Source organism: Patella vulgata, chromosome 3 (genome assembly GCF_932274485.2).
Source record: "Patella vulgata chromosome 3, xgPatVulg1.2, whole genome shotgun sequence".
NCBI classification, from domain to species: domain Eukaryota; kingdom Metazoa; phylum Mollusca; class Gastropoda; family Patellidae; genus Patella; species Patella vulgata.
In genome coordinates this window covers 16,064,216-16,134,109 of record NC_065881.2, presented here as the reverse complement: position 1 = coordinate 16,134,109, position 69,894 = coordinate 16,064,216, and the positions used below count along the sequence as shown (strand labels likewise).

General features: G+C 38.5%; 2 protein-coding genes across 3 annotated transcripts; one reads left to right on the top strand and one right to left on the bottom strand.

Moving 5' to 3' along the window:
• Positions 1-12,014: 12,014 nt before the first annotated feature.
• LOC126815856 (carboxypeptidase B) lies at positions 12,015-55,467 on the top strand. Of its 2 annotated transcripts, XM_050541851.2 has the most exons (13): positions 12,015-12,166; positions 15,657-17,013; positions 38,567-38,678; positions 44,809-44,884; positions 47,080-47,216; positions 48,918-49,008; positions 49,868-49,966; positions 50,959-51,063; positions 51,858-51,968; positions 52,722-52,821; positions 53,089-53,294; positions 54,514-54,586; positions 55,129-55,467. In XM_050541851.2, the coding sequence occupies exons 3-13, from the start codon at positions 38,593-38,595 to the stop codon at positions 55,407-55,409; spliced, it is 1,365 nt and encodes a 454-aa protein (XP_050397808.1). In that variant the 5' UTR covers positions 12,015-12,166; positions 15,657-17,013; positions 38,567-38,592; the 3' UTR covers positions 55,410-55,467. The 2 variants fall into 2 exon arrangements, with proteins under 2 accessions (XP_050397808.1, XP_050397809.1); XM_050541852.2 differs by lacking the exons at positions 12,015-12,166; positions 15,657-17,013 and adding an exon at positions 31,339-31,373.
• A 2,395-nt stretch (positions 55,468-57,862) lies between these two features.
• Positions 57,863-59,101, bottom strand: LOC126815303 (uncharacterized). Its single transcript, XM_056100005.1, has 3 exons — positions 59,082-59,101; positions 58,508-58,598; positions 57,863-58,048 (listed from the first exon to the last, which is right to left on the bottom strand). The coding sequence occupies exons 1-3, from the start codon at positions 59,099-59,101 to the stop codon at positions 57,863-57,865; spliced, it is 297 nt and encodes a 98-aa protein (XP_055955980.1).
• Positions 59,102-69,894: the final 10,793 nt, after the last annotated feature.

Here is a 69,894-nt window from a genome sequence, read left to right as displayed (position 1 = left end):
ATCTTTAGGCATGTTTCTCACAGAACTGTGGGTAATCCACTAGTAACATCAATGATGATTGGTTAATCAAATATCTGACGTCATTGGGTCAAAGCCGCTCGTATGACCTCTGACGTGACCTATCGCAATAACTTGTCAGATCTTCATGTAGTGTAGGCCATCGAAAGTATAAAGAAACGAAATGAAATATAGATCAGTATTTTAATCAGATTGTTCCCCGGCTAGAAAATCTTAATAATATGTTAATAAGGTAACGACACAATATGTTAGTCCCGAAAACCTCTGTTTTATCTTTAGTGGGTGATTTTTTTTTATAAACAATATTTTTATTCAGGTTGTCTGAATGGGATTGGGGAAGTGGATTAGCCTATGTAAAATCGCTCACTTATCTAAAAATTTTAGTACAATTTTAGCAGGAGGAAATAATTTAATAACATAACGTGCTAGGATAACTTGCAACTCACAGTTCTTTAAATAGTTCAGATTGTAATTAACATACCTGAAAAACCAGACTATATCTATCGCTTTGCTTATACTTAAAGTACTCTGGGTTTAATTCATCTGATGGGAAATTTGACTTTAATGTCGGAACCCTACCTGGTGTTCATTATATCTGTTACAAGAACCCGCTGAGCAGGTAGCGCGCATGTGCCAAAATCCTTGCCTATGAGATGTTTCTGTTAATTATAATAAATTAAAACATAAAAAGAAAAAGTGGTAGAATTTTTAAATTGTTTAAAAGTATTTAGCCTCGAACGAAACATCTACAAAGCTAGATGGGAGTGAAACATTGCCGACGTGTTCGTGCGTTCTTAAGGCTTAACGGTCGATTCTACCTTGGGTGATATCGCAGATAAGTTTTTCACGAGAAACTTTCCAGGGGAGACAAATAATAGGCTTAGTCTAGCATAGGTAGGAGAGGCGAGATCGATTAGGAGGCCTATTTGATTCTGTTTTCTTTTGGTAAAGATATAATTCGGGGGCCACGGTAGCTAAGTGGGTAAGACGCTGGCTTGCTAGCTTGGAGGTCGGGTGTTCGATCCCTGCATTGGCCGAGAAAGTACATCCATATTTTCCGGCGTGGTTTCCCCTTGTCAGTGATGCAGGGCGGAGGGCCTGACAAGAACAGCTGTCTAGTCGTTCGGATGGGACAAAAAACCGAGGTCCCATGTACACATTGGCGTGCACGTAAAAGATCCCTTGGCAGTTGGAATTCGATATAAGAGTAGGCCGTACCGCCGCCGCCCGGGCAAAATTCCCCCCACAGCACACTGTATGGCGTATGCCCACTTCATTAGCCCAGTTCGGAACAGAACAGTAGGACGTTAAACCCCATTTCATTTCATTTGCTAGTAATGCATAGGAGATCATAGGAATGATGGCGAGCGTAAGCAGTTTGTCCCGCGTTACCATCAAGGATATGATCTCGCCAAGACTGAATTAGTATGGAGTGTAGATCTAGCTGGTCATTGCCAACTGTCTTGGGTTCTTTAAATACACGGGGCCTCGGATTTTCGCTAAACCCTGTTCATGCATCGCTGACAAGGGGAAACCACTCTGGCAAATCCCGGGGGAACTTTCTCGGTCAACACAGTGATCAATCCACTCAATCAATTAATTACGGATATATAATTCGATCTAAATTCAAAACCACAACTCAATTCAAATAAATGGATTGCTGGTGACTAGTATTCAGATTTTAAGCCATAAACCAAGCGACTTGTCTGGAATTGTCTCCATACTGTTACAGATAATAGGAACAAAGGTAATAGTATGTATGTGAGAGAAACACAATCAAACAATCAAACTGGAGGCGTGTTTAAGCATTCATTCCACGACTAAAGCTATAACTGTGCTCTTATAAGTGAAATGAAACAGCATTCGGTGATCTACATAGATCTGAATTTTCTCCGAGCCCCCCCCCCCCCACCCACGCCCAATTGCTAAATATCTCTAACCATATGTTAGTCCCATTCGTCTTTCGCTTAAATCTGGCATGGCGCCAAATCCTTGAAGACTATGCACCATTAACGTTCGAACATTAATAGTATCTGCACATAATATGGTATTGACCTATTGTATATTCATTGGGAGAGAGACAGTCAGACAGAGGGAGAGAGAGAGAGGGCGAGAGGATGAGAGAGAGAGAGAGACGACAGTCAGACAGACAGACATATTGGATGGCTGCGATATAAGTAGATTTAAATACGTTTTGTGGTCGATGCGGTTACCGTAAAAATGGGTAATCGAGACTTTGATTTTTTTTTATCGTAACAACGGTAGTAATGACAATCGAGGCTAAAGTTATTTGACTGATATTTTCATCATATTCTCTTTTCATTATCTACTTTTTAACTATTTTAGCGAGAACTGTCAGCTATTTATCTAATCTTACCTAATACCCACTGAGGCAGAGATTAAATCCCGGTGGCCTAGTTTATTTTGATTGAGTTGTAGTAAAGACCCGAGGCTAAACGTGACACGTCGTTTTTATATATTGATGTTAAGTTTCTTGGTGTTATCAAAATTGTCAAGGTTGATACTGTATTGTTGTGATTTTCAGTCTATTATTGGGTCAATGTGTGAGACATATTGTCTAAAGATGTTTTATTTATAAGAGATGAACAAATGACTATTAATTTTGTTTTTAAAAAAAGCATTAACCATTGTGGTATAATCAAAACCTTTACAGATTCTAATTCATTGTTGTGATATAGTATCTTTTGTTGGGTGCAAAGTTTTGTCTAAAGTAATAGAATTTATATAAAAGATCTAGGTGCGGATATGAGATTGAAGAACAAAGTCAATATTATGTCAATTCGCGACCACTAAGTTTTTTGGATAACTCAAAGTTTCACAGTTTACCATTTCAATGTTTCCAGTAACTCGTGTTTACCAATATTGAATTGAAGAGGTGGCGTATATTCTCAATTTCTATAAGCAACCACGTCTTCTTCATGCCAAATCCCATGTTTTTGCGGTTTTTGGGTTGTAAGTTTATTATTCATTTCGAGTTTTTAAGTAGGCCGTTAGATGTGAATAACTATTTAATGTGAATGAAATTTGGATCAACAATGACTTGGAGATAGTCAAGTTGTATTGTACTATTGGAATGTGCGATCATCGGTGTACTAGGGACGGAAATGAGAAATTTCCGGGTTTAATAATGTAACATGCTGCGGTCTAAACTAATCGACTTTTGTGGTGTAGAATCTCACTACTTGTTGTAACCACTTCGATACTTCATACAATAAAATGTGGAACGGGGTGTTCCAAAAGTGGATTGTTACTATTTCGAATAATTGACGATATGGGTATATAAGACACATAATTGGATGGATTTATGTCTAAAAAACAACTTTATATGTATTTATGAAGAATAATCTTTGGTCGTTTTCGCGAGTGGGAAATACAATGAAATTAACTGGACTGGCTTCACACGTCGTAATTCGTAATGGAACAAGGACTATAGGAGGAACAAATTTGTTCTTTTAAAATATGGTCGTTTTCGCGAGTTGGTAGTTCAAGATACATTATGGGAGATTATATAAAGAGCTGACAGTTCTCACTATAATAGTTAAAAACTAGATAATATAAAGGGAATTTGCTAATAATGTCTGTCAAATTGATCCACTCTGAACCGAGATTTTAGCGATTGAATTTTCGGCCTAGCCTCGATCAGCATTACTAAAGGCGGTACGATAAAAAAAAAAACATAGTCTCGATTATCCATTTCATGATTAAATCATGAATGGAAGTCGAACAGCAAATCGGAACCCAACCCAATAAACATCGCAGGCTAGTAATGACATCGAAAGTTGATTATGGTCTGGATAAGTTAATTAATGTTTAATTAATAATTTAGATAACATTTGAGACCTAAAGAAAGAACTGCAATAAGCAGGTTTAGCTCTTGCATAATGTATGTTTAAGCCGAACTTCATTGTATTCATATTTTAAAGGGACTATCCCGATTTGAACTGAGCCTCAACAATAAAAATCCGAGTACGTATGAAATTAAAGCGCCAAAATATGGAGGAATTGTGTATGTACCTTGTTTCAAAATTTCAGCTCAAAATGTTGAGTAGTTTTGGACGTGAATGTCAAAAAATGCTTATCCGGACACGTAACTTATTTAAGATTTCGGGTCAATTCTTTCGTTGGGTGATCTGATAATCTATTTAGAGGTCCATACAGTGCATGACTCACGTGCTATCCTCGATAACGAAAGGTTAATTTCGCCTACACATTATTTTTTATAAAATAAAAGTCTGGTTTTATCCAGACACCATATAATACAACTTGGGACACCGGTCTCCATTTCCAGATGAAGACTGACGGATGTAAGTTGTTTGAAAACTTATCACAAATAATGGGTTAGTGGCTCGGCCCTTAGGTAGAGGATTTTAAGGGATTTTACCACAAAATTAAGCAGTTTTATTCTCCAGCATATTATCGGGATTTGCCTTATAAATTTAGTGTAGCACCAGTTTGGCTAATCTGGAACAACTTTGACTAATCTTGAACAACTTTGGCTAATCCGAAACAACTTTGGAGATTTACAGACAGCTAAGGTAAATGCTTTACCCCATTGTTATTCCTATTACTCAACATAATTCCTGATTTATTTGACACCGAAATATGATAATAACGAAACACATACTTATGGAAAACAACTAATAGAGGATACTGGCACATCTCCGATATCTGCTAGCAGCTGAGGAGCCACGGTGGCTAAGTGGGTAAGATGCTGGCTCGCTAGCCTGGAGGTCGCGTGTTCGATCCCTAAATTGACCAAGAAAGGTCATTGATGCAGGACGGAGGGCCTGACGGGGACAGCTGTTTAGTCGTTTGGATGGGACTAAAAATCGGGGTCCTTTGTATACATTGGCGCGCACGTAAAAGATACCTTGACAGTTGGACTTGGATATAATAGTAGGCCATAGTGCCACTGCCTGGGCAAACTTTCTCTCGCTGATTTCCATAAGTATATGTTTTGTTGTTACACTATCTCATTGTTACGTGTGCAGTGTGGGGAGAAAACGGTACTAAAGTCTCCAACGACACCTCTTTTCTAATTTTGATCTATGCTAAATTAAAATTGTGCCATTGTGTGGGAAGAAGCCACAAAACGGTGTGACGTGGGAGCGAGTAGGTTAGAACAATCCAGAGCCCTATCTTTGGTTTTGGAGCATTCTATAAAAGAGCCGGAACCACGCCGTGACGTACGGGCTAGCAGGATCATAGAAACATTTCTATGAACAGGATGTCCTTTAGAGTGGGTTATAAAGTCTCTATGGAAATCACGAATTTAGTTGAACATCAGTGACAGCAGAAACACCCGTTTGATCGAGAGTCTAGAATTAACATCTTCACCGCCATGTAAGAATTGTGACGGCAAAACAAAATCTGCCAGTCGATGCGCAATTGACCAAGGAACAAGCATGTCAAGTTTCATGTCGATCGTACATATATTGGCAGAGGACCAGGAGAAAACCCACGAGGTTGGACAGGCGACCCTACTCCTTGTCACGTACAACTGGGGAATCGAAACCACGGCATTTGACTCAATGACAGACCTTATGGTACAACGCGCACGCGCTAACCATTCGGTCATCCAACCCCCGGATGGACTAATGAAAATGAGCATCTTATCAATGATCTTTTTACGTGCACGGTAATGCAAACACGGGACCTCAGTTTTTCTTCCCATCCAAACGACTATCCCTTTCCAGACCCTTCATCCTGCACCACTGACAAGGAGGAAAAACGCCCGGATCATTTGCGGGACTTCTATGTTATCGATCCATCGTCTTTCTCAATCAGCAGGCTAACTATATTATCTTTAAAGATCATATTATTCAAAGTCTTGAATTTTTTTTTATGTAATTTTATCACGAACATTATTTAATTTTAAAGCTTCAAGTTACAAGATTAAATTCTATTTTCATATAGAAATGACCAAACTTGTGTTATTCCTGTCATTAATCAGAATTTTATTGGTTTTGTTCCGTTGACATGTCGCCACTATTCTCAAGGATTCAGGAGTTAATTTATTAAAGATACATTACCACGAAAGTATTTTTATCGCAGTTAATTCCAATAACAGTATGGCATATTTGGTATGGAAAGTAGCCCACGGAACAAAAATGTGAATGAAATGGGGTTTAACGTCCTACAGTTTTGCTCCGAACTGGGCTAATGAAGGAAATTTTACCGGACAGCGGCACTACGGCCTACTTTTATATCGAATTCCAACTGTCAAAAGATCTTTTACGTGCATGCCAATGTGTACACGGGACCCCGGTTTTTCTCCCATCCGAATGACTAGACAGCTGTCCTTGTCAGGGCCCCCGTCCTGCATCACTGACAAGGGGGAACCACGCCGGAAATTTTGGATGAACTTTCTTGGCCAATGCAGGGATCGAACACCCGACCTCCAGACATTTGGAATATGAAGAAGAGAGAGAGAAATAGGGTTTAAGGTCCACTCGACACAAACCAGGTCATTCTGGTACTAACATATGGTTCAATTTTATTTCAATAATTCGCTTGCGCTAAAGGGCCTGTAGCAGTGGGATAAAAATGGAGGACACAGAGAAAACCTACGAGGTTGGACACGCGACCTACTCATTGTCACGTACAAGCAGGATATCGAAACCACGCCACGAATACAGACCAACGAAATATGAAGAAGAATAGGCGGAAACATTCATGTATACACATTGATTCACTCAAGAGAGCGGGTGACGTGATATAACGCCTGTTCACCAACCCCTTTCTTTACAGAACCAATTAATTGTTTAAATCAACGAATCATCTATTTATAAATACACGTCTGGATCGTTATATAAAAGTTAAAATTAGAATAAAATACTCGCCACAGTTAATCTCCTAGCTTTTCCCATATTATGGCCAAGAATTGCTCTAAAAATGCAGACCTAAACGCGATTATCATGGCTTCAGAAATCCTTGTAAAGATAATCGAGTCTATTGTTTCGATTATCCTGTCCTAACGGTATGATTTATTGCTGTTGTCTTTGACTTGAGGCTCAGATTATATAGATTAAACGCTGACGTATTTTTTCTATACCTAAATTGTCGTGTTAATTTCTAATATATCAACGACGAATCTGTAAAAACCAGTATTTTCTAATCGTGTTTCTGGTGTCAGATTCGACCCAGTCGACTCGATATAAATAAAAAGGCGTTTTGGCAAAGCCTGGGGGCCGTAAGGGGGTGGGGTTGTCGAATGGTCTAAAGCTTGCGCTTTAGATCATAAGACCTGTCACCTTTTCCTCAAGCGTCTAAAGAGCAAGCGAATTATTGAAATGAAATTGCACTATATTATGTTGGTCAGTGTTGATAGACGGAAGGCCGGGCAGAATCAGCATATAGTTGTTCGGATAGTACGAAACATTGCCGTCCCGTGTACCCTTGGCGCGCTCTCAAAAGATTCATGTTTTGGGTAGACAAAAAAAGGCCTTTTCATTCTCCGGTTGTGAAGACAAACATTGACAAAATACAAACATACATGATTTTCTTTAGGACCACTCTCAATATACAGATTATCCGGCGTGGTTTCCCCTTGTCAGTGATGCAGGATGGAGGGCCTGACAAGAACACCTGTCTAGTCGTTCGGATGGGACGAAAAACCGAGGTCCCGTGTACACATTGGCGTGCACGTTAAAGATACCTTGGCAGTTGGAATTCGATATAAGAGTAAGCCGTAGCGCCGCTGCCCGGGCAAAATTTCCCTTATAGCACACTGTATGGCGTATGCCCGTCTTCATTAGCCCAGGTTAGGAGCCCAGGTTATATTTCTCAATATAGAGGGAGCTACGGAGACTCAGTAAGACGCTAGACTGGTAACCAGGCATACTAAACTTATACTGTCTATCTACAATTATCTCCTCTTGAGAACAGACACTAAACTAGTTGACCGACATTTTAATTCCTAAATCGACGATTTTAGTCGAAACCTCTAAGTATATTTCGATAATATTGAGAAATATTTATTTCGCTTAAATTTAATAACATTGAAAAGGTTTATTTAGTCTTGTGTGTATGGCAGATATGAAATGGAGTAGAACCACCAAACAAAATAGTATACTAAGTTTTGGATATTGCCGCCATTTAGGGCAGAGAACTATTCTCGAAGTAGGTAGTTCTCTATGTGCAGAATGGTAACCAGGAAGTCTCGGGTTCGCTCTCCATCTTGGTAGAGAAAGTTCCTCGAGATTGTCCAGTGTAGTTCCTGCCTGGCGGAGGGGGTGGGGGCTGACAAGGAACATTGTCTAGTCCTTCGGGTGGGGCAAAAACACGAGGTCGCGTGTAAACATTGGCTTGAACGTAAAAGAACTCTTTGACAGTTGGACTTCGAAATAAGAGTAGGCCACAGCGCCGCTGTCCGGGCACAATTCCCCCTATAGTACACTGTATAGCGTATGTCTTCATTAGCCCAGTCTGTATAGAATGTTAAACTACTCTCAATTTCAAGTCTGAGTGATGTCAGTGGGATTTAGTATTGGAGATCTTAAAGACCTACAAGACTTATTCTGTTGTTTTTATTGTACGTAGTTTAATGTGGCTGATTACAATCAGATTTTTATATAATGTCGGTTAAATTTATTTACCAAAGCGGAGTGGATATATAGTTGGTATATTAAAGGAGCTAAATCCCTACTACACGTATTTGGAATCTAGAAATTGACACAAATGGGCTGCAACGCATATATTAATGTAATCTGAATGTATAGACTAATTTACATTCAATCTTTTCTGTTTTTACTCTAATTTCAAATCCGTTATGTTCGGCGAAATACCCGTTATTCTAGTCTATTGCGCATGCTCTTCAGATAAAATATGGCGTCCCCATTTGACATGACTTGTGGAATATGTTTAGCCTCGTTCTTTCTTGTCAATTGTTACAAATGGCGCTGAAACGGATTATGGTACACGATTCGTGTACCAATGGTAAAATGTTTATTTTGTCTTAAATATTGAATATCAGAAGCCAATCTTTCCCGGTAAGATCACAACATCAATGTTGATTTAAATTGACAAATAATTCGTGTTTTGAATGTGGAAGACTTTGGATGATATTGAGTTAGAGATTTAGCTACTTTAACATGCGATAGTTCAAATGGATTGGGATTACACGAGGCCATCACAGTTAGAGATTAGTGGGTGCGAAATGGGAACCATCTTTAAATGCCCCGGATTTAAACATTCAATTTAAACAGCCGAAGTTAGAATATAACAATATTCGTTGGCGTACGTATGTCCATGGGCGCACGGGTGGGGAATTCCTCGTAATTATATACAGAATCGACGATACGCATATTCCTGAAGCAATGGTCCGAAAGATTCGACAATATAGGTCATTTCGAGATTAAAACATGGTTCAAGTTCATTTCAAGCTTACTCCTTGTCACGCACAAACTGGGAATCAAACTGGGAATGGAAACCATGTCGACTGACTCAATGACAGACCTTGTGATCTAAAGCGCACACATTAAAACATTCGGCCACCCAACCTCCCAAAATTTAATAAGGTCGTTTATCTGGAATATTCGCTGACCATTAACCCTTCATTAATTTACTATCATTAATAAATTGTTAATCTGTTTGCCTTCACCGTCCGTGTAATGTTAATCAACTGATTTGTCCAAACTAAGAAGCACAGTTGTCCGCCCTGCCCCACCCCCTCAGGTGGTACGCCCATGTATATGTCAACCCGTGATATTTTATTTTTCTACGTAAATTTAAAGTAGGTTTAAGAAATTTTATGGCCATTTTACCGTGTTCTAGGCCGTCTACATTAGTGTGGCTTTTGCCGTTAAATGTCATTTCATTTCATCCCTGTTCGCTCTCGGGGTTGACCGAGAAAGGTATCGGCATTTTCCGGCGTGGTTTCTCCTTGTCAGTGGTGCAGGACGGAGGGCCTGACAAGGACGGAAGACACATTGGAGTACACGTAAAAGATCCCTCGGCAGTATGAATTCGATATAATTCTAGGCCATAGCGTCGCTGTCCGAGCACAATTTCCCTCATAGCACACTGTATGGCGAATGCCCGTTTTCATTAGTCCATAACAGAAAGGGTGTTAAACTCCATTTTATTCCTGTGTTTCAATGGATCCTATATCGATAGAGTATCATGTAATAACACTGTTTTCAGCTATTCTTGTCAGGTTGGAGAGGGGAGGGGGGCGCCTCCTTGATTATAACTTGTACGTGACAATGACTAGGAATGCCTGTTTAACCTCACGGGTTTTCTAAGGGTCACATATTTCTACGCATGTATTAAAATACCCCCCACCCCTCTCTCTCTCTCTTCAAAATCTAAACTAATGACATATACAGGTAAGGTCTGAAATCTCTTTAGTTAATTATACATGAGATAAGCAGAAATTCATTAAAATAAGTGGGGCGTGAATATTGAGCAAATTAACCAAATTAACCATTTGTCTTCTGGGCATCAGATGAACTCAACGATAATGACATTAACAATATTAAAACAAGGAAGTATGGACGTATATGAGGACAGGGCACCATTAATTCTTATGGTGGTTATGAAGCTAGCGCAAAAGTTATTTATACCCTTTCACTCACCCTTCCGTTCCCACTTTTGCTTGGCGATTTTTGTTGCAGAATCGAAGGGGTTTGGTCAGGTTTTTGAAGAATATTCGTGAAAGGGAGGATAACAGTGTTATGAGGGTGGTTCGCTTGAAATGAAACATGGGCCAGATACCAATCTGATTATAAAACACAGATCCTATATATTTCGTTTCGTTTTTTATTGTTCAAAATTTCGCATTACTTGTCTTCTGGAAGAGTTGTTATATAACAGGCGTTCTAGTTGAGGAATTAGCCATCGAAACGGTCTATTACGGTGAGATCTTGATTTTGGCGTTTCATGCACCGGGGGGGGGGGGGTGCGAATGGTTAGCGCGTGTGCGTTCTATTATAAGGTCTGTTATTGACATTAAGTCAACTGGCGTGGTTTCGATTCCCCCGGTTGCACGTGACATGGAGTAGGGTCGCCTGTCCAACCTCGCCTGTCCGGTTTCCTTCCACTGCTAAAGAACCTAGTCACGTGCAATTGAAATACAAATGAACCATATCTTAGTCCCGAAATGACCTAGTTTGTGTCGAGTGGACGTTAATCCCCTCTCGCGCACGTAAAATAACAAAATAAAGAATAAATATAGTTATTTTATTCATCCGAATATTGTCTGGAGTCTTATTTTAGTTTTCATTTTACTTTTATAAATTTTGTAATCGAAAGTGCCGGCAAAAAGAACACAGAGTAATAAATCAAGTATTCTAGACCGCCATGTTTGTACATGTGTACAAGATATTGGTAATGAGTAAAACACATGTTAATATCAAGTTGAAATAACTTAACTAACTTATACTCAGACTCTGTCATTAGTTTTACATAGAAAACATACATACATCTAGGTCGTGTTTAATATAGAAACAGACTTAATGGTATTAATCCTTTAGAGGCATGTAGTAACTGGATAAAGCAATAAACTAGAACACTTACTTATGGAAATGAAATGAAATGGGGTTTAACGTCCTAATGTTTTGCTCCGACTGGGCTAATGAAGACGAGCATACGCCATACAGTGTGCTATGAGGGAAATTTTGCCCGAACAGCGGCGCTATGGCCTAATCTAATATCAAATTCCAACTACACCGAGGGATCTTTTACGTACACGACAATGTGTTTTTCGTCCCATCCGAACGACTAGACAGCTGCCCTTGTCAGTCCCTCCGTCCCCGCACCACTGACAAGTGCAAACTGCGTCGTAAATCCCAATGAACTTTCGTTGCCAACACCGGGAGCGAACCCCCGACCTTCAGACTAGGAACACTGCTGGGCAACAGTTTATTAGCTTCTACCGAACACTGCCTGGTAAACCGATTTCCGTCGCACCACGTGTAAAATCTGACATGTAAAATATCTGAACCATTTTTAACCAGCCGTAAAATAGGCGAAGTTGTGACAGTTTTATTTCCAACTTCAATAGCGTCAGGGTTAACAACTCTACATCTTCAATTCTAAATTACTAATTGTTTCCTGCTTTAAACGGCTGGGGCCTGCCTCGTTTTTGAATGTGTTTAAACAGAAGAAGAATTTTCGAGGTGGCCAGGTTTGTTTTTTTACAGTTTGTATATGTTTCTCATGTTGAACTCTTTATTGATTCTCATGAAAACGGATGGTGTTGTGTCTTCGGGATTACAGATAGTTTATTGGACGGGTTAATGGTCTTGTATTATAAAAGTTCTTATTGTCTCTTGGCCAAAACAACTGCTACCAGCTTATAAAATGAAATGGGGTTTAAAGTCCTTTTGGGCACATGTAAACGGACATACGCCATACAGTGTGCTATGGGGGAAATTTCCCGGACGACCGCACTATGACCTACTCCGTTTTTTGAATTGTGTACATGGAAACTCGATTTGCTTGGTTAATCAGAAGGATGAGACATTGCTCTTTGTCAGGCCCTCCATCCTACACAAGGGAAAACGACGCAGAAAAGTCCCGCGACACGTTCTCGACCGCCACTGGAAGCGAACCTGAGACGCGGTCTACCAGCTTATATCTTGAATTTTTATTATTAAAATACGTTATGCAAGAGCTAAATCTGCCTATTGCAGGTCTTTCTTATCTCCTGAACAATCAAAATTATATTCAGACATTTATTCACACAAAGGGTCAATAATCCACTCTCTAGCCCATCGATACATAGGATCAAAGATCTATTGATAACGATGACTGTTGATTTGACTTCTTTATTTTAACAGTACAGGAACAAAACACAGATCCAATTTCGTTTCGTTTTTTATAGTTCAAAATTTCGTTTTTACTTGTCTTTACTACATGTAGTGTAGGCCATCGAAAGTATAAAAAACGAAACGAAATATATATCTATATTTTAATTAGATTGAGGAACAAACATTAATAATTAGTGCATCTAAACTTCTAACACCCACTAAAGGACACGGGAACATAACACTGTAGTCATGTCGACCATCGTCCTGGTTCACGCCTGCCTCCATTAATCCTCGTTCTGTGTTGAGCCTCCCAGCTCCCCTAGTGAGCAACCCAAGCTCGTCTCCTTTATGTCATATACCCAAGCCATTTTATACTAATTCAGTTCATTGAAGTTATCTAAAATGAAATTAGATTATCCGTGATAAGCATATGACAGACTACATAACAATGGATGTGTGATAACTTACTTGACCACTCACTATACATGATTATCTAACTCGACCATTTACATACATTAGCTAGACTAATTGTATCTTCAACTCACAGTTATATACCACAGCTGCTTAATATTATATAACAATTTTCATTCCTTAATTCGAAGTCTCGGTAAATGGTGTCCATTTTATCTTGAATCCACCTAATATCTAAACCATCCTATGGTCTAGAGAGTTGATTATGTAATGTTTAAATAATAATTTATAAAACATTTTAAGCCAGAAAAGGGACTTACAATAGATAGGTTTAGCTCCTACATAATGTCACTTTAATTAAATATATTTGATAAGAAGATAAAACAATCGGTTAAAAGTACCATTAGCTGCTCGAGAGAACAGGTTGAGCTCTTACATAATGACACTTAAATATATTTTATAAAAAGATAAGACAATCGGTTAACAGTACCATTAGCTGCTCGAGAGAACGATTGTATAACAGATATGGAATTTATCCAGCTATCTATATATATATATCAGTATATTATCTTTTAGCATCGAATCGATTATCGAAATACCCGTAGGAAGTATCGAAGCAAAGACATATGGGCGCTTTTAGAAATGAAATGGGGGTTTAACGTCCTATTTGTATGCACCATCCCGGATAATGAAAACGGGCAATGTCTATAAGATAATTGTTTTGCTATGAAAAAAATCTTGCTTTGACAGACATTTTGCCCACTTACTCTTTTGTCTCTTTCGATGGACAAGACAGGCCCTCCGCCAAGGAAAGATTGACAAGGGGAACAAACTGAAATATCCCAAGTAACTTTCTTTGTTGACACCGGGTTGGAAACAGGGCGCTTTATGATATGATCATATGTTCAGATGTCGGGTGTTCAGATGATCCCACGCTTGTTCTTGATGAGAAGAGAGAGAGAGAAATGGATCACTCGACACTAACTAGGCCATTTTGGGAATAACTTGATAAGGACTATCATCGCTTGATTAATCCTCGTTGAAGGTTCATCGATTTACTTGAATCCTCTAGACCTTTATACGCAAGAGAATGCTTATGTTAGTCCTAAAATGACCTATTTTGTGCTCTAACCAGGACTTCGGTGGGACAAAAATTCTAGGGCGACCCGTGTAAACATTGGCGTGCACGCTAAAGAACCCTAGGTAGTTGGAATTTGTCGCTATCTGGGCAAAATTCACCCCCTCCGAGTTGCACATTAAAATGAAAATGACCGTAATTATGTTAGTCTCCCTCTCTCTCTCTCTGAACGATTCCCCGGTAACGCGTGACAAGGAGTAAGGTCGCCTGTCCAACCTCGTGGGTTTTCTCCTAAGAAATCCACTTCTTAGGTTACATGTCTAAAAAAGGTTCCTACATAAAAAGTAATAAAAGAAAATGTTTAATGCCTTCTTATTTTTCTTATATTTTTTTAAAACTGATTTAAATCTTTTTTTTAGAATTATAATGAATTGGATTTGTGTCAGATACACTTCATTACTTCTTTGGTGCTATAAAATTTGGGGCTTGTCATATTGGAAATATTTATATATGCCATAAAATGTAATTGAAAAGTAATTGAAATGTAATTGACCATTACATGATTTTTGGAATGTAATTAATTACATTTCCATTACTCATTACTTTTGAAATCTTCCATTACTCATTACATGACCATTACTTAAAAAATGTAATGATTACATTCCATTACCATTACCCATTACGATTACCCCAGCCCTGTCGTATATACGAGTTTGATATAATTGCTGCGGTATTTTGTTATAGGAATGGCAAGATGTAAGACACTCATAAACACAGCTAGTGTGCGGAATTTCTTTTCATTTTCATACCTTTATTACCGAGTCCCGTGTTTCAAGTGGAACCGAGTTAATTATTAGTATATTAGCATTATTAGTATTATTAGCAAATTTCAAACTCATAATTCTCAATACTTAAATATATATCAGATTCGTCGGTTCTCCAGAAACACGACGATATGTCTATAGATATTTTTTCGATCCCTGCATTGGTCGAGAAAGTTCATTCAGATTTTCCGGCGTGGTTTCCCCTTGTCAGTGATGCAGGATGGAGGGCCTGACAAGGACAGTTGTCTAGTCGTTCGGGTGGTACGAAAAACCGAGGTCCCATGTACACATTGGCGAGCACGTAAAAGATCTCTTGGCAGTAGGACGTTAAACTCCATTTCATTTCATTTCTATAGATATTTTAATATCTATAGACATATTAAAATACAGCAAAAGTGTGTATTTGTTTTAAACTGCGATCCGTGTTTGAAATGGAACCGAGTTTTTGCAGAATTCTGTGTTTATCTTAGTTCCGTGTTTCAATTTTAACCGAATTATTATTGCAGAATTCTGTTTATGTTTTTTTTAAACAGAATTCTATGTTTGTTGTAGAAGAGAGTTGATGATGTATATGTATATAAGTCGTGTTAGCAGTAATAATGAGACACTGGCTGACTGAGTGGAAGAATCAAGTCAACAACACAGAAGGGGATAAGTAAAAGATATTGATGTGAATAGTTCTGGCCTGTATACAACCACGTCGTTTATCAAACTTTTACACAGCAGAATGTATAGACGATATTGATAAACTATTTGTTACAGCCACTAACAGTGTTACAAAAAAACTAACAACAGATCGCTTAAATCATCAGAAAATAACAGAACTTAGCGAACTCTAGTTGATATTGGTTTACAGGAATCGTGGAATACTGATATATTTAAAAGCACCAGACAGTGTGCTGCCGGATAGTTCAAACAAATTACAGTTGTTTCTTAAATTGATCTGTTTAAATACGCACCTTACAGAAACTGGAGATAACGTGGTGGAATTGGAGATAACGGAGGAGATACCTGGGGAGAACAGGAGATAATATCCTGGGCTATTTGTGAACAACAAACTGTATTTTTTTGTATTTAAAGGAACTCTGTTTCCCTATTGCTGCCCTTTTAAAAGTCGTATAAAGTTTAAAAGTGAAGACTTGGTGACATCAGATCGTCAACTGAAACCATATATTTTTTGCAGATATTTTAACCTGTAATGGGTTTATCATAGACTGAAATTGGAGCCATTCTGAACTGTGAATTATATTCGTAATCTGTTGATTATCTCTCATTCACACTGCGTACTATCTCCACGGGAATCGAAGAAGGCGGGTAACATATTTCTTAGTGGTTAAAATAATAACACTACATAAATTACGAAAATTTCAGATTATCCACGCTATTGATAGAAGATCGTGTGAACGCGGAAGCTTGACGCGATTCTTAACTTTCTCGCATAAATTAAGGACTGAAAGATATTCCACGTGTTGGTGTTGTCGGACCTCACAATTCCATCTTTCATTCTCAGATAAAGACAAAATAACAACATCGTCTAATCCTCGAAGTTTGTCTACATTTCGTTGGGTGTTATTTCAACGGGAAAGTATTTCGTAATACATAACTTTTATAAACATCAATTATATGTGAAGACCGTGTGTTGGTGTTGACTGGCAGTTTATTCCTGATTTTATTCTCAGAAATTTGCAGGTTGTTTAACAACCATTCCTATATTTTACCGCTCTCACTCTCTCAGATAAATATAGATTGGTGAATTATCTTATCTCTTACCTGATCGTGTGTTCAGGTGTCTTCGGGTGTATTCACCATTAGATAGGACTTAGTAAAACGACATTCTTTGTTTCTTGTGGATATTGAGGACGACAAGGACAGCTGTTTTGGAAGCAGGACACTCTCTCAGGACACACGGGTATGTATTCAAGATTTTTATTTATATTTGTATATGGCTTATTATTAACGGGACACGACTTATCTAAAGTCTCGGAGCCATATTCAAGAAAATTTAAACCAACATATTTTAAGAATACCGACGGTTCATTGGCTTAGAACTAAAATCATAGCATAGATTTTAACTCCTGGTTGAATTTAAACTTTCTTGAATAAGGCCCCTGGTCGTCCTTTGAAGGAGTTTCCTCCCATTGCTAAAGACCCCTACGCGCAAGTGAATTATTGAAATAAAATTGAACCGTATTTTAATCCCGAAGTGACCTAGTTTATGTCGAGCGGAACTTACCCCCACCCCTTCTCTCCCTCATTTGAAGAATTTGTAATCTCTTGTAAACTGGAGTCACAGTGGCTAAGTGAGTAAGACGGTGGCTCGCTAGCCTGGAGGTAGCGGGTTCGCTCCCGGTGTTGACCGAGAAAGTGGTTCCCCCTTGTCAGTGGCGCAGGATGGAGGGCCTGACAATGACAGCAGTCTAGTCCTTCGGATGGGACGAAAAACCGAGGCCACGTGTACACATTGGCGTGCACGTAAAAGATCCCTTGACATGGAAATCGATATAAGAGTAGGTCACAGCGTCGCTGTCCGGACAAAATTTCCCTCATAGCACACTGTATGGCGTATGCCCTTCTTCATTAGCCCAGTCGAAGCAGTACAGTAGAACGTACGTTAAACCCCATTTCATTTCTCTTGCAAACTAAAATTTGTTAAAAGTTGAATATCAGTCTAAACATGATTCCATTCCGTTCAATATTATATACAGAGATACAAAGAGTTAAACATTTATCAACCTTTTTAATCATCTGTAGACGATATAAAAAGTTATGGATAAATGCTTAGAAATATATTAGTTTGTTTTGTATATTTCTATAAAATATTGAAAGAATGTTCTATATATAGTGAAAAAGAAGTTAAAGCTGCATTATGTAAAAGCTAAACCTGTCTAATTCAGGTCTAGGTTTTTTTGTGTATATATGTTATATATATTGTTTGTTAGGTATTAAGTCCATCTAAATCTTAGATAATGCATCTATAAACCATGAAAATACTTAATCCATGCCGAGAGATTATCTACTGTTGTTATAATGGTTTTGCGTTCTTAATTAAATATGGATTAAGCCGTGAAAAACTAGTACGAAAAATTCAAATGACGAAAAGCTAGCGTCGATGAGAGAGAGAGAGCGAGAGAGAGAGAGAGAGAGAGAGTTTAACGTCCACTCGATACAAACTAGGTCAATTCGGTACTAACATATGGTTCAATTCTTTTTATTTCACTAATTCGCTTGCGCGTAGGGGTCTTTAACAGTGGGAGGAAACCCGAGGATCCGGAGAAACCCCACGAGACTGCACAGGAGAACCTACTCCTTGTCACGTACAACCAGTGAATCGAAACCACGCCAGTTGACTCAATGACAAACCTAATGATACAACGCGCACGCGCTAACCTTTCCATGAAAATCCGAACGTTTTAGACCCAACCCATGGTAAATTTCTACGATATTTGGAGACAAATTGCCCCTGGACTTACCAGCGTGGTGTCACCAAGCAACTATTTGCAGGACCATAGTATAATGTATTATAAGGTCCATGGCAGGACTAAGGCCCTGGCAGAAAACAGGCATCTAGTCTTTACAAGTTGGCGTACACGTAGAGGGAACCTTTACAATTCGAATTCGACGAAGAGTATGCGAAACGCCGTTTTCCTGGCAAAATGTATTTCGTAGCACGTTGTGTGGCGTGTACCCATCTTTAGTAGACCGGTTGGTGAAGTAATGGAGAATATTATAGTCAAAATGGGAACAAAATCGGACAATTGACAATTCCAAACCATCTGACCAGTTAATACATAAATAAAAGCAGAAATTGCACCATAACATATCATATACGTACTTTAAATTTGATGAAGATGATGATGATGATGATGATGATAAATTTGGTTCTTTAATTAATATCTACTTCCACTAACATGATATCGCAGACAAGACGTAGGAAATCCGAAACTTCTTCCTGTATATTAAGAATATGATTTTGCAATCTTTCCATTTACGGCCTTAGGCCATGAAATAGTCTAGTAGGACGTTCTTCCCTTTATTTAATACAAAAAACATATTGTTTGGTATTATAGTTGATCTATGGAAATAGCATTTACGCGGACATATATTATGCGTCACTTCTTTGGATCGGGGGGGGGGGGTGGATGGCTGAATGGTTAGCGTGCGCGCGCTGTATCATAAAGTCTGCCATTGAGTCGACTGGCGTGGATTCGAATCCCCGGTTGTACGTGACAAGGAGTAGGGTCGCCTGTCCAACCTCGTGGGTTTCCTCCCACTGCTAAAGACCCCTACGCGCAAGCGAATTATGTAAATAAGATTAAACCATATGTTAGCTAGTCCCGAAATGACCTAGTTTGTGTCGAGTGGACGTTAAACCCCATTTCTCTCTCTCTCTCTCTCTCTCTTTGGATCGGTAACTTTAAGTTTCATAAACAAAAACACATACTTATTGAAAAACAACTACTTATTTATTTGGGCGACGTTTCGAAGAGTATTCTGTCAACCTTATCAAGCTAATAACTTAAGAGAATACTCTTCGAAACGTCGCCCAAATAAATAAGTAGCTGTTTTCCATAAATATGTGTTTTTGTGTATTGCTCTATCCAGTTACTAAATGCCTTTAAGAAAACTGTGTTAGTGGTGACAAATGGGGTCGGCCATTTTGTGTATAGTCTGTTTATGACGTGTTAAACTCATTAGTTTTAAATAACAATCTTCCATTTTATCTGAAGCATGACTTCATGTGTTAAATCCATCAGTACAATCCTACACACAACCCATGGTTTAATGTTCTATCTGTTCTGAACCACTCGGGCTAATGTAGACGGGCATGCTTCGTGCTGTGTGCTATGAGAAAGGGGGAGAGAAAAATGTGGTTTAACGTCCACTCGACTCAAACTAGATCATTTTGGGACTAACGTGATTCAATTTTATTTCATTAATTAGCAGTGGGAGGAAACCGGACCCACGAGGTTGGACAGGCGACCCTACACATTGTCACGTACAAGGCGGGGAATCGAACCCACGCAACTTGACTCAATGACAGGCCTTATAATACAACGTGCACGTGTTAACCATTCGCGCCCCCCCCCCCCCCCCAATCCACCTGTATGCTATGAGGGATACTGACGTTTCCGTCTCCTAATATTTCACTATATGTTTGGTTTAAAGTGGGGGGGGGGGGTCGACGAATGGTTAACGCGTGTGCAAATTATTGAAATAAAGTTGAACCGTGTGTTAATTCGGAAATGACCTAATTTGTGTCGAGTAGACGTTAAACCCCATCTCTCTCTCTCTCTCACTCTCTCTCTCTCTCTCTCTCTCTCTCTCTCTCTCTCTCTTACGTGCAATCGGCGGGACCTGGGGTTTTCTTAAAAATCAAATTAACTAGAGGCTGTTATAACAGATCCATCTTTCATGATAAAAAAATGACGCAATGAGACTTTAAAAGAGTAAAAAAAAAAAAAAAAAAAAAATAATAATAAAAAAAATACTGGTTACACAACAATCTGAAAACTGATAAAAAGGTTACAAAATAGTACCTTCGTTTAAACTCCAATCATTTTAGCCTTACAATTACTCTTGAAATAAGCTTAAAATAAAATTCTAATGACGTGCGGACACATTCCTGGATTACCTTGGTTTCCTAATGACCTTTTTCAAAAAGAGAATAGTGTTATCGATAAATTGATGGTTGCAGTTTATGTATCGTGTTATTGGAGTGATATTTGAAGTGTAAATTATGGGCCTGTCTACAACATGTATTTCGTGTTGATGTGTCTACAAAAATAAACGAAATGAAATGGGATTTAACGGTCTACCTTTCTGAACAGACTGGGTCAATGGGGGAAATTTTACCCGGACAGCGACACTACGCTACGGACTACTCTTATTTCGAAATCCAACTGTCAATGGTTCTTTTACTGCATGCACACGTACCATGTTTTTTTTATCCCATCCGAACGACTAGACACGGTCCTTGCCAGGCCCTCCGTCCCGCAACTGACAAGGTAAGGGGAAACAGCGCAACTCTAAAGCCCCGTTTACATTACAAATTTTAAGAGTGTCAGGAACGGTTCCGACACGGAACGGTTATTTATTTTTATAGTGTAAACGGGTCAAACATAAGCATTCCGTACTGAAAACCGTTCCAATTTGGACCACTGAAGTGAGGTGGTCACGGACATTCAGAGTATAGCACGGTTAAATTTCCGTAATGTAAACGCTCTCCGGTTATTTAGTTTTTGTAGACTAAACGGGTCAAACATAAACATTCCGGTTATTTATTTTTTGTAGTGTAAACGGGCCAAACATAAGCATTCCGTACTGAAAACCGTTCCAATTTGGACCACTGAAGTGAGGTGGTCTCGGAACGGTTCTCAGTACAGCACGGTTAAATTTTCGTAATGTAAACGCTTTCCGGTCTGAGAATTATAGCGCATGAGTCAAATGAACCTCGCTCCTTTTAGCGCGAGCTTTGATCGTTCTGCCAAAATGGCTGCCCGAGGATTGATTTGATTCCGCTTAGGGGAGATGAGTATCTCAAGTCGCCTAAAAAATAACTATTCGGTCTGGATTTATTTCGTGCTCTCAATAACAAAATGGAAAAAAAAAAAAAAAAAATAATGGGCCAAATGTAACTAAATCACCCACCATAATTGTTTTCATCCTGGTAATTTGCAAAGGGACTGAAATTAACTCTACAGTCCGAGACCGGTTATTGAAGCGTGATGCAAACGTGTCATTTTCTAAAAATTTATCACGGCCAGGAACGGTCCCGAAAACCGAACGCTTATCGCGGCCTATCGCTCTCCGGGCAAAATTTCCCTCATAGCACACTGTATGGCATATTAAGCCCGTCTTCATTAGCCCAGTCATTTCATTTCCTACTTCATTGAGTACATGACGGGTTTCCATCCTACCGAACGCCTTCGCGATACTTCATTTATCACCCCAGGCACGTAAAGACCAGATTTGAAATATCCTGGAATTCGAACCCTGGACATTCGATATAGCCGGGAATACAGTTCCCTCTACTATATTTACCCCATGCCCCCCACTAAGCGCTAGCCTCCGGATCCATTCAGTTAATCTGATATACGTTTGTTTGTGACTTCTACGTATTTTGTCTTGTCCGAAGATTTGTTTTGTGTAATTGTGTGTGGTGCAGTCCTCCTGCATTTACTATTATTCCTAAAGACAAACTGAAATATGGTACATGTAAAGTTATGTCCACTGAATAGAATACCGATTTAACACTCAACGTACTAATGAAGACCAACATGTGCGTCATGCAGTACGCCACACTGATCAGCAGTGAATATTCACTATATAGGCCGCTACAATTGTAAAATGAAATGAAATGGGGTTCAACGTCCTACTGTTCTGCTCCGAACTGGGCTAATGAAAACGGGCTTACGCCATACAGTGTGCTATGAGGGAATATTTGCCCGGACAGCGGCACTACGGCCTACTCTTATATCGAATTCCAACTGTCAAGGGATCTTTTACGTGCATGCCAATGTGTACACGGAACCTCGGTTTTCGTCCCATCCTAACGACTAGACAGCTGTCCTTGTCAGACCCTCGGTCCTGCATCACTGACAAGGGGGAACCAAGGCCGGAAAATCTGGATGAACTTTCTCGGCCAATGCAGGGATCGAACACCCTGCCTCCAGGCTAGCGAGCCAGCGTCTGACTCAATTAGCCACCGTGATCCCCCCTAGAATTGTAATAGGGTAAATTTCAATTAAATCTAAATAATGATTATTCTCAATTAATCAATTCGACCCAATAGTAAATGTTTAAAACGTCATGCTAATCCGCACAGTGTTACTTAATTCAGTGAGCAATAATTTAATAGATCTTAATCCGCCTTAAACATAAATCTGCCTTTTAGGCCTGAGACTCAGTTCAAATCGGGATAGACCCTTTCAAATATGAATACAATGAAGTTCGGCTTAAACATACATTATGCAAGAGCTAAATCTGCTTATTGCAGTTCTTTCTTTAGGTCTCAAATGTTATCTAAATTATTAATTAGACATTAATTAACTTATCCAGACCTTAATCAACTCTCGGTGGCATCGCTAGACTGCGATGTTTATTGGATTAGGTTCCGATTTGCTAATTCATAATTTAATCATGAAATGGATAATCGAGACTATGTTTTCTATCGTGCCGACTTTAGTAATGATGATCGAGTCTAGGTCGAAAATTCAATCACTAAAATCTCGGTTCAGAGTGGATCAATTTGACTGTAGTGAGAACTGTCAGCTCTTCATTTAGTCTCCCACAATGTATGATTAATTACCCCCATTTACATCTACAGTATTTCATATTTTCCTAATTACCAGTCTCCAATATTCTTTGTTTTACACTATTTATTTATCTTATAAATTGTAATTTAAGTCTATGACACCATGATATTGTTTGTATAGACGGTAGATTAAAGGATTAATGTCCTAAGTGATACTTGGTAATTCATAGACCCAAATGAGTAAGTCAAGGGAGAACCTTGCTACAAACCTGTCATTAGGAGATCAACTTCAGATCACATTCCCAAGGACAAACTTTACGTACCTGTATTTGGATATTTTGAGATACACGTTTATATCAATTCCAATATACATCTTGAAACTTATCTACTATTAAGCATTTGGTACATTTATTGTGTTCTGAAATTCAGGTTGATTAATTGTTAAAGATACATTATGGGAGATTAGATAAAGAGCTGGCAGTTCTCACTATAATGGTTAAACACTAGATAATGTAAAGGCAATTTGCTGAAAATTCCAGTCAAATTGATCCACTCTGAACCGAGAATTTAGCGATTGAAATTTTAGCATAACCTCGATCATTATTACTAAAGTCGGTACGATAAATAACATCAAATTTTTTATTTAATTATCAATGAGATTCTAATCCAGTAAATATCACAGGCTACCGATGCCATCGAGAGTTGATATGGTCTGGATAAGTTAATTAATGTCTAATTAATAATTTAGATAAGATTTCCGACCTAAAGAAAGACCTACAACAGACAGATTTAGCTCTTGCATAATGCATGTTTAACCAAGGAATATAGAAATATTAACTATCAATAAGATTCCTGTTTTCATTTACTGAACTACGAACATTTAAAAATCTATACAAGACAACCACTTGTACATGTATACAACGACTCTGTCTTCATTAGCCCAGTCAGAGCAGAACAGCAGGACATTTAATCCCATTTCATTACACAATTACTGAGAAGGATGACATCGGTGCGTGTTAATTAGTTCGCAATAGGCTATTACCCTTTTTCATTCTGCAAATTAAATTCTAGAATATTTTTTTGAAGTTTTTGAAAAATAAATAAAGATGTTTGAAGTATATCTGGATAAAATGAGTAAAAGGCATCTCTGCCTGGACCAGTTTACGTTACTACGTATTATGTAAACAATGCACGCGCCATGTATCGAGCCAATGATCAACGCCGTGTGATGTGACGTCACCTGTAGAAGGTATTTGAACTTATAAAACTTAGTCATCTTATACAGAGTTAGAAGAAGGCTTTCGCAATACCTCTGTTACCTCCGTGCCGAGTCAGATATCAGTTTGAGACTCGTCACGGAAGCGTGCACACACGCTGTGGTGAGTTAACTTTAAATAGAGCAAATTTTGTCTATGTGAAACAAACTGGCAGTTAACGATTATTATGGTTCTTGCCTGGACAACGGCGTGTCCGCATATTCCACGTCAAATTTCAACTGTACACGACACCTAGATTTGTCGTCCTATCCGTAGGATATCGGTCGTCCTATCCGTAGGATGTTCCTGAAGACCTCCTGGTTAGTGAGCCAGGGTCTTACTAACGAAGTCACGACGACGTCTCTGTTAAAGGGACAATAACACTCTTGCTGGCTTGACAGCTCCAGAGAATAAATAATAGCCTTATTCTAAGTACTAGATGTTTAAGTGTCCTACCTGGTGTGTAAATTATCCATTAAATCCTATTTTACTTGTCCAGAGGGTTCGAAAATATTTTTAAATCCAAGTCACATTTGAAAAGGTTTACGTTAGGTTTTTCAAATCATTTAGTTGAATTTTTCCAATCTTTTTAATTAGGTGTGTTAAGATAAAATTTGTATCATCAATTAATTGAAATAGTCTACAATAGTACAATTTGTTGACCAGAATAAAGATTCGGACATATTATTCAGTTACAACTAGAGTGGTATTCAGCCTTTAAATACAGCACTGGTATTAAAATGATAATTTCCATCACTGAAAATCAGATTAGGTGGCACGAAAAAATTATGTAAAACGAAACAAAAATAACCACAGAATTAGAAATATTGAATATTATAGCATTCAGATAAAAAAAATATACTGGCATTCACTTCATGGTCTGGTCATGGTTTCATCTGAATATTCTATAAATTGTGAATGTGGTTTTGTTTTTTCGCGGCTGTAAAAACATCTGGATAGAATTAATCATGAATTATGAACATGTAGCAAAACGTTAAAACCATCTGGAAGATATATGACAAAATTAATGGTCGAGTATGTCGGTCGGTGAATTCGGTTCAATTGACGTCCGCTTCCTTATGGCACATTCTGCGAATATTCTAAGTTAACATGCAAGATAAAACCGGAATAAGCAGAATATTGAAGCAATCTTTTGACGTCATCGTTTGGTTCTTAAAGGCGCGAGTACGAGGAGGATATTGTGCTTTAGTTATACATTTTAACGTTTAGTTTACTAGATGTGTAAATATTTTAGTGGTTTTCATGGCGTTTAACAAACGATCCTAAAATTCCCAAAATATTTATCTAAAGGGGGCTTGGATATTTGCTATTTAGGTGAGTGTAAGGTTATTTTGAAAATGATATTTTTTCAGATTTTTTTTTTCCTGTGTGAAAGTGATGATGTCTGGTATGTGACAATGAATCAAAGCAACCAAGATTAATTTGTGGTTTTTAATCATACAACTTGATTAATATAAATATTAATTAAGATATTCTAACAGTTTAAGCTGTGGTAATTAAAATCTTCTTGCATAATGCCCATTGTTGATCTTAAGTTGATTACGAGACGGTAAACTCCATTCCCTTTGTCTATTAAAGCTGCAATTTCATATTTTTAAGTTATATTTTTAAAATTTATTAAAATAAAGCCTTAAAATAGATGGTATCCATAAACCGTCCTACCTTGTTAAAGAATAATCCTATTAATCCTATAATTCACTATTGCCAGCTGAGAAATTGGCAAAAATTTTCATCTTCAAATTCCAACGTTTGAAGATAACTACTCCATGATGGAGAATAGAAAACAAGGGAGGTAATTGGGAGGTACTTGTGTTATTATTTCCGGTGTAAATGAGTTTTAAGTGTGAGAATGACACCCATGATCGTATAATAGTGAGTTGACAACCTATTGAGCAAAAGACATAGAAATAATTATGTTTTGACTTTCTTAGAAAATATGAAATTGTAACTTTAAGCTGTGGTAATTAAAATCTTCTTGCATAATGCCCATTGTTGATCTTAAGTTGATTACGAGACGTTAAACTCCATTCCCTTTGTCTATTAAGATAATTACTTTGTCATGCGTGTGTCTTCTTCAAGAATATTATGTTTGTATATTAGGGTATTTTTGCTAAATCTTGTTTCAATGGCATTTAGTAATTAAACTGGAATAAACAGGTCACAATTCTATGGAATACAATTACTGCTTATTACTGAGCGACATTTGGACTAGGCTTTTCTAGTCATTATCAAGCAATGACGACTGCTTATTACTGAGCGACGTTTCGACTAGGCTTCTTTAGTCATTATCCAGAGAAACCTAATCGAAACGTCGCTCGGTAATAAGCAGTAATTGTATTCCACAGATCTAAGCGATTGAAATTTCCGCCTAGCCTCGATCATAATTACTTAAGTCAGTACGATAAACAGCATAGTCTCGATTATCCATTTAATCGTTAAATCGTGAAGGAAAGTTATACAGTAAATCGGCGCATAATCCAATAAAGATCACAGGCTAGCGATGCCATCTAGAGTTAATTATGGTCTGGATAGGTTAATTAATGTCTAATTAATAATTTAGATAACATTTCAGGCCTAAAGAAAGACCTGCAATACACACATTTAGCTCAAGAGCATAATGTATGTTTAACTTGTGTGGGATAGACCATGGATTAATTTGCATGGCGATTTTAGTTTGACTTTTTCTGGAAGAAAGGGTCTTGAGTGTACCTTTTCTGTCAGGTTTTTGAAGAATATTCGTGAAAGGGAGGATAACAGTGTTATGAGGGTGGTTCGCTTGAAATGAAACGTGGGCCGGATAGCAATCTGATTATAAAACACAGATCCTAAATATTTCGTTTCGTTTTTTATTGTTCAAAATTTCGCATTACTTGTCTTCTGGAAGAGTTGTTATATAACAGGCGTTCTAGTCGACGTGAGGAATTAGCCATTGAAACGGTTTATTACGACGAGTTCTTGGTGTGCATTGCACGGAACTGTGGGTAAACCCCTAGAAACATCAACGGTGATTGATTAATCAATGTCTGGCGTCATAGGGTCAAAATCCACTCGTATGACCCCTGACGCGACCTCCCAGTACAACTGGTCAGATCTTTATGTAGTGTAGTCCATCGAAAATATAAATAAAACGAAACGAAATATAGATCTGTATTTTAATCAGATTGGGCGGATAGTTACATGTTTATTTGTATGTTACTTTGTGTAGCTCAAGATATCTACGGTGAACCTCATACACGCTTGCGTGTGTGTGGGGAGGGGGTCTAGTTGTTTAACGCGTACGCATAAAATCACAAGGTCTGTCATTGAGTCAAGTAGCGTTTTTTCGAATCCACGCTTGAATGTAACAAGGAGTAGTATGTTACTTTGTGTATCTCAAGATTTCTATGCTGTTGCTCCATCTGAGGTAGAAATAGTTCATTCAATCGAAAATTTGATAAAAAGTAAAAAGTCTATCAAAGAGACCAACCTTAATTTTAGGGTCACTGGGGAATTCAGAGGTGTACTCATGTGCCTGCTCAATTGACCAACCACAAACGGCGTTCCTTCTGTTTACAGCCTTTCTCTCCCTTTTCCCCGTTTATATTTCTGTTTAGTTTTGGTGAAAATTCATGATTTTGAAGCGGAAGAATAACAGAGTTAAGAGGTAGGATACGTTGAAATGTGTGCTACTTCCTGTTTATGTTTCTCAAGATGTCCACGGCCAAACTCATACATGTTTCTCCATCTGGTGTGAAGACCTACGAGGTTGGCCAGGCGACGCTATTCCTTGTCACGTTCAAGCAGGAAATCGAAACCATGCCACTTGACTCAAGGGCAGATCTTGTGATTTCACACGTACACATTAAACTACTAGACCCCCTCGCTCCATCTGGTGTGGAAGACATTCAAGCCAACATTAAAAAGTTAGAGTTGGTCTGAGAGATGAGAATTAAGTCCATGGGGTAATCGATAGTGATCAGTGGGCAGATGTAGATGTACATAAACATACACAGGAGCATTGTCCATTTAAAGGCGCTAAGTCTCTAACCCAATATTTTCCATAATATTCGAAATTAAAAACACGAATCAGAATTCAATATTGATTAATTTCAATCAATATTGATGTTGTTATCTTGCTGTGAAACTATAGGGTCCTAATCTATCTATATATATATATTTGTGACTGTCGTTTGTCTGTCTGTCTGTCTGTTCGGGGTTGGCGGCTACACTAGGTCTGCCCCGAGTCTGGAATTTGGGGTATAGGGGTAGCTCGAACCGGGGAATAACATAGGCCAGGTGGCGTTAGTCTACCACTTCCGGTTTCGGAGTTATGACCCCCGAGCGAAGCCGGTCTGTTCGGGGTTGGCGGCTACACTAGGTCTGCCGCGAGTCTGAAATTTGGGGTATAGGGGTAGCTCGGATCGGGGAGTAACATAGGCCAGGTGGCGTTAGTCTACCACTTCCGGTTTCGGAATTATGACCCCCGAGCGAAGCCGGTCTGTTCGGGGTTGGCGGCTACACCTGCCCCGAGTCTGAAATTTGGGGTATAGGGGTAGCTCGGACCGGGGAGTAACATAGGCCAGGTGGCGTTAGTCTACCACTTCCGGTTTCGGCGTTATGGCCCCTGGGCGAAGTCTGTCTGTTCGGGGTATTCGGCTACACTAGGCCTGCCCCGAGTCTGAAATTTGGGGTATAGGGGTAACTCGGACCGGGGAGTAACATAGGCCAGGTGGCGTTAGTCTACCACTTCCGGTTTCGGAGTTATGACCCCCGAGTGAAGCCGGTCTGTTCGGGGTTGGCGGCTACACTAGGTCTGCCCCGAGTCTGAAATTTGGGGTAAAGGGGTAGCTCGGACCTGGGAGTAACATAGGCCAGGTGGCGTTAGTCTACCACTTCCGGTTTCAGAGTTATGACCCCCGAGCGAAGCCGGGTATCCTGCTAGTATCCTATATTTAAGACACAATTAACATTTTATAATCAGTACACGAATATAAATCACTTTACATATATTCATATAAAATTAATATGTGCTTTTTAGAACCATTTTCGTCTATTTCAAGGTTAGAAAAATAGCGCCATACGCCCTTTAACAACTTCAGCCACCAGCACGATGTATTATTTATTTTTCTGTAACACAAAAAGAAGATGACTTTTCTAAACCAACTATTTAAATTTATTTCAAAGACAATGTGAAGATTTGAAGATGTCCTTAAAAATAAAACCAACAGTCGTGCATGTATATATTTGATATTTAATTTTAAATATCTTTTCACCTGTTAACTGAATGTTTACAATTTGCTATTGTCATGTCTGTTTCCATTGTCCACACGATGCATTGTCCACACCTGCAGTACTTAAAGATTATTGTGTTAAAGATAAAAATTAATTAGGATTATGCCACAAAGTGTATCTTTTGTATACGTTTGTTCTTTATGACTACTTTAAAGTCTCTATGCGTCTTCTGCATTGTTCGTAATTCAATTGTCCACGGCTTAATCCATGTTAAGTTATATTTATAGCACGACTTTCATGAGTTAACAGGTTTAAACATGGAGACCGTAGGCTGAGATGTTAAACATGTTAACGAATGGAGCGTGCTATAAATGACTTGTAACATTGACACCTGCTCGACATGCTTGTTGTTATTGCACATCACTTCTCTATATGATTTCTACTAAAACTAGTCGTAAACCAGCAAAAGGGTGCAATTACATTGAACATGTCTAGTTATTGCACGGTTAAGCTCCACCCAATCTGTTAGAGGGGAACACTCCGCTAATCAACGAAAAGAACAGAGGAAGATTTCCCGTCCATGTTACAATTAGGATTATGTCACAAAGCGTTTCTTTTGTATTTTGATTTGTTCTTTTAAGACGTTTTTTCGACTAGTTTAAAGTCTCGGCGGGCCTTTGCATTTTTCAGAAAATTACACATTTTCATGGCTAAAATGTAAAATTGATTATTTTAACTTAAGAAAGAGAAATTGAAAATATCAACGATAGATAATCGGGCGGCTAGGATTCAATCGGAATAAAAACTGCAGGCCCACAAAAGGATTGTAGCGAAATTTACATGCGACGTTGCAGGAGAACGCTAGATAGGAGACGATCTAGCACATTCTAGCACATATGACGTCATATGTGAGGTGTGGATTAGGGTTAGGGTAAGGGTTGGGTACTGCAGTTTTCGTCAAGGTCTCGAGAGTTAAACAGAGCTAGCTCTGACGCTAACCTTGGAGCAAGCCTAACACTTACCTAACCCTAATGTACAATCCACATATGACGTCATATGTGCTAAACCGTCTCCGATCTAGCGTTTACGATCCCGAATCTTGACAGATTTTCAATGCAGCATATCTTTATAATCATTAGTTTTTGGTATAAAACGACAAACACGCGTTATATACATTTAATTAAACACCCGTCTAGTCCCGCACACACATTGGCTATAGATGATCAGCAAGATATCTAGAACAGAAACTATAATTTTCGTTTTACGCCGTCATTCGCTTTAAAATCCCCTTGATCAGATTAAAAAGATTTCAGCGCCTTGTCACTTTAACGACGACTTAATTAAACAGAAAAAAAAACATATTTCGTGGATTGTGACGATAGGTGTGTAAATATTGCGAGAAGTATGAAGATGTCGTCACGTGATAACGGTAGTATATAATGAGTTTGTATTGAATGAATCAATGCCACTCATCCATAGTCGGGTTCTACAAGACGTGTGATAGGCTACTTGTTACGTGTTTAGTTGGTAAGACACTATTTTATTTTTCTACTTTCAGTTATACCACATTTATAGGATAATTTAGAATAAAATAAAATGGGGTTTAACATCGAATTCTTCTACAAGTCTGGGAAAGGCTTTGGGGAAATTTTGACCGTACATCGGCGCTAGGTATACTTCTATTTCAATAGAATAAATAAAGAACTCTTTTAGTTTTCAATGTGATCGTTTTAATACTTTTAGTTGGTAAGAAACTTTACTACATTTTTTTTAGATTTTATCAAAGATAATACAAGTACGAATTTACTATATATTAATTTTTAATATTATGACAGTTGCACCACTCTTAGTTTATAAGAGTCTTTTCAATTTTTTGTATTAGCTTAATAACATAGAGAGAATAACTGTTTTTCTATTACTCTATCCAGTTACTAAATGCCCCTGAAAGATTAGATTTTTATAAATAGTTTGAACCAGGTAAAATGTTTACTATTCTTTTAGTTGATTAGAGAAAAAAAAATCTTCTAATTTTTTTAAAATTTTTAATATGATAATTGATAAGAAACTTGATAAGAAACTTCTATTTTTTTTAGATTTAGATTTTTTTTAGATTTTATCAAGACACTAAAACTAATCAGAGGTATTAAGTTTACTGGTAGATCAGATAAAAAAGAAATCTTTTAATTTTTTATATTTTATCAAACAATTAAATAGATTAAATTTTCCTCCCACTGCTAAAGACCCCTACGCGCAAGCGAATTATTGAAATAAAATTAAACCATATGTTAGTCCCGAAATGACCTAGTTTGTGTCGAGTGGACGTTAAACCCCATTTCTCTCTCTCTCTCTTTAGGTGTTAGATAAAAAAAATATTTAATTTTGAAATTTTATAAAAAGTTCAAACTGGTTCTAGTTAAATCATCTTTTTAATTTATCAAACTTTCAAACAGTTACTATAGATTACTCTACGTTTAGTAATCCCACTGTTATTGTATTAAGAAAAAAAAAGGTTTCCTTATTTTAGATTCCTCCTAAGGTTGAAACTGGCGTTATATTACGATAGAAATGAAATGAAATGAAATGGAGTTTAACGTTCTACTGTTCTGCTCCGAACGGACATATACAGTGTGCTATGAGCGAAATTTCGCCCGGACAGCGGCACTACGGCCTACTCTTAAATCGAATTCCAACTGTCAATGGATCTTTTACGTAAACGGGGCCTCGGTTTTCGTCCCACCAGAACGACTAGACTACTGTCCTTGTCAGACCCTCCGCCCTGCATTACTGACAAGGGGGAACCACGTCGGGAAATCTGGATGAACTTTCTCGGCCAATGTAGGGATCGAACACCCGACCTCCCAGACTAGCGAGTCAGCGTCTTACCCACTTATTGTATTAAGAAAAAAACCAAAACGTTTCTATTTTTTAGATTTCACCAAAGGTTGAAACTGGTGTAATATTACGATAGAAACACGACAGATATTATATGGGGAAAAGTGCACTATCATTTTAATATTTTATCAAACATAATCAAGCTTTGAAATGAAATGAAATGAAATGGAGTTTAACGTCCTACTTTTCTGCTCCTAACCTGGGCTAATGAAGACGGGCATACGCCATACAGTGTTCTATGAGGGAAATTTTGCCCGGACAGCGGCACTACGGCCTACTCTTATATCGAATTCCAACTGCCAAGGGATCTTTTACGTGCACGCCAATGTGTACACGGGACCTCGGTTTTTCGTCCCATCCGAAAGACTAGACAGCTTTCCTTGTCAGCCCCTCCGTCCTGCATCACTGACAAGGGAGAACCACGCCGGAAAATCTAGATGAACTTTCTCGGCCAATGCAGGGATCGAACACCCGACCTCCAGACTAGCGAGCTAGCGTCTTACCCACTTAGCCACGTGATCCCCATCAAGCTTTGAAGTCATATTTGAATTTATATTAAGGTTTTGTATGAAGAAAAAAGATCTATACATTATTATAATACAAATGTACTTTTAGTTTCCCTGTCGTTATTTGATAGGCGGTGGATGGCCGAATGGTTAGCGCGTGCACGTTGTATCATTATTCTGTCATTGAGTCAACTGGCGTGGTTTCGATTTTCCGGTTGTACGTGACAAGGAATAGAGTCGCCTGTCCAACTTCGTGGGTTTTCTCTGGGTCCCCCGGTTTCCTCACACTGCTAAAGGCCCTTACGCGCAAACGAATTATTGGAATAAAATTGAACCATATCTTAGTCCTGAAATGACCTGGTTTGTATCGAGTGGACGTAAATAATTTCTGACGGCAGATGGATTTATATAATCTCCGGTTGGTTTTCAGATCCCATGATTATAAAGTTGTATTTCTTTAAATCTTTACATAATTTACAATTACATCTTTTAAAGGGCGTATGGCTCTATTTTTTTTTTAATCTTGAAATAGATTTATATTCATGTTTTTTTTAAAAAAAAATATATTGTAATTTCTAATCAATTATGTTCGGTAAAATACGTGAACAGTTTAAATTGAACGGCAGTCGTTTACGCCTGGTGTATTAAACACGTTTGTTTAAATTATTATTTTGTCGTTTGTGATTCAGACTTCACTAATTACTTTCACATGGTATTGTACGATATGTTTTTATTTGTTCATAACAAAATGACACCCGAAACCATAGAGTACACGACTCGTGTATTGATTATAAAATGTTAAGTGTGTCTTAAATATTGGATAATAGGATCCTATAGTTTCACGGCAAGATAACGTCAATATTGACTGAAATTGATAAATGTTGAATTCTGATTCGTGTTTTTAATTTCGAATATTATTGAAAATATTGAGTTAGAGACTTAACTCCTTTGAACTTAAATTTTGGAACATTGGAATTGGATATATGAAAGCCCCGGCTCGTTTTCAGATCTCATAATTACATGTTGTAGCCTATCTTTATGTAAATATTTAATGAATAAATAAAGTTAGAAAGGAAATTTAGGTCAAATGGAAAATTAAGTTTTTACCACCCGGCTAGGGCTTTAAATGATGTCAATCAATCGCTTGCAGGTAGGGATCTCTTATCAGTAGGATGAAACCGATGGACCCGGAGAAAACCCACGAGGTTGGACATGCGACCCTATTCCTTGTCACGTACAACGGGAAAATGGAAACCACATCAGTTGACTAAATGATAGACCATATCATGCAAAGCGCACGCGTTAACCATTCGGCGACCCCCCCCCCCCCCCATGGTTAAACCAAATATTTAGTTACTACCGATTAGTAATAATTGGCATCTTTTAATGGTTTATTTGAGGGGGTCACGGTGGCTAAGAAGGTAAGACTCTGGCTCGGTAGTCTCTGGGGTTCGGGTGGTCGATCCCTGCATAGGCCGAGGAAGTTCATTCAGATTTTCCGAAGTTGTTGCCCCTTGTCAGTGATGCGGGGGGCCTGACAAGGACAGCTGTCTAGTCGTTCTGATGGGACGAAAAACCGAGGTCCCGTGTACACAGTGGCGTGCACGTAAAACATCCCTTGACAGTTGGAATTCGATATAATAGTAGGCCGTCGTGCCGCTGTTCGGGCAAAATTTCCCTCATAGCACACTGTATGGCGTATGTCCGCCTTTATTAGCCCACTTCGGAGCGGAACTGTAGGACTTTATACCCCATTTCATTTCATTTTGGTTTATTTGAAGTTTCTATTTTTAATAATTCTAAATTGTTAAATTCAACGAAGTTCTTGCTCTATATTATATTATTATTGTAGAAAGTTCGGGACATTTTTCTTGACAAACGCTCGAGAAATCAATACGAAACTAGCATGTGGTAGCGATTAAAAATTAATAGTTTAAAAGCTCTTGAGTAGTATGACTAGGATTTTCACTTCCTGGTTAAAATCTGTGATTTAATTAATAGGATTAAAATATGGAATCGTATATGCACATGTTTGTTTACACACATGCTCGTAAGTAGTCATCAGTTTCTCAGACATATCACAGGGCATGGCTTTCAATGTTGAAGCCGCGGAAGCCCAGTTTTATTTGGGTTTTTTTATTTAAAATATGGGGTTTAACGTCCACTTGACACAAACTAGGTCATTTCGCAGGGGCGGATCCAGGATTTTTAGGAGGGGGGGGGGCGTGCTGCCCCCACTTGGGAGTGCGAAGCCCGGCCCTCGGTAGGCGGACTGACGGGCAATCAACCAAGTCACCAACCGGCTCGTTTCGGAGTAAATTACGACGGGGATCACTACCATTTTTAAGTATTTTTGTTCTCCTTTCCCGCGCCTGTTTCGGGACTAACACATGGTTCAATTTTATTTCAAAAATTCGCTAGCTCGTAGGGGTCTTTAGCAGTGGGAGGAAACCGGAGGACCAGGAGAAAACTCAAGAGGTTGGGCAGGCGACCCTACTCCTTGTCACGTACAACCGGGGAATCGAAACCACACCAGTTGACTCAATGACAGACCTTATGATACAGCGCGCATGTGCTAACCATTCGCCCCCCCCCCCCACGCCCAGGGGATAATGCGCTGGCTCGTGTACCAAGCAGTTCCTGGGTTGAATCTCGGTATTGGCCGATGAGATACACTGGATTTTCTACATAGATTTCCACTGTCTGGGTCGCAGGATGAATTTTTTTTTTTTAACAATATTTATTCGATCAATATTTACATATTATATAAATGAAATGAAATGAAATGGAGTTTAACGTCCTACTGTTCTGCTCCTAACCTGGGCTAATGAAGACGGGCATACGCCATACAGTGTGCTATGAGGGAAATTTTGCCCGGACAGCGGCACTACGGCCTACTCTTATATCGAATTCCAACTGCCAAGGGATCTTTTACGTGCATTCCAATGTATACACGGGACCTCGGTTTTTCGTCTCATCCGAAGGACTAGACAGCTATCCTTGTCAGGCCCTCCGTCCTGCATCACTGACAAGGGGGAACCACGCCGGAAAATCTGGATGAACTTTCTCGGCCAATGCAGGGATCGAACACCCGACCTCCAGGCTAGCGAGCTAGCGTCTTACCCACTTAGCCACGTGATCCCCCATATTATATAAGGAGACAATATTTAATTATGGGATCTGAAAACAAGCCGGAGCTTATATAAATTCATTTCCCGTAATAAATTATTTACAGACATATAAATACATTGTTTATAATTACAATCACAATTTACATAAGGTTATAATTACAAAGGCAAAACATATTTATTTTCACTTGATGAAAATGTATAAAATACTAAATATGCATAGGTTAATGTGGTTAGCGACACGATTATGGTGTGGTGACAGTGTGGTGCGAGCCCCGAGTTGTGGATAGTAGAGGGGGGGGGGGAGTCAAGTTTAAAACCTTGAACACGAAACGAAAGGCAGGATGAATTGACTGGCAAGGAACAGCGGAGGTCCCTTTTAAACATTGGTGTGACGTAAGAGAATCGTTCACAGTTTGAATTCGATATTAGAGTACCCTACATGTACACTGCATGTTTTTCTAGGGTTTGTTGGAGAATTTTGCCCGGAAAGTGGCGATATTTACTTTCCGTAAGGACATTACTTCAGTCATAAATTCATTTTGCGTAACCTATTTTTGAACTAGTAGAGCAAGAACGTCCCACTCTTTATCTCAATCTTAAATAATCTTAAACAACGTAGCCTTTATTTGTTTTCATTTAACCACCTGTCGGTAGAAATAGGGCTGAGGAATAACGATCAATACTATATTATGTTAGCGTAGTTAAAGTTATTTGAATACAAAATGAAATGGAGTTTATGATTCTACTTTTCTGCACTGACAAGACTAATGATGACACACACGGAGAACTATTTACTAGAGGGAAATTTTGCCCGGGCAGCGGTCCTAAGATCTAGTCTTACATCGATTTCAACTGCCAAGGGTTCTTTTACGTGCACGGCAATCTGTACACGGGACCTCGGGTTTTGGTCCCATCCTTACGACTATACGTTGTCCCTTGCCAGGCCCCTCTGCCATGCACCACTGGCAAGGGGGAACCATGTCAGAAAATCCCATTGAACTTTCTCGGCCAACACCGGGATCGAACACGACCTCCTGTTCAGCGAGCCAACGTCTTACTCACTGAGCCATCGCGACTGTCTTGTATACAGGGCGGTTATATTTCTTGAAGGCACATGCCTTATCAAATGAGATGAACAACCAAGTTTTCCTCTTTGACAATCTTTTTTTTCCAGACAATGTCTTGGCGTATTTCCACGATCTGTGTGGTTCCCTTGTGTTTGTATTATTTCTTAAAATAGTTACATTCTAAATTTCCAAATTATCGGCACACGCCTGCAATGCACTGACGGCATATCCAAAATATTAATAGTTGCCTATAAAAAGCGGTAGAGAGCGCACCCCTGTACCCCAACCCCATATCCGCACATGTTATTAAAAACCAATTAAAACTCTTTCCATTCACCTGTATTTGTGACTAGACGATCGATTGTGTCAACAATTCTACCCTTTTTTATATATAATATTCAAGTTTAGATTTAGTTATTTGTAAACTATTCATTCAGTTAAATAAAGGAATAGTTAAAATTTTAGACAAATTTATAATAAATGAACATAACATCTATGTACATTATACTATAATAGCAACAAAAACAATTCGCTATACTGTTTTTGGACCTCGAAATGATCCTCAAATCGAAATTCGTAACTCATCTTGTTATTCTTCGAAAACTCTTAAGGCATACCTGTCCCTTGGACAATTGTGCATCGATTGATGGACTTTGGTTTTGATATGACGTCACAATTCCAAGATGACTGCGGTGACGTCATATTTAGTTCATGTGGTCACGTACATTTATGCTACGATATTTTCATTATAAGAAAAATAATTGTTATTCTTTATAAGTGTGACGTTTTAAGACATTGACCCGGTAATTTTATACTATCTTCATTAAAAGTGAAAATGAAATGCATGGGGTTTAACGCCATGCTCTCCTGCACCAAACAGACTAACGAAGACTGACGAAAGCCTATTTACTGGTGGATTCACACATTTCCCATACGTAAATGCGTTAACCAAATACGCGAACAACCAGCCATCCATTTACCATATAGGTTAGGCAAGTAACTCTGTTTTGTCCAGACCAGTATTTATTGTATTCGAAAGTAAACAATATGTGACGTAACGAGCGAGACCACAACATTTACAGTTATCCAGAAATCATTTTGTTTTCCTATTTCATATATTTCAGAGATAGAATAACACCAGGAGTGGAATATGTGGTATCACGTGACGATATCATCATGTCTATTTATAGCACTATCAGCTGTTTGCGTGCAATCTTCTAACAAACCGTTTCATGGGTAAGTTCTACTTACACTTTCAGTTCTTTGCAATCTCCCCTTTTTGGGCCATTGACTGGTCGCCAAGCCTACTCATTTTGGCACGCTTGCTTCACAATTCCAAAATGGCTGCGATGACGTCATAGCCATTCCCTGGTCCATTGCATGGTCGTACTAGTTATGTGTCCAAATGTAGGGGGATATACAGAATCTCCTACTCGTCCTTTTTGATATCAAAATATATCAACACATGTCGATAAATCTTTGCCTTGGCATTTTCGGATAAATGTGTCCCTAATTAGCATCTTTAGCTAAATGTGTCCTTTAGCACATTTTGCTAAATGGCTTTCTTAGCACCTTTAACTAAATAGAGAATCTCTCACTTTTAAAAAATGTTAATTGCTCTTTGTAAATAAAAAAAAGTAGTTTCTACAATTAAATTCATGTAAAGTGATATCTCCTAAGGAGATATCGCAGTAGATTGTGAAATTGATCACACGTGTAAGCGATGTCTACTGTAGAATGTGTTATTGGTCGATAAGTGAAATTTAAGTCAGAAAGAGGACGTTGCTTATGTGTAGAAAAATCTGAGAAAATTATGGATCTGTCAAGTTTAAAAGTCGAGGAAAGAAATGAAATGAAATGAAATGGGCTTTAACGTCCTACTGTTCTGCTCCTAACCTGGGCTAATAAAGACGGCCATACGCCATACAGTGTGCTATGAGGGAAATTTTGCCCGGCCTCCTCTTATATCGAATTCCAACTGCCAAGGGATCTTTTACGTGCACGCCATTTCTCCCTCTCTGGTCCTCCTGTTTTCTCCCACTACGCGCAAGCAAATAAATGAAATAAAATTGATCCATGTGTTAGTCCCGAAATGACCTAGTTTGTGTCGAGTTGATGTTACTCTCTCTCTCTCTCTCTCTCTCTCTCTCTCTAATTAGCCAAGTTGGTGCAGAGAAGTAAAACGTTAACCCCATTTCATTTCATTTTGATAAGAAAACAGTATACTATGACAAAGATGTAAAGAATTGAAACAGATGAGAGACGTGTATTGAATCAAGTGTATGTTTTACATCAATGTAGATTTATTTAAACCATTTAAACTCTTTCGCCTTTTTCATTCTATTGTAAGTTAGATACTCGCAGATCAAAGGGGGGTAATCTTTACACAATTTGTATAAAATGACATTATGTCGTTCCTTATAACAACAACCTCGAATCTAGGACTTTGTGGAAGGGGTGGTGCGGTGCGGTGGGTCTGAAGGGCTGGAGGGGCGGCTACAAGTTAAAAAGCAGAATAGGGACACACTTCTGATCCGATCCGACATTTTGATTCCCTATGGACCTTCAAAACAAAAATCACAACTCATATTTATTAGTTATGACTTTGGGGAAATGCACCATTTGACCTTTTCAATTGACAAATTTGTCGTAAATATTAAGAGCCGTTGTAATTGTTTCCTGAAATACCTGACTCCCAGCGACCCCCCCCCCCTCCCGGCCTGTTGTATATGTTTCAGGAAGTACCCGGGTCCCAGCGACCCCTACCCCCCCCCCCCCCCCCCCCACACACACATACATAACTCCCCGATCTCGAAATTTTGTTTAGAAAGTTACATAGTCCAGAACTACCAGTATAATAAAAGAGATTATCACGTTTATATTTGTCTGGTAGAGATGGTTAATACAATTGTTGTAATACCTGAAATGTGAACAGACAGACATACGCTAGTCATCAAGTCACCAGTTCTTGTAAATAATCATATTCCTGAAGCAATGACCCGAGAAATCCCTCTCTGCCCATTGCTGGATTGGCTTCTGATACTTGCGCTTTTCAGGGAGTGTGTCTATTCTCCCCGTTCAATCAAATATATCCAAAAGCACAGCAACATGACAGCCCTTCGTTTAATCAGGGGTCTTCCCTAAAACTTTGGACAGTGATTTAAGGTATTAAAAACGGTGAAAGTGTTGTTCGCCTAAAACAATATTGTTTACATTATATCCACAGAGTAAAAATCGTGTTGACAGTTGATAGCCTTGTTTGTCACACAATTAGTTTTTCTGCAATATTCTGCTATGCACTGGTTAATTGGGCATAATAAAATCGTGAGTCATGACGTAACGTTATGTAAACATATTTGGTCCAATTTGGAGCTATGTTTGGTATTGTTACGCAGTTAGCTATTGGTTGTTAATCGGACTATTGACCAGTCATAATTTAGAACAAGAATTCGCTTTGTTTACAGCAGTGAGTTGTGAGATTAGCTCTAATCAAACGAAACACTGTGAGGAGTATGGTAAAGAATAAACAATGCCCGGGAGATAGCATGGGCAATTATTAAAAACATAATCTATATGAATAACCCGACTGACTACCAATCGCTTAAAGATACATTATGTAAGATTTAGATAAAGAGCTAGCCATTCTTGCTATAATAGTTCGAAAATAGATTATGTAAAATGAATAATTTGAAAATTTCATTCAAATCACTCTATTGCGAGCGAAGATATTAGCCTTTGAAGGTTTGACAAGACGTGTGCAATACTTTCAGCCACCGTACTGGTTGTTCGAAGCTAAGTCTCGCTCCTCCAATTTTGGCTTAAATCAAAATATGGCTGACCTGTTCTAATCTATCTAATATCGGAGAAATCCGATGCCATCGAGAGCTGATTATGGCCTGGATAATTAATAATTTAGAAAACATTTCAAACCTAAAGAAAGACCTGCAATATAGGCAGATTTAGCTCTTGCATTTTAAATGTATGTTTAATATATATACCTTCTTGCAAGTCATATTTTAGTGTAGTGAGTTATTGAGGCAAAAACGATGCGGCACTAAGCTATTCCACGTATTTTACACCCTCCCAATTCCCCAATTTTGAACGGATTGAAACACGATCGCCATTTAATACTTTAATTTAAAATTGAATAATCGAGACTTTGTTTATTATCGTAGCAATGGTAGCAATTGAAACCGAGACTACGCTATTCTTCAAACATTTATAACTTCTTTCCAAATGAAGTAATTTGACTGAAATTTTCAATGTATTCGTTTTTCATTATCCATTTTTAAAATATCATAGCAAGACCTGTCAGCTCTTTATCGAAATCTCGTAGTGCCGCTGTCCGGGCAAAACTTCTCTCATAGCACACTGTATGGCGTATGTCTGTCTTCATTAGCCCAGTTCGGAGCAGAACAGTAGGCCGTTAAACCCCATTTCATTTCATTCCATTTTATTGAAATCTTGCATAGTGTATCTTTAAAATAAAAAAAATATATTGGGCAATGTTTAGTTTTCATACTCAAACTGTTAAAATGACGCCAATATGAAAACTTGTTGTATAGCGATTTAATGTTTAGAAACTGGGTTAGTTAAAAAGTAAATACTTGTGACAACAGATGAACTAGTTGTCTACTTTACCTTGAATATAATTAAACTAGATTTATATATACTGTATCTAACCTTATACCAATATCACTAGTTGTCGAAAGTAAATACAAACGTTAAAGGCCCACTTTCTATGTACGCGTCTCTGCTGGCGAAAAAGTCGGTCTAATATCATGCAAATGTAACGGAATGGCTCGCTCGATGAGTGACTTTTTCTCGGCCTTTGTGTATGCATACACAACCAGAGGATTATTTTCAACTTTTATTAAGTCTATAATAATTGCTGAATGGTCGGCTCGACATTTGCATATTATTGTGTGAACTATCTAAAAAAGAAGAACCACAATAGGCAGATTTAGCTCTTACAGGGTGTACCTTAAAGAGAGAGAGAGAGAGAGAGAGAGAGAGGGGGGATTAACATCGACTCGTTACAAACTAGGTCATTTCGGGACTAACATATGGTTGAATATTTTATTTCAATAATTCGCTTGCGCGTAGGGGTCTTTAGCAGTGGGAGTAAACCGAAGGACCCGGAGAAAACCCACGAGGCTGGACAGGCGACCCTACTCCTTGTCACGTACAACCGGGGATTCGAAACCACGCCAGTTGACTCAATGACAGGCCTTATGATACAGCGCGCACGTGCCAACCATTAGCCCCCCCCCCCTCCGTACCTTTAAGACACGACTGTACTGCTTGCCCTTTCCCTTTTTAGTAAATGTGTGTGTTAAAGATGAATTATGTAAAATTTAGCTGACCATTGTAGCTATAAGAGTTAAAAAATAGATAATGAAAAATGAATATATTGAAAATTTCAGTCAAATTACTTTATTTTGAGCGAAGTTATGAGTGTTGGGAGATGTAGCGTAGATTGCTCATTATTGTAGCAAAGCTAATGGACAAACGAGAGTAAGTCTCGATTATCCATTTTATCGCGCGGGCGTTCTAATCCATTTTAAATCTATGACATGCGATGGACCAGAGCGTTGACTACGGACTTGTCATATTGATCAATGTCTAAATAAAGGTTTATATAACAACTGAAGCCAAAATAAAGACTTGCAATTGGTTGATTTACCTCTTTCATAATGTGTCTTTAATGTAGGTGGAAATTTGATAGATATATTCATGACATCTAGAACAGGGAAGTAGATCTGTTTTAAAGGACACTTTGTGTTTGTAGTTCACTCTTAAGTTTTTTTTTATGGATTCACTTCGTTTTATTTCTTAATTGTTGCATAATAAAAGGCTAAATCTGACATTTCAGCTAAAAAGATTAAGAAGTTATTCTTCGAATTCTCTAGTTTCTCCTTAAAAAAAACCATCATGTTTTTATTGTACAATTTGACAACTTAAAGCAAATTTTGACATAAAGTCGAAGATAAAAACTGGTATAAATCAGTTGATAATTTCTCGGTGTCACCGGAGAACTATTCCCGAAAGCAAACTTTAATTGATGTAACTTTTTCCTTATTGCACCGGGAAACTTGTGAAATATTCAAAAGTCCCCTCTTGAGCTTTAAGCTAAAAGCAAAAGTCTTTACGAAATATCAGAAAAAGTCAGTCAGAAACCCACATATTAAATATAATGTCATTTATGAGACACGCGCAACAGTATGCATATTATAGGTTTGCATGTAACATAGGGTAGGATCGCCAGTCTGATCTTGTGGATTTTTTCCTGTCCCCACGTCTTCTCCCTACCGCTTATAGACGAGAAACCACCGAGGTCTACACGTGTACTCGTTGGCATGCACGTAAAAAAATCCCCGACAGATGGAATTTGACGAAGATAAGGCGGAAACGCCGCTGGGTAAATGTTCCCGCCACAGCACACTCAATCCGCATCCCCGTCTTCATTAGCAGTTGGGCCGGTGTGTGTGTGTATGGTGTGTGTGTGTGTGTGTGGGGGGGGGGGAATGGATGTCTCGTAAGGTCTGTCATTGAGTCAACTGGCGTGGTTTCGATTCCCGGTTGTACGTGACAAGGAGTAGGTTCGCGCCCGTCCAACCTCGTGGATTTTCTCTGGGTCCTCCGGTTTCCTATCACTGCTAAAGACTCCTACGCGTAAAGCGAGATATTGAAATAAAATTGAACCATATGTTAGTCCTGAAATGACCTAGTTTATGTGTAGTGGACGTTACCCCCCCCCCCCCCATCTCTCCCCCCCCCCCCCGTTAGCAGTTGATGCATTTCTAATTTATTGACGTAAACGGCAAATTATTTATAGGGATAACTGGATCTCTAAATTAGATATGACAAATATTGGCGACAATCAGAAGTTTACTTTTGGAAATAAAACGGATCTACTTCATCATTGCGAGATACAGTTCGACTAATTGTGTATTTAATTTAGTAAGCCCTTTTTTTTTTACCTAATTTTCATATTATTTCAATTAAATGCCAGAAAGACATCTGTTGAGAAGATGGAAACGGACGGAAAAGGTTCCGGTAAAATGGAACTCTCCTTCATCACAAATGACATGTGACGTATCAGGGGAATTCCCCTGGTGGCTGTTAGGGGCTATAAATAGTATCATGGTTGATGGATTATATTCCACTTTGTCATGTGACGTGAAGTAAATGGACTTCGCCCACTATTTACAATCGATGGCTTAAAATTAATTCCATCTTCAAAGTGCTATGTGGTAGTTTAACGTCTTCTTCCCTTTTTGTGGTATCTCAGATAAGTGTTAAGTTGCTCACTTAACGAATAACCGAATACATTTTATGATAAATTTTGACAATTACATTTCAGACACAAAGTGTTAAGAATAAAACCGACGTCATATGAACAAGTTAAAACTTTAACAGATTTAGAACACGATCTAAAGGTATATATAGGTTTCATTATAAATGTTATTTATTTGCATTTCTAGGTTACTGGTTACTCGGGCAACCGCTCGTTCGTTCGTTCCTAGAGTTCACTTCCACCATGGCTCAGTGACTAAGACGCTGGCTCGCTAGTCTGGAGGTCTCAGGTTCGCTCCCGGTGTGGCCGAGAAAGTTCCCCAGACTTTTCGGCGTGATGTTCCCTTGTAGGTGATGCAGAACAGCGGGCCTGACAAGGACAGCTGTTGTCTAGTCGTTTGGATGGGACGAAAAAACTTGCTCCTTTGGTACGCATTGGTATGCACGCAAAAGAACCCTTGACAATTGGAATCCGATATCAGAGTAGGTCACAGCACCACTGTACGCACAAAATGTCCCTTATGGCACACTGTGTGAGGTGTGCCCGTCTTCTTTACCTAGTCGGGGCAGAACAGTATAGGGTGTTTAACCCTATTTCATTTCATTACTAGTTACTTATTTGAGAATTACGCTGTCAGATCAGAACAATAGGCGTGTAATCCTATTTCATTTCACTTAATTACTGTTCAGTCATTTAAAAATGAAGCTGTCTTCAAATATTACTGGGGATCACGGTGGCTAAGTGGGTAAGACCCTTGCTTGGTAGCCTAGAGATCGGGTGTTCGATCCCTGCATTAACCGAGAAAGTCCATCCAGAGTTCCCCCTTGTCAATGATGCAGGACGTAGGTCCTGACAAGGACAGCTGTCTAATCGTTCGGGTGGGACGAAAAACCGAGGCCCCGTGTACACATTGGCGTGCACGTAAAAGATCCCTTGACAGTTGTAATTCGATGTAAGATTAGGCCGTAGTGGACTGTATGAGGTATACCCGTCTTCTTTACCTAGTCGGGGTAGAACAGTAGGATCTTAAACCCGATTTCATTCATTACTAGTTACTTATTTGAGAATTACGCTGTCGCATCAGAACAATAGGCGTGTAATCCTATTTCATATCATCTAATTACTGTTTAGCCATTTAAAAAATAAACCATTTATATATAACTGGGGATCACGGTGGCTAAGTGGGTAAGGTCCTTGCTTGCTAGCCTGGAGGTCGGATGTTCGATCCCTGCATTGGCCGAGAAAGCTCCTTCAGATTTTCCGGTGTATTTCCCCCTTGTGAGTGATGCTGGACGGGGGGCCTCGCAAGGACAGCTGTCTAGTCGTTCGGGTGGGACGAAAACCGAGGTGCCGCGTACATATTGGCGTGCATGTAAAAGATCCCTTGACAGTTGGATTTCGATATAAGAGTGGACCATAGTGCCGCTGTCCGGGATAAATTTCCCTCATAGCACACTGTATGGCGTATGCCCGTCTTCATTAGCCCAGTTCGGAGTAGGACGTTAAACCCCATTTTATTTCATTTCATTTCATTATGCTGCGATAAAGTAACCTAATGAATTATAAATTATCTCCCTTATTGATTATTCGTCATGACCTGGTCAAAATGTAACTGTGATGAACATTCATTTGCCCAGAAGAGGGGTTGGAGCAGCTTTTCAGAAAGGGTTTTTACGAACGCGGATCGACCAAACAACCCTAGGTAGCGAGGAAACCAGCCCGGGGTTTTAAGGAGGGAGCCACGAGGGACTCCCAGGGGCGTGGGTGACAATTTTGGTGCTAAATATACTTAAAATTTGACCCATCTTGACAGACATCAGAGTATCCGTAAATAAGATTTGATAGGGAGCCAATACCAGAGTAAAAAAACATATAGTGCTTTGGAAGTTACTATTTATACTTTGCTATAAATGAATTTTTTCTGAAATACTGTTTTTTCATCGAAGGCACATTCTTGACTGTTCTACCGTCAAAAGTCAAAACCTAGTAACTCACTTTTGACGGTAGTGTCCCCCCCCCCCATTGTTTACTGTTGTAATATGAATTACACAAATATTATCTGAGATTATATTTTGATGTAAATTAAATATTAGTGCAATGGTGTTTAATACCCTTTTTTAACCCAGAGTGACCCAGTGAGTAGTTTTCTGGTTCATTAACCAGGGAGCCACCAGGTTCCCGAACCGTGTCTAGTCGTTCGGATGGGACGAACACACCCAGGTTGAATAATAGACGGAAAAGTCCACGTCCGTTAAAATTTGCCCGCATAGCCTGTTTTGATTAGAAAAGGTAATGTGTTATATCCCATTTCATTTCAATTTTAATTTTAATTTTCAGTTAGATTTTTGGCATCTACCTCACGTAGACAATGACCATATGGATGTACGAGTAGCCCCGAAGTTTGCTAAACATTTAAACAACACATTGCAAAGATTAAAACTAGACTTTGAAGAATTAATTGATGATGTACAAATGTAAGTTGATTTCTCTTTTGTAACCCCGGTGGTTCGGTGAGTATGATGCTTGCTCCTTAACCACTAGGTCCCGGGATCAATGCTGGTGGGAGTCATTGTGGCTAAGTGGGCAAGACGCTGGCTCACTAGCCTAGAGGTCGTCGGTCCGCTTCGGGTGTTGACCGAGAATGTTCATCGCGATTTTTCGGCGTTGTTTCCCCTTGTCAGTGGTGCAGCACGGGGAGGGCCTGACAAGGACAGCTGTCTAGTCGTTCGAATGGTACAAAAAACCGAGGTCCCGTGCACGTAAAAGATCCATTGGCAGTTGGGAATTCGATAGAAGAGTAGGCCATAGCGCACACTATGTGGCATATGCCCGTCTTCATTAGCCCAGTCGGAGCAGAACAGTAGGACGTTAAACCCCATTTCATTTCATTTCAATGCTGGTGTTGACCTAGAAAGTTCCTTGGGATTTTCCAGCCTAGTTGTCTCTTTGCAAGACGGTGGATTCTGTCAAGGAAAGACGTCTAGTCCTTCCAATGGGACGAAAAAAAACCGTGTAAATTATTGACATCACGCTAAACATCAACCGACAAAACTACATGATGTATGCCCGACTATATTTCTTTTCATTCCTGATTTCTGTTTTCTAATATGAATGATTTGTAATCTTCAGGCTTCTGAGAAATTGAAAAAAAATTTTTTTTAGTAAGACTATGTTTACGACACCGGTGATATAACAGAATCATTCCAATGTTTTGTCTTTTTTTTTTAATTTTGCGGTATATACAAGTTAAGTGCAACATTATCCCTTTATTATGTTTTTAATTTAAATCGCTCTTATTCTTTTATAATTACAATACCATGACATAAATATAATACAAACAATGGTTATAAGCTGTAGTATTGTTACGATTAATTCCACAAATTATTAAAAATACAACAACATTATTATTAATTAGAATTTCAATTTAATCTGTTCAAGGATATAAGAAATAAAGTCGAGTATGATGGTGTACTTATAATAAAAACACCAAAACAACATTTACTACATAATCAGATCGGATTAAAGTTATGAGATAGGTCTAATATTATGAATTGTTTAAATGTCATTTTGTTATTAAACTCGAAATACTCTGAACATTCGATGGACTACAATATTGCTGAATTTTATGGTTACTGTTTATTACTGAACTTTGTGGACTGCAATTACTGCTTATTACTTAAGTCTATGGCGGAGGGCCTGACAAGGACAGCTGTCTAGTCCTTCGGATGAGACGAAAAACCGAGGTCCCGTGTATACATTAGAATGCACGTAAAAGATCCCTTGGCAGTTGGAATTCGATATAAGAGTAGGCGATAGTGCCGCTGCCCGGGAAAAATTTCCCTCATAGCACACTGTATGGCGTATGCCCGTCTTCATTAGCCCAGTGTAGGAGCAGAACAGTAGGACGTTAAACCCCATTTCATTTCATTTCATTTAAGTCTATGGACTACAATTACCAAATTCTATGGACTACAATTACTGCTTATTACTGAATTCTATGGACTAGAATTCTATGGACTATAATTACTGCTTATTACTGAATTCTATGGACTAGAATTCTATGGACTGCAATTACTGCTTATTACTGAATTCTATCGACTACAGTAACTGCTTTTTACTGAATTCTATAGACTAGAATTCTATAGTATATGTACATGCATGTTTTATATTTTCAGTCTGGTAGACAGGGAAACAAAGAGCAATAGAAAAAGACGTGCTATAAGAGAGCTGCAAGACTATACAAAACATTTCTTATCTTACAATGAAGTACGTACTGTAAATTGGTTATCATAAACTACAGGACTACGACGATTAAATTCCATGGCTACGAGGGGGGGTCATGGTGGCTAAGTGGGTAAGACGCTGGCTCGCTAGTCTGGAGGTCGGGTGTTCGATCCCTGCATTAGCCGAGAAAGTTCATCCAGATTTTCCGGCGTGGTTCCCCATTGTCAGTGATGCAGGAAAGAGGGCCTGACAAGAACAGCTATCTAGTCGTTCGGATGGGACGAAAAACCGAGGTCCCGTGTACACATTGGCGTGCATGTAAAAGATCCCTTGACAGTTGGAATTCGATATAAGAGTAGGCCCTTCTGCCGATGTCCTGTCAACAATTACCTCATAGCCCGTCAACATAGGCCGTCAACAATTACCTCATAGCCCGTCAACAATATCCCAGTTGGTGCAGAAATGTAGGACTTCACAAAGGGTTCAACTCAAGACCGACAGACGATTATTACTTTGGTTAAAGATAACCCCTAATTCCAAAACGTGATCTGAAAATTCAATCCTACAAATTATTTCTATAGAAAGCCGTTTGTAATATAGAAGTGCCTGGCCATTCATCGTAAACCTTTTAAACTCCGAGACAAAGAGAATGGGTTTTCTGTGCCAACTGGGCTAACGAAATCCACTATTCCCAGAACATTACGCTCGTATCCCTGCTGTGTCATAGAAATGCAGGCCAATACATCACAATATGAAGTAGATCGTCAAAGAGGGTTACTTAAAAATGAGGCCCAGAGTTTTCCTCAATTTTCAAACATTTTATGGATTGTAAAGTGTTATAGCTTAGCTTAAAATATATATAGCCACATAATATATTTATTAATGATATTATATTTTACAGATTAATGCCTTTTTATTTCAAATTGCCAACGTGGTACCCACGGCTGAGTTAATCAACATAAATAAAACAAACGAACTCAGAGATACCTATGTTATAAAAGTAAGTAATCAATATGTTTTATGAAAGTAAGTGATCGATAGATTTTATAAATATAAGTAATCAGTATATTTTATAAAAGTAAGCAATCAATATATTTTATGAAAGTAAAGAATCAATATGTTTTATATAAGTAAGTAATCAATATATTTTATATAAGTAAGCAATCAATATTTTATAAAAGTGAATGATATATTTTAAAAAAGTGAATAATATATTTTATAAAAGGAGGTAATCAATATATTATATAAAAGTAAGTGATCGATATACATGTATTTTATAATAGTAAGTAATCAGTATATTTTTTAAAAGTAGGTAAAGTGATCAGTATATTTTATATAAGTAAATGATATATTTTATAAAAGTAAATGATATATTTTATAAAAGTAAATGATATATTTTATAAAAGTAAATGATATATTTTATAAAAAGAGGTAAATAATATATTTTATAAAAGGAAGTAATCAAATTATTTTATGAAAGGAAGTAATCAATATATTTTATAAAAGTAAATGATATATTTTATAAAAGTAAATGATATATTTTATAAAAGTAAATGATATATTTTATAAAAGTAAATGATATATCTTATAAAAAGAGGTAAATAATATATTTTATAAAAGGAAGTAATCAATATATTTTATAAAAGGAGGTAAATAATATATTTTATAAAAGGTAGTAATCAGTATATTTTATAAAAGGAAGTAATATTTTATAAAAGGAAGTAATCAATAAGTTGAAAGTAGTGAATTGAATAGGGCCCTGACTTACACATCTCATAAAAGTAAGTAATTAGAGATTCCATATTGAACGTTTCCATTTATATTTTCACATAAACTCGACGAACAGATTAATATCACATTAATATAAAAAATTACTAAATTCCTAGTATAATAACTCACAGTATTAATCCAACTTTATGACAGTTTTGTACATTGTACGTATGTTCATTGGGTCTCTGGCCTTGAAAGATGATATATTGATATTTTTATTAGTTAGGTACGCCCATGGGTAGATGGAAACCAGCTATATTCATAGATGCAGGTATACATGCTAGAGAATGGATAGCACCTGCCACCGCAATCAATTTTATATACCAGGTAAATAGCAGTTACTTCCCTTTAACCCCTCTTGCCACTGAATGATTTCTTATTTTTGTAAAAAAAATCATATGATACGTGCAGACACACTAGAAGCCACACTGCCGCATTGAGTAAGATGCTGGTTCACTAACCAAAACGTCCAGGGTTCGATCCAAGTGGTGGCTTGTTATTGATACAGGAGGGCGGGCCCGGCAAGAAAGAGCGTACAGTCGTTCGGATGAGACGAAAAACCGAGGTCCCGTATACACGTTGGTGTGCACGTAAACGAACCGTTCTCAATTTGTATAATATTCGACTCATGTAGCATGTTATGAGACCCCTACGAGCAACGAAATGTGGGTAACCATTGTTATGTTCATCAATAAACTTGGGAGCCACGGTGGTTGAGTGAGTAAGACGCTGGCTCGCTAGCCAGAGGTCGCGGGTTCGCCCCCCCCCCCGGTATTGGCCGAGAACGTGGTTTCCACTTGCCAGTGGTGCAGAACCGGGGGCTTGATAAGAACAGGTTTCTAGTTGTTCAGATGGGTCGAAAAACCGAGGTCCCACGTACACATTGGCGTGCACGTAAAAGATCCCTTTACAGTTGGAATTCAATATAAGAGTAGGCCGTAGTGCCGCTGCCCGGACAAAATTTCCCTCATAGCACACTGTATGGCGTCAAAGCCCATGCAGTCCGGAGCAGAACAGTAGGACGTTAAACCCCATTTCATTTTATTTTAATTAATACCCCACACCTCAAACCTTTATCGCGCCTCAGTGAAATAGTGAAAGTTGTTGTTATTTTCTTTCAGTTAGCTATAAATCCAACTAGAGATGCACAAATAACCGATTTATTGAGAAAATTTGACTTTTATATTGCACCTCTAGTCAACGCTGATGGATATGAACATTCTAGAAGTAGCGTAAGTTGTTTTATTTTTATACCAGAGATTTGGTGTTGTTTTAATCCATCCAATATAAACTGTATTGTAATTCAAAATCACAGAAGATTTGCAGTTAAAGTCAATGCTTGAAACTAATTCCATCAAATCGTATCAAGTACTTATAGTACCAAGCAGCTTAGGACTTTCTGTTGAGGCTGGTAGCAGCTTACGATTACATAAGTTGTATATTGTACACTGGTGGCAGCTTGCGTTTAGATGGGCTGTGTTTTCTATAATAACAGCTTACGTTTAGATAGGTTGTCTGTTACAGTCTGGTAGATATTGTATTGTATATGGACTAGTAACAGAGAGAGAAAGAGAGATGGGGTTTAACGTCCACTCGACACAAACTAGGTCATTTCGGGTGTAACATATGGTCCAATTTTATTTCAACAATTCGCTTGCGCGTAGGGGTCTTTAGCAGTGGGAGGAAACCGGAGGACCCGGAGAAAATCCACGAGGTTTGACAGTTGACCCTACTCCTTGTCACGTACAATATGGGAATCGAAACCCCGCCAGTTAACTCAAATTACAGACCTGATGATTCAACGCACTCGAGCTAACCACTCGGCTACCCCCCCCCCCCACCGACTAGTAACAGATTATAATCATACATTGTAGACTGGTAACAGATGATAATCTGTTACTAGTGTATTGTATAGACTAGTAACATATTATAATCATACACTGTAGTAACAGATGATAACCAAATAATGTATTTATATATTGTAGGTCAATAACAGATTATGGAGAAAGAATCGAAGGCGTGCATCTAATAGTCGCTGTATTGGTGTCGATATAAACCGAAATTTTGGTTACGAATGGAATCCTGGTACGTCCATATAAATATGAAAAAGAACGATAAAGTAATGGACAAAACTTATAAATAAAATAAATAAATTTTGGTTACGAGTGGAATCCTGGTACTTCCATATAAATATGAAAAAGAACGATAAAGTAATGGACAAAAGTAATAAAATAAATAAATAAATAAATAAATAAAATAAAATAATAAAACAAAAACAAAAACTTAAATAGGTGATTGAATGACTGAAGTTTCTGGTAAGATATTCAATGGAAAGATTTTTTTTTATCACAGCTGCAGGAGGATCGAACCAACCTTGTTCAGATCTGTTCTCTGGTGCTTATAAATTCTCAGAACCAGAGAGTAGGAATTTGAGAAATTTTATGTTGTCAAAGAAACCCGATATAAAAGGTTATTTAACTCTTCATTCTTATGGTTTATACTGGTTATATCCCTGGGGTTTCTCGGATACAGAAACGGCAGTGGATGATAATAAACTGGTAAGTTTAGATTTATAAATATTTAAAAATAACCAAACCAATTGTAATTGATGCTTATATATATATGAAAAGTAATATGTCAAGAGTCTATGGCTTTCATTTCCATCAGACCATCATCAGATGTTCAATTTTCAAACCACATTCTCCATTAATCATTGCAATCATCATTGTTATGTGAGAGAAAGATGGGGTTTGACGACCACTAGTTCATTTCGAGACTAACATATGGTTCGATTTTATGTCAATAATTCGCTTTTGCGTAAGGGTCTTTAGCAGTGGGAGGAAACCGGATGACCCAGAGGTGGGATAGACGACCCTTCTCTTCGTCACGTTCAAGTGGGGAATCCAAACCACGCCACTTGCCTCGATGACAGATCTTATGACCTAACTCGCAGGCGTTAAACCACTAGACCTCCTGCCCTCATTGCTATATACTGGTATATTGAAAGCACGTGTGAAAGACTTGATGATGTTCCGATATCTCCATAATACTGCATTTCTTTCCTCAGCATTATTATTTTCTGTTTTAGTCGACGAAGGCAGTGCTTACCGACCGGTGCGAGTTTTACAGCATCTAGACGTTGCTACACTACTTTGCAGTTTCCAAAACTTATACCTACGTTATCTCCCTTTACTGCAGACACGTGAACAGTAGCGTCCAATGAGAGGTTGTAACACAAACACACTCAACTCAAACATGGCGACCTCCACCGAAACCTTGTCATTGAACGAAACTTGAACTTTGCAACTCGATTATCACAAGTAGACATTTTAGCTGGAGAACGCGAGACGTGGTATTCGCGATCATCGAGGAAAATGAATCACGGGGTATTACGTGAAGGGCTTGATAAGATGTACGTATTTAAAGCGAGATCAAGCCTTAATGAGGATGTTAGTATATACACGAGAGAGAGAGAGAGAGAGAGAGAGAGAGAGAGAGAGAGAAATGGGGACAAACATACGGTTTAATTTTATTTCAATAATTCGCTTGCGCGTAGGGGTCTTTAGCAGTGGGAGGAAACCGGGGGACCCGGAGAAAACCCACGAGGTTGGACAGGCGACCCTACTCCTTGTCACGTACGACCGGGGATTCGAAACCACGCCAGTTGACTCAATGACAGGCCTTATGATACAGCACGCACGTGCTAACCATTCGACCATCCAACCCCCCTAGTATATACACAATACGATTACTATTTGTTTTATATTTTATTTTCAGAGAGCTATCGCCAGAACTTCAGTCAATGCTATGAGTAAACAATATACCATTGGTGCCTCTGCTAAAGTCTTATGTAAGTTAAGATAAAACGTTAGACACATACATCGCTGTTTTGCCCCAAATTATGCATATTTTTCTAAATTTAAATTGCGTTTCTTGGTAAAATAAATCTTTCTAAATAAAATGAAATCGTGTTTAACGTCTGTACCAACCGGACTAATGCAGCGTGCTGTGCAACAATTTATGCACACACAGTGGCATTTTTGTCTAATCTTTATTGGACTCCAACTTCCAAGGATTCATCTACGTGCACGCCAATGTATAAATGAGGCCTCGGTTTATCGTCCCGTCCTAACGGCTAGACAAAGTTCCTTGTCAAGCCCTCCATCTAGCTTCAGACCGGAAAATCATTCTTGAGACAAACAAATTGTTAATTTCATTTGTGTTTTTTACGAAGATTGCTTACTTTTATCTTTGGTGTCCGTGTTTATCTGTTTTGTTTGGGTTTGTTTTTGTTTGTCGGATTTGATAGGATTTTGTTCATTGTCCTGCTGCCTCTATAATCATTTCTGTATAAGAATAATTATATTAATTCATCTGATCATATTTTTGTAGATGTTGCAGCTGGAGGTTCGGATGATTATGCCAAGGCAGTGGCTGGTATACCTTATTCCTACACAGTCGAGTTGCCACCTTCCTCCGGTGCATTTAACGGTTTTATTCTGTCAGAATCCAAAATAGCAGATATTGCTCAAGACACACTCAAAGGATTGAAAGCGTATGCTTATAGCATCAATGATTATATTACACCAACGACTACAACTACGACCACATCGGCTGCGCCTTCATATTATTGGGGACCGTATCATCGATGGTGGCAATCTTATTTCGGTTAAAAAAAAAAAACCAGCGGTGGTCGTTCAGCAATAAAACTGATTAAAGGGAGATAATTCATTTTTAGTAGTTAATTCACCGGAAGCAGGACTAGGGGTTTAACGTCCTACTTGTCTTCACCAACCCAGATAATGGAGCCGGGCATAATATGTCATGCTGTGTACTACGAGGAAAATTTGCCGGACAGCGATGTTTCTACTACTCTTTGTCGAATTTCAACTGCCAGGGGTTCTTGTATCTGTACTTAAGTGTGTAAACAGTACTTGGCGTTGTCGTCCGATGCCGGGACGTTCTTCCTTACCCAAACCTCCACCCTGCACCACCACCTTTGACACGGGGGAAACGAAGCCGATAAATCCCGGGACCTTCTTGTTAATGACCCTTCGCTTTATTCACGGGGCTCCTTAGTACTTCGTATTAGTTAAAAAGTCCAAATGTGTACGGTTTGACGTCTTACTGTTCTGTATCACCTGGGCTAAAGAAAGCTGGCGTGCACCATGCTGTGAGCTATGAAGGAATATGTTCCCGGATAGAGGCGCTACGACCTACTCTTATTCGAATTCCAATTGTCAAGGGTTGTTTTACGTGCACGCCTGGGCCTCGGGGAACCGGAATTCCCGAGGAACATTTTCGGCCAACCTGAGACCTCCTACTCACTGACACACCGTGGCTGTTCTACAGAGGTAAGTGGGGGTTATAATCGGACTGAAATCCAAACTGTAAAGTACTACAGAACAAGCGGAAACTCGGATTGAAATATCATGCCTCAGTCCACGCTAGGAATCGAGTTTATTGTCTTTACCGCTCTATATGCGGCCTCCTTCAAACGGCGAAAAGACCGGAGACATGTAGTGGAACGGACAAACAAATGAGATGAAATGGGCTAATGATGACTGGCATACATCATGCAGTGTGCTATAAGGGAAGTTTTCTCTGACAGCAGTGCTATGGCCTACTCTTATTTCGAATTTTAACTGTCATGGGTTCTTTTACGTGCACTCCAATGTGTAATCGTGACCACAATTTTCCGTTACACCCGAACGACTAGACGCTGTTTCTTGTCAAGTCCTCTGTCCTACATTACTAACAAAGAGAAACCATTACTATTCAAGAATCGTATTCAACAAGATAATCGACAAAAGACTAAAAACTTCTGCAAAAATCAAACAAATTATTTGGTTTGTTAACAAAACTTCATGACATTGGTTGTAGATATCTTTATTAATAAGAGGTAACATTATAGTACATACTATCGGAAATGGAATGGGGTTTAACGTCCTACTTTTCTGCTCCGAACTGGGCTAATGAAGACGGGCATACGCCATACAGTGTGCAATGAGGGAAATTTTGCCCGGACAGCGGCACTACGGCCTACTCTTATATCGAATTCCAACTGTCAAGGGATCTTTTATGTGACCACCAATGTGTACACGGGACCTCGGTTTTTCGTCCTATCCGAATAACTTGTCAGGCCCTCCGTCCTGCATCACTGACAACGGGGAACCACGATGGAAAATCTACATGAACTTTCTCGGCCAATGCAGGGATCGAACACCCAACCTCCAGTTTAGCGAGCCAGCGCTTCACGCAAATTCCATCAGTTGGTAATAAAAAAAAAAAAATATATATATATATATATCGCGTTAGTATTTAAAGGAGAGAGGGAGAGATGAGTTTAACGTCCACTCGAAACAAACTAGGTCATTTCAGGACTAACACATGGTTCAGTTTTATTTCAATAATTCGCAGGTGCGTAGGGGTCTTTGGCAGTGGGGGAAACCGAAGACCCAGAGAAAACACACAAGGTTGTTCGCGACAAGGAGTAGGATCGCCTGTCCAACCTCGTGGGTTTTCCCCGGGTCCTCCTATTGCTAAAGACCCCTACGCGCAAGCGAATTATTGAAATAAAATTGAACCATTTGTTAGTCTCGAAATGACCTAGTTTGTGTCGAGTGGACGTTAAACCCCATTTCTCTCTCTCTCTTTCTTGTAAATCATTGTTTTGTTTTTCAACCCGAGTGAAGCCCGTGGCATTACAAACCCGGGCGTGTACAGCACAATGAACGCTCAAAACTGGCTTTCGAATCGATCCACCTGATTTGATATTGGTATGTTTAATGTTATACATATCAGTATGGTTTGTGTCTTGTCCGCGGGATTGTCGTTTCGCCTTTGCTTGTGTGTAATGCAGTTCACTTGCAATTACTATTTTAAAAAAAAATAAATTATCAATGTTACAGTTACATACACATTATGAAACATAGAAGGGTTGACTAGACCGTGGTTTCAAAATATATCACGTATCCACAGAACGAACAGTACCAGCTGGAGGTTTTAAAAGGTTTGTCAAAGTCAAGAAACAGTTTAACAATCAGAATAACCATAACTCGCGGAATAATAACACCCAAGTGACATACTGACATCAAATATATGGCTAAGCTTTTCTGCTCTAGAACTATGCTCGTTGACTTGTTACGCTGTCACCCTCTTTTGGTAATGTTGATGAACTGGTCATGTTTAAACTGTATTTGGAGGCATGTATATTCCTGGGCAATTTCTGGGAACCGCACGACAGTAATTCTTTGTACTCCCTTCGGAATCTTTTGTTTGAAATGATATAAATGATGAAGTTAATAGAAGAATTCAGAATTTCCAACCAGTAAGATACAATTAACGCTGCATTGTAGGCATTGTTCCGGAAAAACGGAAAGTTATATTCCGGATCGATGTTTTGGATAAGGAGGATCAGGGTGCCAGGCATCGCTGTGAAGAAGAACACTAGTGATATGAGCAGAAGCGTTTTTGTAATCTGTAGGTCACTAGACGACATCTTGCATACTGCTCCTTCTGTAAGTTTTCTTCGCTGTACTGTATGGTACCACAAGCCAATACTGATAGCAATGTTCGCACACATTACGATCAGAGTAGGGATGTATCGCAGAACCGCAACAGAAACGTTGTACATTGTACCGTAAAAATCTCGATCTTTCCCTAGCTCAGTGAGACGCAGGCCAACTTTATAATTAGTTGAGTTTTGTTCATATATTCTTTCCGATTTGTATTCCAAAATGCTCGGAGTGAGTATGAGTAACGGCAATACATAGCTGATAGCAATGCTGACCATAGCGACCTTTCTGGTCCAGATGAACTTTGCCCGGAGTGGAGCTATCACTATGATGCAACGCTCCACACTGATCACAACAACCAACAAACTGGAAATTCGACCCCAAATGACATAAAAGAAAGAGCCAATATAGGGATAAATGAAATTCAAAAGATTTTCGAGTTCCTCTCGATAGAAATATTTGGCAGTGAACGTTACGCAAAACCAAAGCGCTGCCAATACATTTACGGTGTCCGTAAACGTAAGGGCAAGAAGAACTAGGGTCTGTGTTGAACGTAATGCTTTTCGGTTTAGGACAACAAAACTGCTGACATTTCCAACTAGACCAATGACGATGGTTATGGGCATCACGAAACAATAAAATACGAAACGCCATGTTTCCATTTCTTCAACCGTAAGAACATAATATTCTTTTCTTTGCTTTGAGTAAAATCGTAATACGGCTTCGGGTGATTCTGTGGTGAGGTCATTGTTCTCGGTCGTGTTCATTCCTGAAAAAAAAAAAATATATATATTAGTTTGAAAGTGTTATTACTAAATGAGAGTTTACCCGTATTTCAACCTCCGCATTGTTAATTCCAACTGGCAAGCGTTCTCTTACGTCCAATCCGAACTTCTAGACGTTGTTCAATGCCACAGGCTATCCGTCATTTACCACTGACAACCCGGAAAACAGGCTGGTAAATCGCTAGGAACGTTTTCGGTCAACATCGAGATCAAACCCGGAACCGCCTGGTTAGTTATTCGGCGCCTTTCTGACAGGACCACTGCCATACTGTCTGGGCCACCGTCATACTGACTGAGCCACCATCATACTGACTGGACCACCACCATAGTGACTTGGCCACCATACTGACTGGGCAACAATCATACTGTCTGGGCCACCGTCATACTGACTGGGCCACCATCATACGGACTGGGCCACCACCAGATTGTAATTTGGAGCCATATATTCCAGCTGGCGCTGACATGCCATTAAAGGAGGCAAATCTCTAACTTAAAATCACAAACAGTCCTCGACACTGAAAACTCGACTTATTGGTCAATTTAAATCAACACTGATGTTGTTATCTTACCGTAAAAATATGGGCTTCTGGTATCCAATATTTAATACACAATTAAAATTAGCACAGCAAAATAAATACTATCAGTGTAGACTGGAATAACCAGACAATAAAGACTGACTTTCAATTTGGACTCTTCGCGTACTTCGCCGAACACAGCTCATTAGAAACGATTGAATGTAAATCAGTTTATATACATTCACATTACATTATTATATGCGTTGCCACCCATTTGCGTCCATTTCTAGGTGGCAAAGAATGGAGATTTAGCTCATATCATTCATTCGTTCATTTTATCCATAATAAATGTAAAATATATTACCTGCGGATTGAAAGATAACGCCACTGTATTTTCTCAGCAAAGATAAAGTTCATCAGAATAAACTTAATTTATACCGAAATTTTGACCAATCATGTTGTCATAACCAGAATAAATTGATTCAGAACAAAAATCAATATAAAGTAAAATTGTTAATCATTGTAAGAGACAATTAACTCGGTACACTTCTACATAAGTTTAATAAACTCGAGATTTTATATACAGTATATGATGCTTTAAGGCGGAACTAGATAAATAATGGGTGATGCTCAAAATAGAAGACGGTTAAAATAATATACTAGGGTGTAGGCCTACTAGAAGCCGGAACTAAATAAAGAGTGATGAATAAAGTCAGAGGCAGGCAATATACATATTCCTGAAGCAATGGCCCGAGAAATCCCTCTCTGGCCATTGCTGAATTGGCTTCTGATACTTGAACTTTTGGGGGAATTTGTCTATTCTTCCCATTCAATCAAATCTATCCCAAGTACAGCAACATGAGAGCCCTTCGTTTAATCTGGGTCTTCCCTAAAACTTTGGACAGTGATTTAAGGTATTAAAAACAGTGAAAGTATGTTCGTCTCCAGACAGTATTGTTTACATTGTTTTCGACTTGATAGCCTCGTTTGTCACGCAATAAGTTTTTTTGCAATATTCTGCTATGCACTGGTTAATTGGGCATAATAAAATCGTTAGCCCCGACGTAACGTTATGTAAACATATTTGGTCCAATTTTGTAACGCAGTTAGCTATTGGTTGTTAATCGAACCATTGACCAGTCATAATTTGAAACAGAAATTTGCTTTCGTTAAAGCAGTGTTTAGTGGGATTAGGTATAATCAGACGAATGAGTAATATAATACTATATACGGTGCTGAGGGAACATATCGTCCAATGGATATTTGCTTCCGCTTTATATATGTGGTTTAACAGATGAAATGAAATACGGTTTAACATCCTACTTTTTTGCCCTGACTGAGCTTATGATGACGGTCATACGCCATGCAGTGTGCTGCGAGGGACATTTTGCACGGATAGCGGCGCTATGACCTACCCTTAATTGGAATTCCAACTGTCAAGGGTTCTTTTACGTGCACGCCAATGCGGCAAATGTATACACGGGACCTCGATTTTCGTCCTGCATGACTGACACGGGAAAACCACAACATAACAATCACCGTACAGAGAATATCTCTGATCAAGCATGCCCTTGATGCAGAAAAATAAGATATTGTGGTAACTGGTTAATTAAATTCATTATTGCCGTTCTAATCACCTTCAGTCAATATTTTCAGTCTAATTAATCTGGAAGAATTTTAATCTCTAAGACAACGCAAAGTACCGTGCCCATCCTTTGTTCTAATTAATGGATTATTTCCCAGTTAATGGATCATTAAGGAGAGATACTCTTATTGGGTTAAAACGGGTTAAAACTATGGCCATGGTTTTCAGACAACAGAAGCTAGCCACGAGATATTTCTCGAATACAAAACATTTTATCCTTAAGAGCTCTTAATGGAGACCCCATATTCAATTAGAAATCAATAGAAGGTACGATATAAACATTCTATCCTTAAGAGCTAATCATGACGACCCCTATTCATTCAGAAACAAAACAATATCGCCATTACTGGTAATATGGCGACAGTCGACAGTACACGTTTCTTATAGCCCATAGGCTACACCGAATACACTACAGATCTCGTTCTCTTTCGGGTGGTTTTGTTTTTTCAACAGATTTAAATACGATTGACAGCTAATAATTTAATTTAAAAATTGGATAATCGAGATATGCTTATTGTCGTTACAACGGTAGCAATGCCAACTGAGACTACACTATTCTTTCAACAACGCCGCTCAAAATGAAGTAAATTGAATGAAATTTTCGCCATATTCAATTTTTTAAAAACTATTATAGCGAGACCTGCCAGCTCTTTATCTAAAGGGGGTGGGGTGTATGGCAGAATGGTTAGCAAGTGTGCGCTATATCACAAGGTCTGTCATTGAGTCAACTGGCGTGGTTTCGAATTCCCGGTTGTACGTGACAAGGAGTAGGGTCGCCTTTCCAATCTCGTCGGTTTTATCTGGTCCTCCGCTAAAGAACCCCTACGTCGCAAGCGAATTATTGAAATATAATTAAATCATATGTTAGTCCCGAAATGATCTAGTTTGTGTCGAGTGGACGTTAAACCCCATTAAAATGTTGGACTTTGGCGTCCACTCAGCTCAAACGGGATCATTGTAGGACTAACATGGTGATCTTTATTTAATAAATCACACCAACCGAAAATTTGACAGTCCTTAAGATCTAAAGCATACGCGTTAGCCGTCGTGGTCATCTTGCATGATTAATCATATATTCCCATTAGGATGATCACTTTAAACATTGAGTTTCTGCATTGGCTTTACATAAATGTAGAGGGGTTGGATGGCCGAATTGTTAGCACGTGTGCGCTGTATCATAAGGCCTGTCATTGAATCAACTAGCGTGGTTTCGAATCCCCGGTTGTACGTGACAAGGAGTAGGGTCGCCTGTCCAACCTCGTGGGTTTTCTCCGGGTCCTCCGGTTTCCTCCCACTGCTAAAAAAAAAAACCTACGCGCAAGCGAATTATTGAAATAAAATTAAACCATATGTTAGTCCCGAAATGTCCTAGTTTGTGTCGAGTAGAGGTTAAACCCCATTTTCTCTCTGCCCCCCCCTCTCTCTCTCTCTCTCTCTCTATCTAAACCATCCATAATCCATTCTGCTGTTATGAACCCTGTCTTTAATATGTGCTCTTAAAATTAATATGGGTTAATAAAATGTCCTTGTTATAAGACACTGAGAGATAATTATAACGTATTAATATGTTAGTGATCTATAAAATAACAATTATATTTGTACAGTTGAGTACCAATTTTACGCCCAATCATGTCGGTAAGTGTGAAATTACTAGGAATGAGTTGATCTCCTTCAAGATTATATTTCGATTTTGTCTGGAGGGCTTCTTTTAGTCTTTTAGGTAGAGGGTAACGGGACCTCGTTTTTTTTCATACGAACGACTAGACACTTTTTCTTTCTGTTCAAGATCTATTTGTGAAGCTGACTTTCTGTTTATTGGGTATCTTTGATTTTGCCTTAGGATCTCATTGCATTCTTTTGTTTTAAATAAAATGGCTTGGCTGTCGCCCAATGGCTGAAAAGGTGGCGGATCATGTGCCCCTGAGAAAAACAAAACCCGAATAATTTCAAATTCTACCATAATCTTAACAAGATATTCTGGCAACAGGTACCCTTGGTAAATACGAGAAAATCATCAAAATAAGTGACTCTTTCGGATTTAATGCTTCAATTTGACTAAAATAACCGAACATTAAAGGTGGAACACATGCATTCGAAATCCTTTCTTGTCTTTAGATTAAAGAGAACATCTGTTAGAAATTTGAATCTAGATGATCATATTTAGTTTTTGCCATGAGGCATGTTTTTTTGAGAAATTCGATGAGCTGCATTCCTTCCTCGATCTTCACGATGTCACGGATATTTTCTAAGAATTAGGACACATTTGAAAATGTATTAATTCAGACACAAAAAACCCAGACAAAAAACTGTACTGCATAACCACTGTCAAATAATCATACATTGATTAATTTTATGTCGCCATGAGTCCTGAAAATAAAAGAACTGTTAATTTTTTTTTCAAATTCGTTAAGACAACTCTGAAATACCCTATAATTCAGACAGGAACATCGTTCATCATATTACTGAACATCCGCTTTAGATAATTTACATCAGTTAACAAATCGTTTGTTTTACTGACACCTCTAGTAAATCATACTGACACCTCATCCCAATTACGTTGTTAATAAAATATGAGGTGACAGAGTTAACCCAAAACTTTATTTACAAACATTATATCATCCGTTACGTATTTTATCGTTAAATGGGGTGAATATTTAAATTTCTGAAAAAATGCATTTGACTCCAAAACATAAATTATCCGGGGTGAACAAATTACATGTAATGAAGTTTAACGTCCTACTTTTCAGCTACAACAAGGATGAGTCTAATACTTAAGTAACATTTAGGGAAAACTTGTAGGCTAGGTGTGGCAAAGTGCTCTATAACTTTCATCAATTTGAACTATTATTTAGGTGCATAGAACTTACTGACCCCCAGCCGGTTTTTGATAAATAATATTGACTTTTCAACTCTGTATATACTTCTGTTGAGTTATGAACTGGCTCAGTTATGAATATGTCTTTTACAAGTCATGATCTATGTACAACCTCGGCATGACTACAGATGAAATACGCAGTGGTCAGTTAATCATACCATGACGTGATAAATAAACAATTCCATATCTGATGATGACTTTTATCCAATTCCCCTATTGTCGGATGCTATATAACCACTAGTTTACTGACAGTAAGAGAGAGAGAGAGAGAGACAGAGAGACAGAGAGAGAGAGGGGGGCGAGACTGCGGGAAGTGAGGGGGAAGAGAGGGGGAGAGAGAGAGAGAAATGGGGTTTAACGTCCACTCGACACAAACTAGGCCATTTCGGGACTAACATATGGTTTAATTTTATTTACATAATTCGCTTGCGCGTAGGGGTCTTTAGCAGTGGGAGGAAACCGGAGGACCCGGAGAAAACCCACGAGGTTGGACATGCAACCCTACTCCTTGCCACGTACAACCGGGGATTCGAAACCACGCCAGTCGACTCAATGACAAACTTTATGATACAGCGCGCGCACGCTAACCATTCAGCCATCCAATCCCCGGAAGAGAGGAGTAAAGACCGGCGAATGAACCGAGTGGTAAAGGAGCGGAATGGTTTTCTTAATGTACCATGTTAATGTTATTGTTATGTTCCTAGTGTAGCTAAGTTTCTGTTTAATTTATGTTCTTTTTGTATTTATGTAGCTGTTTTATATTTACGTTCTTGTGTAAATAAATCATATATTTACGAAATTGATCTCTGTTATTACTACCAAATATAGTGTTACATAGGAGCTGGTGGAGGGGCTGTAGCCACCCCCCTCCTTCCCCCAGATTTGTGGAACCGTCCATTTAATGGGGAACATTAAATTGTTTATACTAACATATTGTAAATTTATATTGTTGTGTAATTAGTTAAAAATAAACAACCATCACACATTTGTGGAAAATTCGTTTTAGTTAATGATAGATTCCTTCTGAAATGCGGGTGACAAAAACCTTTTTTCAGACAACAACCTCAGCCCCCCCCCCACCCACACACACACTGAGATTCGCCTCCTATGCCAAAAGTGTACAGACTGCAGTGATTGTTTTCCATGTTAATAGTGTTATGTTTTAGGGTTCATGAGGACGGACATACGCAATGATGTGCGCTATGAGAGAATATTTTCCGGAGAGCGGCGTTTCCGGTTACTCTTTGCTAAAATCCAATTGCCAAGGATACTTTTTTACGAGAATGCCAATGTGTACACGGGTTTTCGGATATTCGGAACAAGGCACTGTCCCGTGTCAGTGCCTCCGTCATGCACCCCTGATGAGCTAAGGACACGCTGGAAAATCCGAAGAAATCTTCACGGCCAACACCGGGATTGGGGGAGATTTTAAATGGCACGGAAGGAGGCGCTACGGTCTGCTCCAATATCAAATTCTAACTGTCAAGGGTTCTTTTATGTGCACGGCAATGTGTATTCGAAAATCAGAACATGTTTGTCCATAAATTGGATTTCAATTGTGATAACGTTTCTGATATGTTGCTAGAAAGGAGTATGTGAATAGCTTTATTTACTCCCACTTCCACCGAAGTGATATCGCAGACAAGCCAGCAAGGGAAGTGTGTGGGCCTTATATATAGAGCCTTGAGGGACTCCAGAGCATTTACTACATAAGATAACTATCTGTGAGTGATGTTTTAAATTACTAACCGTAATATTATGTTTTGCCTCAAATACCTATTAATGAGATTTTGTTTAGTGATCCTTTGATCCAGACTCTATCAACTTTGTCCATAGAGATTAGCAATGATATGGATCTATAGTTAAACTGCCATGGACTCGACCTGTTTCGTAGATGGGAAGTATTTTCAGCAACCAGAATATATAAATGGAGAGTGTATTTCTAAGAACTGAAAATCTGTTAAAGGATGAAATTTTAGATATTTTACTCTAAACTGAAATAGGTGTCTCTTCTTTACTAAAGTGAAAGAAGTGTTTGTTCCTTCGAGACGAGGTATCGAGATCCCTAAATTGAGAGAAGTGTTCCCTCAAGTAGCAAGATCTAGAATGAAATGAAATGGGGTTTAACGCCCTACTGTTAAATTTGTTAAATTGAAAGACGTGTTTCTTCGAAATGAAATGAAATGTTGTTTTATGGCACGTCAGCCCCATCCGGGCTATATTGCGCCAGACATATGGTGAATTTAACGAGACAAATTAAAACCATATCACAGACTTGTATTCATATATGTAAATAAAAACAAATATCACAGAAAATATAATTAAAAATAAATATATCAATTCCTTTACATATATAAATATTTAAAACACAATATATGATAAATATATACAATTAAAATTTGGAATAAAAATTTGTCTCTTTTAAAAATGCTAGCAATTTATTATATAGCTCCGGTTGATCAAATTCACTAAATTGAAAGAAGTGTTTCGTCGAGATGAAGTAGTCAAATCACTAAATTGAAAGCAATGTTTCAGCGATATCTAGAAGCGAGGTCAGTAAATTGCAGGACGTGTCTCTTCGAGATGAAGTAGCGAGAACACTAAATTGAAAGAAGTGTTTCTTCAGATCAAGTAGCGAGATCACTAAATTGAAAGAAGTGTCTCTTCTAGATAGTTGTGAGAACATGTGCCGTTTGGGTTATTATTACCTTGACGTATATTAGAACTTCTTATGCTGGGGGTTATATGACCATTGTAGACATTAAACATAACTAATGTCACTATTAGTACCTGAAATTAGCCACACCTTGCAGCATTGGTTCCAGAATTTTTTTAAGTAGGCGAGTTGTCAAAAACCGACCTTGCCTGTTTTAAATCCGCTTGAATCCATGTAGGGACATTAATCTAGTTTTGGTATTTTGATTTTGTTTTCTTAATTAAATTTAAACTAATCAATATGGGCGCATATTAACGTAGATGAAAACGTGAGAGATTTGACAATTTAGCGAACAATGCAAATGACACATCGTTACTTTAATGAAACTGCTTCCTGTTGTTAAATAACTGCACCAGCCGACACTGGCTGGCGTAGTATTTTATAACGGTATCGTGGGAACCTTTTATTATTTAAAACTGAGACAAGATTAATGCTTTGTTCCGTGATATGCACTTAGTATATATCACTGTCTTTTAGAGACGTTTAACTATTTAGTGTTAACAAGGTCGACTACATTTCAAGCAACAACCAACAACTCATATGAACCAGGGACCGACATGACGTCATCGCAGCCATCTTGGAATTGTTGCATGCCGATCTTACTCCAAAAGCAGGCCGTTAAACATTCACGGCAAAATCTTCCCAACAGCACACTGTATGACGTACGCCCGTATTTATTATCCCAGTCGGTGCAAAAAACCGGGACGTTAAACCCCATTCATTTCACTTCTTAGAACCAAGGGATTAAAATGGGGTGTTTCAAATTAACGTCACTTCGACACAGATAAATATATGAAAGGGGAGGGAGGTGCGAACAGGAAGTTGTATTTTAAACATCTTACGGTACATCACGAAGAAAACGCACATGAGTAATCAGGGTTGGGGCACCAACAAACTCAGATAGCAACTGACGGAGTCTATCGGTTCAAATATCAGTCTTGCCAGCGCTGCTTACAGACCACGATTGGGGAGGGCGCACTGAAACACCGACAGGTTCCGACCGAATTTTCTGTCGGTGGAAAGAAAACACTTCTAGTGGTTCGATAGGTATTCCTCTTCATGTTGCGAGTGAATACGGATGCGTTGTTTGCTGATTTTAAAGAATTTCGTTGCCCGTTGAGAGGCAATATTTGGAGAGTAATTAGATATTCTGGGCCCTGCGCTTAAACAACATACTCACAGGTAATAAAATAATCAACTCCCATTTTGTTGAGTTAGAAATGGAATCCGTTTGGGTATCTTATTGAATCTAATACAATTTAATCGAATGTGGTCAGGATGCATATATATAAGACTCAAATAGAGTACCCCACGAAGTCCAAATTTGCTATATTAAAAGTTGAATTCACAGTTTAGATCCACAGCACGAGAATATTCGGAGGTAGTTTATATTAGGCTATTAATTTTCTACACATCTACCAACTATTAAAAGGCGTTAGGCTCTATTCTTTGCAACCTTCAAATAGACGCATTCTACACGTTTTTATCATCATTTTGGAGTTGTGAAACAGCCGTTACCAATTACTTCCGCATTGTCTTGTAGGAGGTATTTTTCTTTGTTCGTTATACATAGTTCCCGAAGCCTTGGAATACACGACTCGTATACTGGTTATAAAATGTTCATTTTGTTTTTAATATTATATATTAGAATCACATATTTTCACGACAATATGACGACATCAATTTCTAATATTATGGAAAATCTTAAGTAATAGATTTTACCCCTTTAAAGTAGTAAAAAATCGATTATGTTTGCTATTCTGAATAACAGAACTATTTAACTCTTTGGTTGTCTAAATGTCTGCGATATCACCTCGGTGGAAGCGGACGTAAAATACAACTAACTCATCATCATAAATATTTGGAGATATTTATTTATGGTCGTGGGGAATGGAAGACCTCGTTATTAGTGTTCTTAATTCTTCAGGGTAGTGTCAAAACTACAATTATCAGGTTCTTTAAGTCCACAATAATACTACGAGGGCTGGCTGAAAAGTTCTAAGCCTGAAAAGGATAGATCAATTGGGTGGAAACAAACTTTTCACCAACAAGTACAATCATTGAATTTATCACAGACATAAGAACTGCAACGGTAGTGTTATTATTGTCTTCGTACCAGACCATCTTGTGAACTTACCCATTGAAATCAACTGAAATGGACAAAACTGACTATAGGGATGTCATTAAGTACCTGCAACTGAAAGGAAGAACCCCAACACAAATGCATGCTGTGGCATGTAAGCATTTCAGAGTTAGTCTTGACGATGACCCGTGGTTTGATAGGTCATCAACAGAAACCATTCAAGACAACATTACCCGGGTGCATGCCATGGTGACCGCTGATCAACGATTACCTACTCCACATATTGTCTCTCATGTGAGGGTTGAGCATATTGTTGCCAACAGGTTAGGAATGACAAAAGGTTGTGCAAGACGGCTGCCAAAACTCCTGACTGCAGGTCAGAAACGTGTCATATTCCAGAAGTCGCGTGACGCCGTTTTAGTGCAATTAAAAAAACTTTTATATTTCCAATTTTTGTAACCATATCTTTGACAACATAAGATATTTTAAATCTATTTTATTTACCTAATTATTTCTCCTGTAAGATACGTGTTGAATTAAACAGATACTCGCATGAGTGACATATTTTCCTTAAAACACAGAGTAAAAATTTTTATAATCCATTTTCAACCGGCCCCTGGGCTACGGAACCTTCTTGTCTAAATTTAGGAGATATTTATCAATCCAGCCAATGGCTATTACGTCAGATATAATTTAGACTAAGTATTGAAGTCTAACAATGGGAGGATTAAGAATTAGTCATTGAACAAACTCTACAAAACGAACTATTGTTTTAGGTCTAAACATAGAAGCAATATTTTATAGTTTAATTGTCAATGTGTCATGATTGTTTATGTTATATTTTGTTGAACTGTATCAAATGGAGAGTGAGCTATGATTTAGAACGGATCGGATCTTGTAAATATTTGTTGAATTATCTATATTCCATAAATCACACAGAAGTTACTGATTCAATTTTAAGTTAATAAGATCAGGCATAACGTGATCGCAGTTAACTAGACCTTGCAGAAACAGCAGTACCT

What these genes read in the sequence shown, in the direction of transcription:
- LOC126815303 (XM_056100005.1), bottom strand. Translation starts at nt 59,101, where the DNA reads ATGCGGAGGTTGAAATACGG. An exon ending in ATGCGGAGGTTGAAATACGG is followed by an intron (nt 58,599 to 59,081) that starts GTAAACTCTCAT and finishes TGTTGTGATCAG; the next exon opens with TGTGGAGCGTTGCATCATAG. An exon ending in TCAGCATTGCTATCAGCTAT is followed by an intron (nt 58,049 to 58,507) that starts GTATTGCCGTTA and finishes GAAATTCTGAAT; the next exon opens with TCTTCTATTAACTTCATCAT.
- LOC126815856 (XM_050541851.2), top strand. Translation starts at nt 38,593, where the DNA reads ATGTGGTATCACGTGACGATATCATCATGTCTATTTATAGCACTATCA. An exon ending in ATTTCTTATCTTACAATGAA is followed by an intron (nt 49,009 to 49,867) that starts GTACGTACTGTA and finishes TATATTTTACAG; the next exon opens with ATTAATGCCTTTTTATTTCA. An exon ending in CAGTGGATGATAATAAACTG is followed by an intron (nt 53,295 to 54,513) that starts GTAAGTTTAGAT and finishes TTTTATTTTCAG; the next exon opens with AGAGCTATCGCCAGAACTTC.